This window comes from Leptosomus discolor, chromosome 8 (assembly GCF_034619465.1).
Source record: "Leptosomus discolor isolate bLepDis1 chromosome 8, bLepDis1.hap2, whole genome shotgun sequence".
Taxonomy (NCBI): Eukaryota; Metazoa; Chordata; class Aves; order Leptosomiformes; family Leptosomidae; genus Leptosomus; species Leptosomus discolor.
This window is the reverse complement of record NC_141398.1, coordinates 29,845,867-29,917,955: the sequence shown is the minus strand read 5'-3', so window position 1 is coordinate 29,917,955 and position 72,089 is coordinate 29,845,867. Positions and strand designations below refer to the sequence as shown.

Here is a 72,089-nt window from a genome sequence, read left to right as displayed (position 1 = left end):
TGTGTGCATCGGATTAGCAACTCCTCTATGCTATATGCATCCAGAAAGCCTTGAGGTATACACAACTCATCCCGAAGACCTCCTTCAAGCCAAGCAGAGTCATCTACCATAACACTGACAACAAATACCTTTTGATGATTTTAGACTGTTGGAAGGCTACTGTGAAGTGTGCTGTGGATGAAGAGTATTGCACTCATATCCAATTTTAGGTCTGCTCACTGACTTTATATCTCAGGTGTGCACTAATGCTCTTATTGATGAGAAAAACCTTGGACACAAAACACTGTCTGACCGAAAGCACCTGTTTGATGCTGGATTCTACTGGAATTGAGTTCCCTTAAACTATAAAATAACATCCTTCCTAATTTTCCTATCTTGTTTGTGATTTGAACTCACTCATTCAGGAAGACATTGACTCTGATAATAGTAAATGTGAATAAAGGACTCCTGCAACTTACCACTAACAACACAACCAAAGCAACAGCAAACTGCCCAGAAAAAGCAATGATACCAATCTTGTGGTGCACTGAGTAATACATGTACTGTAAACTACAGACTACCAAGCTTGTGCAATGAATTTTAAGATCTACTCAAAGGACTGTCAAAAGCAGTTGCTGATCCCACTATCATCCATTGATTTCAATGAAAGTGTAATCAGAACAAAATGAGCACATCTAAACAAGTATAGTTGTCTATCAGGAGCATGACTAGTTCAAGATCGGAAACAATGCACTGCACTTGTGTTCTAATCCAAAGAAAAAAGTGTAATTTGTTACTGTTTTGAGAAAATATTAAGCAGAAATACAAACAGTCAGACAAGACATAGACTAAACACAGCAGTTTCCAAGAGTTCCCCTTAAAATGTAGCTACACATTTTTATCCATGCAAACACCTGAACTTCAGCTAGCAGAGTAAATTTTCCAGTAAAACTGAGTAGTATCAAATTTTGGATCCTATACAAGGCTATGGATTTATCTTTAAAAATACTCAAAGGACTGACTGAAGTCACCTTCTTATTACTGAACATCAGGTTTTGTAATTATAAACAGGACATTTGTTCCGGCCTGTGAAGTTTGTTTGCAGAACAATGTCCTCTCAAATCAGTTCTGCAGTTTACAAAACATTAGCACACTTGACTTCTAGCAACTGAAGTTCATGATGTTTTTGTTAGAGACATTCACTGCCAATTAATGGTTGGGGAGACAAAATAACATGCATTCGATAAAATAATAAATCTTAACATACTTTAAATATATCTGAAATTTACTTAAGGGAAGGCACAAATACCTTAACATTTGCAACATTCTGCTTCTCACTTGCTCAGAAAGGATGGAAGGGCATGAATTGGTCTATGATTTGTTCATAAAACTATTCATCTAAAAACAATTATTATAGATTTCAATAGCTGAGCTGAGTACAAGCCAAGTTCTATTTACTTGCATTTAGATAATCCTCCTGGAGTTAAGGGCAAGTCAAAGAACTGGGGAAGCCAAAGAATTGGTCCTTACATTTATCAAAAATACTAATACTCCTGGAAAGCTAAACAACAAAGTAATCTGATTGAAACTATGGGATCATTTATAATAAAGTTTGCTGGCTTTCAAGATCTTGGCTCTGATTATGCCTCCACACTTCCACACCAGCGATGTGTAATTCAACTGGAGGCAGCGTAAAATGAGTAGGCGAGACCACAATCATGCCTTTTGAGTCCAGTATCAACCTCTTCACAATTTTTATTTAAAACAAAAGTTTTTTCCCCTTGATTCATATTACACTTTTCTTCCTAGAAATCCTGGCAGAAAAAGTCTCTCTTACTCTTTCTCTCTCTTTTACTCTTTTTCCTCAGAGGTACACAGAAATTACACAGCACTTAGAGAAGCTGCCAAGGACAGTTCAGCTATAAGTGTCACGACGGGCATCACGTTTCATGTGTTTCTTAGCCAGCCTTCATGTAATGCAGGAAAGATCAGATGATCTTTGGCATGTGCAAGTGGAGGACAGACCAATCTAAGGTCAAAGCTACAGCAGGAGGAAGCTGGTATGAACGCAAGTTTACTTCCCTTGAAATATTCCAGCCTTGAAACTCAGGGAAAGCCCCTCAGGAAGAGCTTAAAGCATAGAAAACCAGGCAGGAAGCTGAATACCTGCATCCTTTGCACCTCCTGAATCTCTCTGTGGGCGTCTACTGGCAAACTTGCACTGACTGGGAAATACATATTAGTCTGACTCCTCATTTCTGCCTTCTGCCTTCTTGTGTACAGGCTGTAGAGTAAAACAAGGGGCTCCAGGAACCAGCAGGCCTCAAAAGAGGACAAGTCTATTAAAGGCCAGGCAGCACGCTAGGAATCTGTGCAGGGACAACAGAGAACCACGGCCAGTAACAAAAAGGAAACAGGGAAATGTCTGTGACCTCTGTTACAACTCAGAGCATCTTCAACTTCTGTAATGCTGTGTTACTGACAGCCAAAGAGGAGCATCTGGAGGAATCCTGATTAAAATAAAATACAAACCCACTGAACCCAGTCTTATGCCTCGTCACCACTCAGAAGGCTGGTCTGGATCCCTTATCCCATCACTTCCTTTGTGCCTGTCAGACACAGCTCCATCATCAGGCTGTACCCACTGAAGAAGAGGCTGAATCCCACATTTAAGAACAGTGTCAGTTTGTGTTGGTGTGCTTAGGAGACTTCTGTGTTGTTTCAGGAAGCGTCAATTACTACTGTCATGGGAACAACCTCAACAATTTTGCAGAAAATTTGGAAGTCAAGTAAATAAATTAAGAAAGGACATTCTTAAACTTTGGTCTGTAAGAACCTGAGCCAAAGACCACCGAAGACAGAAGAAAAACCTGGTGCAAAACCTCTGCTGGTGCAACTACACTGTTTCCAGATCTCAGCTAATATCTGTGCTCTAGACTGAGCTACAGCCTACAGAGAGAGTGGCTCAGGGTACTAGTTTGGAGATTGCTGCACTGTAATCTGTGATATAGGCAAGCTATGGGCACTGTTCTGAGACAAAATACAGATGGACTTTGAAAAAGCATTTGTATACCACCACAGTGGTAGCCAGTTGACAACAGTAGTTTTTTCCAGGAAACTTTATGAGAATTCAGGAGAAAATAGGACTGTCCCTACATCGAATAGACCTACATCGGTCTATTTGCAACAAGTCCCACAGCGTTTTTAGCATCTCCTCCCACTACAGATCTTAATTATTCATGTATCTAGCCTCATTTTACTGCATCTCAGACTCCTATAAAGGCTTTTGCATTCTTTTTAATTCTTATAATTCTAATAACAGTTTTCAGGAAAAATAAGTTTTTGGTCTGCTCACAAGGGTCTTCCTACATGGAATAAGATTTTTCAAGTACAGAAAGTCCTGCAAATTTTAGTTAAGTAAAATGCTGAGCCATCCACAATGAGTTCAGAGGTAGCTGGTTTCCATTGGGACTTACTCCTTTGCACAATGGTTGAGGTAGATCGAGAGAGGAAGAGCAAGGTCTTACTGCACCAGCTAGAGCTGCAGAGAGGCTCCAGGGCACGGAGGGAGGGAGGGAGGGAGGGAGGGGAGGGAGGAAGGAAGGAAGGGAGGGGAGGAAGGGAGGAAGGAAGGAGGAAGGAAATGAAGAGGGGAGAGCACCATTTTTGAAGACAGGAAGAGACAATAATGTCTCCTCTCCTTTAGCAAAGAAACACAGGTCTAGATGGAACATCATTAAGCTAATGTGTTCAACTGCCCTGCTCAGGCATTCCGGCTAACCCCAAGATTATTCTATCGGTGATCAACTTATAACCATTTGTTCATGAGTATATATATGTACACATACATATTTTGAGGCATATGCCTTTCTATTATTTAAAACTCAGTGCTTACTTGTTGATGATAAAGGCAGATAAAACAAGATGTCTGTTTCATTCTTATTTAAGCACTCCTTTTATCTAATTAAATCCAATTCTTACGCTTCCCTTCCTCCCTCCTTAAAAATCTTAAGGCAAAACCAAAAAACCTTCTTTTCACTTTTACTTTATTAAAAGGGTTGGGTTTTTTTAAAAAAAATGGAATTTTCTTCAAATGTCACTGAAAGTTAAAAACAGGAAGGTACCAGAAAAGCCTTTTATAGTGCAGTCATAACAGTACCACATCATTGTTGAGCACCACAATTAAAATGATACATTATGACAGTGATGCGATACATCTGTGCATTTGGTCTTTTAGCATGCAGCAAAAAATTAGTAAATTTTTTGTTCTGTCTGCCAACCATTTTTTCCAATGGGGTACTCATATACTTTGAGATGGTAAAGTATTCTCTCCTTTAGATGCTGATATATCTTAAATGTTTTTAAGAACATTTTTTAGGTGTTAAAGTAACATTGTATAGCCACCAAACTTGCTACAACACGAAAAAGGAAGACTAAGAAAAACTCAGTTACATAATACTTTCAGCTGGACCCAAGAGCCACAGTTTGTTTGGAAGACTGCAGCCAGGATAGTTAAGTTGCCTTTTGTGAATTAGATAAGAGTTGCAGGTGTGAAATTACTTTTGATATTTAGATAATTAAATTAATTTAAGAGACAAATTCATGCTGACATTTGTGAATGTGGATGCTGCTACAGTTCAGATTGAAAATGAAATGTGAAAACCCTTCAAAGCTGAAGCCAATTAAAGGGGCATTTGTGAATTACATGAATACCGCGTTTTCTTTACAGTGAAGGACCGTCACAAGAGAACTGTTTTCTTCAAAAAACAATCCTGTTCTATAACACATAAATGATTATAAATGTCTATGGTACACTACAATTTAAGTAAGTCAATCTTAATTTATAACCAGCCTTATTAAGATATTCATTAATATTTCGTTCCTTTATGCTACGTGAATTAAGAACAAAGAAAATTGCGAAGTGAAATGCATTTTCAGATGCCTTTATTAAGTAGATAAGAGGCAAAAAATTCACCATTGCACGAAATCTTGAATATGCAATGAATCACACCAGTGAATATGAATCTGAGTTTAAGCACTCACAGGTATTTGCAGTACTGTGTTAAAAAAAACTGGTGTAGGGAGGAATAAACTCAGAAAATAAGAGTCTAATTACTGTTTAAGCAATGTAACTATTCTTTATAACTCTAAGGATTGGGAAATTTAGATGATTTATTTGTCCACAATCAATAAATCAATACTGCAATTGGTAACTCAACAACAAAAGTGATACTAAAACTAGAAGGCAATTCACATAAGAGCATGCTACCGGTGTGATAAGAGTGTTTCATGAATCAACATTGAGAAGAACCAGAGTATATAATAATACCATTTAACTCAGAAAAAAGGCAACAGGGGTAAAAAGACCAAAACACCACAACTATCTATCCTAAGTGAGGCAGGGAGTGAGTGAGGATGACTTGTTTGCCAGGACAGAGTAGGTTATCTCATATCATTACATCTGAAAAGGAACATTCATAGAAAAAAATATTTCCTGATGTTAATTGTAGCAGTAGGAACAACAACATGTAGCAGTATAAAGGCCATTTTTAGAAGCTGCGCTATTGGAAACACCTGAAATTCAGCTGAAGAATAAACTGAAACTATTATAATTGGCAGTTTTTCTACCACCTAGACTATAACACCCCAGCCTGGGCGGTAGGATGCTATGAGAGACCTTGTCATCTTGCTAAAGTCAAAGTAGACAACATAGAATCATTAGGTTGGAGCAGACCTCTGAGATCATTGAGTCTAACAGTTTTGTTCATCCGTAGGTCTAGTAATTTCATGATAACATCAATCTGGTTGGTCAAGCATATTACTCTTGGCAAATTCACACTGTCTGTTCTCAGTGACCTCCTTCTCCTTCATGTGCTGAGAACTGGCTTCCAAGAGGACTTAAGCAAGGGATGTAAGCAAGCTGGACCCATCTGGTCCCATGAATTTGTACAGGTTGAGATTTCTCAAGCGAACCCCGACTTGATCCTCCTCCACTACCAGTAGTTCCTCTCCTGTTTGAACTTGTCTCCAGGCACAAAGGCCTGGGAGATGCTGGTAAAGACAGAGGCAAAGAAAGTGGTGAGTATCTCAGCCTTGTTTGTATCTGCTGCCACTAACTGTTCCAGCACATGTAGCCATGGGCCTACATTTTCCTCATTTGTTCTTTTGCTGCTAATGCAGCGGTAAGCGTGCCCTTGATGTTTATGGTCAGTTTCAGCTCTAGCTGAACTTTTGCTCTGCTACTACCACCCATGCCATCCTGGGCAATTTCTATATTCCTTCTCTGTTGTCTGCTCCTGTTTCTGCCTCTTACATATGCTCTTTTTGCATTGGAGCTCAGTCACATGTTCCCTATTTGGGCAATCACAGTGTCATGATATATATACTCATTTTCCTGAGTCCTGGCACAGACAACTCCTTACTCCTTAAGAACAATATCTTCTAAATGAGTCAGCTCTCTTGAGCTCCTTCGCCCTTCAGTGCTGCCTTCTACAGGATCCCACTTACCAGCTCCCTGAATAAGCCAAAGTCTGCTCTACTGAAGCCCAAGGTCTGTCCCCTGATCTTTGCCTACCTTGCCCTGCTCAGGATCTTGAACATCGATCGCTGTTCCATTGTTGCTACGGACGAGGCTGCCATTGATCCCATCAACAAACCACCTCATGTCAGATCACAGCATTCAAAGGGCTGAGATACCCAGTCCTAGAACACAGATATAGATCAGTCCTGTAAGGCTGAAGTCCCAGGACTCAAAACACTTGCAGAGGAAGGTTCATTGTGCAGCAGAAAATGTATTTATTTTCTTTTCCTTCCTAAAAAATGTAAGAAATGGCAAAGGCTGTGTGTACGTATGGATTTCATTATTTAGGGCAAATTATATCAGCTTTTACAAGATACAGTTATCAATCCCAACATGTCACATAAATACATTTATTCTTTATAGAATGGAGCACTGGGGGATTTTGAAGCTGTGCTCTTACCCGCTTTCTTTTAAATGCCCAGCAATGACAACTGTACCAGTCTCCTATGAATTCAGAGGCAGCTGTTTATTTCTTTATGCTTCACTGTCTTTCTCCACCCTGTTGTCTCTTAAATTGTAAGCTCTTTGTGGCAGAAAAGCCTTTTGTTCATTGTTTTGTGGTAAGTTTTTTTGGACAGCACGCAGCACAACGAGGAATGATGTTCCTAAGCTTTACCATAATACTAAGCAACACATGTTCATCCATTTTTTCTGGTTTTATATTTATATAGGTGTAATTTAGACCCTTTTTACCCAGCTCAGCCAAACTCCGGAAACTGCTCCATACACATCTTCCCAAAGATAGTGGTTTCAGCTGCAGTGAGCAGAAGATTGGTCCAAATACACTTCTTCAAATATATGTAAAGGTAAATAATGCCTAATACATCATCTACAGATATAATCAGCTTTCTGAAGAGAGACAGAGGGACAAAAAGATGACCAAATTATGTGCTGCTATTGCCAGAGAGAGCAAAATGATCTTTGTTACAGTAAGTGGTTTTGTTCTAAAATAACAGAACGACAAACTGGAAAGAACATGATATTGTTCTTCATGAGAGAGGAAGAGAGTTCTTATTAACTGCCACTGAAGAACTGGGATATTGCACCTAAGTTTTTACAGTATGCACTTAGGCCCAGAGAAAGGTTACTTTTTATTTTTGAAAGCTTTGGAACACCAGAACACCAGTAGTTTGTCATGCTTTTGGTGACACTCAGTCATATAGAATAAACTTCACCTTTAAAAAAATTACACACTCCCCACAAGCATAGGTGCACATTTCATGGATGGTGAAGAAAGTAAAAACAGTTTATCTCTAAAGGCTTTGTTTCCTCTTTTTCATAGGTACACACACTGTTTCTTCTACAATTAGCCGGTAAGTTGAGTTCCTTCCAAAGTTTAGCAAGGGCTACCTAAATTGCCACTACCTGCTGGAGAGAGGCAATAAAATATATACCTCTTGCCTCTGGAGACAGGTAGTTGGCCCAACTCTCTGTCAAAATTTCAACTATTTAGGCCTCTAAACTGTATTAAATGTCTGTAATAAACTCCTGAAGCAAATTCATCACATTTACCTTACACCATGCAAGTCTATCAAAGATCGAAGAACTAAGACACAAGCATGTCTGAAGTGCAGCTGTAAAGCTCTTGCAGCCTGCATGTGCAAAACCTTTAAGGTGTGCCTCTCAGAATTTGTTTCTTTTGTCATTTAATATTTTGTTCGCAAGTCTGCTAGTTTTTCTGAAATGCTTGTAATAATCACTTTACTTCAAGACATGACTTCGTTTCACTGCACGTGAAAAAAGAACAGCTAGATAATTTTAGCTCATTTTTAAGTGATCCTGCAAAGAGCAAAGGATTCCAGTATATCACCTTACAAGGATGACTTTTCTTTTTGTTTGCCACTGAGAACAGAGTCCCTCACATCTCTACTACCTTGCAGTACTCCAGGTATTTCGGCTGAGGACATACACGGGGAAAGCGACTAATGAAGTGAGTTTTCTACCTCACCCCATCAGTACTGGCCATACCAGGACACCATGCAAGACAGAAGACTGTGCTGCCTTTTCCCAGCCAAGATTAAGTCCCTTAAACATCCAGTGAATCACCAGTGCTGCCATGTCTATTTACAGGGGTTATCAGAGTCTTATGGTATATGGGGTGGCTTTTCCATAGAAGCAGCTTTTCTGAGATGGTCACTGAAATCAACATTGAGTGCAGCAAACTCAGTGTTGTTCCTGCGCCTACTGGTACTGAAGTATTTCCATACTAGCAAGTAATTGATGCTGTTTACAATACCACTGAACGCATGTTTGAAGGATAAATGCCAAAGGTACGGAAGCAGCAATCAATGAGGATCTAGTGCATGCCATTCTAGATGAGAACATGTAACATACAATTCACACAGCTTCAGAAGATCCAGGTGTCCACCTAGTGTTACTCCAAAGCATTAATTCATGAGATACTCTCCTAAGAGTTCCCCAGAGCTTCAATCATACTGTAAATCCACATATTGCCTGAACACCTGAACTAGACTTAAAAAAGTTTCAATAAAGTGCTGCATCCCTGTTCTCAGTGAAAAAGTTCAAACATTATTGTGTCAAAAGAGCAAGGCAGCTATAATTCCAGCTAGGGATAAATTTCTAGGAAGCAACAAACAAATTTCATGCAAAACAACAGGACAGAGCCAGAACACTCCTTTTGTCAGACAAGAAACAAATGCTTCAAGGCACAAACGAATCATGAAGGATTAATTACTTTGTTGATATTGTTTACTTGAAGTGGGCACTTCAATCAATCAGCAGCGCTTACAATGACATCTACCAAGAAAAATTTAATACCATCTTTCAGACTTACTCATTTTCACGAATCATACACTTACTGAAGCATTCTTTGCTTACCCATGAGATTGTGGTAATGGAAACCTAATAGTTTTTTGGATGTTTTTCCTTGGTATAGTGCTCATCATGTCCATATGAGTAAAGGCATCTAATAAAAGGAACTGGATGCTACAAGTATAATTACTAAGAGTTCAGAGATTCAAGGCACAGAGGGCTAGACAAGCCGAACTATCCATGATATCTGTTTGTCTACAAAGTACATACAATACCTTTGTCAGCTAGTCATCTAGTTGCCTACACATATATTGAAAGAGAAGATTTTTGTTCAGATTGTATTTCAAAGCCCTTTTGATTGTACTTCCTTAACCCAGGTGGTAAATAATGCTTCTCAGACTTCAGGGGTTTTAAAAGGATTTAGTTTTATGAGCGGACCAGGTATCACAGAATTGCTGACTACCAGAGCACTGGTGACATTTGGATAAACACAATACAAATAATTAATCTGAACTCCTGCAGATGACAGAGGCCTGGGATTCAAAGAGATCAAGAAGATGTTGCAATCTTGCTTAAAATGCTCAAGAACAACTAGACAGATCCAGCAAGCAGCGATCAGGGCTGCTGTCAGCCTGTGAAGCTAGTCCTGCTATATGTTTCTTCGGAGCAAAGAGAAGAGAGCTTCCAGATCTGCCTTGAAACAAAAGGGAAATGTCATAGTCATGCACCTACTAGAACTTTACATGGTTTTGGATCTCATCTGAAAGAAAACGGTGCAGATCTCTCAGGAAATAATGTTATAGTCAAACAGGACAGGTTTATTTGGACCATGTTAAGTGTTGCTCCAATGTCCTATTTTTGCTTTGAGAACTGCCCTCCTCCCCTCATAGTAGCCTCAATTTCTATAGATCATGATGAAAAAAAAAGAATGAAGCAACTTCAGGAAATGGAGGAGCAAAGAATGTAAGTTGTGCTAAAACCAGCCCCAGGCCAGGTTGGTATTACTGCTTGTGTAAGTCTGGGCCAAAGAACGAACACTGCTAATAGTAATTTGCAGAGTTTGTGGAAAGTGCCTGGTCACTGGCAAAGCAAAACAGTGCAAAAACCTAGAATTCATGTGGTAATCTGTACATGCTGGGGCACAGCAATAAAATGTGCTGACAGGTACATCAGAGGCTTACAAAAGTGTTCATTTTAAGAACACAGCTGCAGATCACAATGTGATAGATTAATACTTTTTTTTATAGCTTCATCAATAAACTATTTTTTATCAAATGCTTGATTAAAAAAGGACAGTTTAAAAGATATTTACAAGCATAAGCATGATGAAGTTATCTATAATACTTCTATAATACTTTAAAAAGTTCCTCTACTTTAGGCTAGCCAAAGAACACTGTGAAGAAGCCTAACTCCTCAAATAATCTGTGGAGGAGAGATGTATTCCTGTTATTTGCCCTCAGTAGGTATAAATAAATCAATCATTTCTGAAGACACAAATGTCACGGTACTCCAGCCCGGGGAGTACAGCAATGAAATCCTGCACAACATACCAGAAAAGGAAGGAGCAAGGAAAAAACCGAAACCAAAGTTTAGTAAGAGAGCATGCTCCCTTGGAATTGATACCTGCAAACCAGCAACCAGTTGTTGCAGGATTCCTGTTCACAACTTGCATCAGCAGTGCAAGTGAAAATGAAAACACCACAGCTTTTGCAAACGGGTGAATTTATCAGCAGACTTCTTCTGAGCTTGAGCAAGTCTGGAGTTTTCCCAGCTTTGTCTCAGAATTTGCAGGGATTCACATGGCTTCTGTAGGTCCCTGAAAACGCACCAACTGCTATTAGTGAAAGCCATTAGCAATTCTTCTGCTCCAGAAAGTTGCTATTTCACTCCAGACAGCTCCTGCTGTGCAAAAGCTACCTATATCAGCTTGCACTCTATGCAAAAGTAGAGTTGGATTTGGGAGATTTCTGCAGTATTGGCCCACAGTATCACTTCCAGACAACTGACTGGCTTGTAGCAAAGGGCCTAGAACATAGAGCTGTATTAGTTATAAATTTACACTGTTCGAAAGGCCAGTGAAGTAAAGGGTGCTAAACATTATTTTGAAGTGGATTGCTGGGAGGAGAATTAGTAGGTCGTCTCAAGTTTACAATTAATTCCTTATAATTAACTTACAGTACATCTAGTGGCCTTTCTCCAAGAAGAAAGATACTGTGTTTTTTATAAAACAATGGGTATGTGTTATATTTTCTAGGCTGTGTTAAGAATCTTTAATTACTAAAGAAGCATGGCTTAAGTTGCAACTTGTGTTTTCCAGTAGGGGGGAGGGTAATGTCATCAAAAATACAATGCTGCTATATTCCAGGTTACCAAGGCCTACTAAACGCTGGATGTAGAGATATATTTTCAGAAAGCATCATTAGAATTTATGCTTCAGATGTTACCTATTGCTAATGTTTCTGATCTTACTTCATTTACTTATTGGGGTTGCATTCAGCCTTGCATTTTCTATTCTCTGCAGCTTGCAATTCGAAAGCTATTCTACAGGAAAGCAAGCATATACAACACTCTTATTTCTCCACACTCAGTTACTTTAAGGGTTTGGCAGATTATGAATCATTTGATTAGTGGTTTTTTTAATGTTGTATTTGATTATCTGCGCTGCTCCAGTACAAAGGATACCGTCTTAACATTTTCCTTGTTCTCATTTTGCAATGCCTTACCACCAGGAGGAGCTGTAAGGTGCCTTGTAACGAGCTAGAAAACCCGGAAAATTTACCTCTGAACACACATGCAGCAAGCATTTGCTCCAGACTCAGCCACTACTGGAACAAGTATTTTAGCCAATTTCTTACAACAACGTTTATAATCAGAATACTTAGCAGGGCTGAAAATCAAAGGCTACACTAGACTCTTGTCTCCAAAAATTATTCCATGCAATTTCTATTCTTTAAAAAAACGCTTTTCAGTTACTAATAAATAGTTAGCTATTATTCCCAGCTTCCACTTTTCCCAAATGCAGAATGAGTGGAACCAATTGTTAGCACTGGGATTCATGTGTAGTCACATCCGTGTGTGCATGCAAAGGTCCCTTCTGCATGGGAGGTTTTGGGTTTTTTTCAAGCAGGCAAGTCTTCCACAAGCTGAAGCCTACACCAAACTGGCTGAGTTGTCTCCAGAGAAGAAGTGAAAATGGATTAGCATATATTACATTCTAATGTCTTCTAAAAATTTAGTCTACATGTTCTTTTTAAATCCCAGAGGAGAAATTAGTCAAGAATTTTGTTTGAAGCCCTTGGAATTTTATGTTATTTTCTGTGCAATTTTACAGCAGCTTTATGTTTAGTTCTAGGGATGTAAAATACCAACAGCATACTGTGAACATGCTATTCAAAGCAGTAGTCATAACAAATATTTTACAACCCAACCACACTTTGAAATGTTTTAACTTTTTTCCTAACTCAGATTAATGACACATTTCTTTATGAAGCAGAAAAGGATGAGACAATTACCAGAATTCTTTCACCAGAAAGAATACAGGAAACAAGTATATAAATGAAATAATACCACTATATCCTTCTTCTTTTCATCCTGTTTTCTGTGTTTCAGCATCTAGCCTTCTCTATCCTGAATCAGATACTTCAGTCTTTTGCTGATATTTCTTCTGTCCCAACCTTTCCTCCTCATTCTTTTTCTCCCAATGTCTAAGCAGTAGAAATCAGTTCACTCTTTAGGTCTGCTCATCCTTTTGCTTCTCTACTGCATGCTGCTGCCTACCAGCATGACAGCTGGTGCTAGTGACTGGTATGATCTGGACACCTGTTTGCTAGGACCTAGAAGCAAGCTTGATCTGATGCCATCATATGCCTCTTCGGGATTGCATTTTACTTTGCAAAAGAAATCTCTATTTCCAAACTTGACATGTTCAAATACATCATCCCAGGACATTCAGTCAATAATGAAGTTTCATTTTAATTGCAGGAACTTTACAATTTTGCTTTCAGTGATATAATAAACAGGATAATTTGGAGCAGTGAGATGTTTTACTAATAGCTTTCATCACTTACACTAAGGGTCTCTAGGCCCTCATATGAATTTGAGCTATACATAAAAAAGCTGCTGTCATTAATATAACTGCATACACCATGTACTCTGTCAATGAACTAACACTCCATTTTCTTTGTTTATTGCCAAAACAAATCTGAAGTCCACAACAGGTATATTTAGGGTCTCCAAAGATAAATCAGTTCAAATCTTCTGAGAGGCATACTATGGCTCTGCACCCTCCAAATAAATAATATTTCAATGTTAAGGCAAATAGCTGGAAAACATTCTCCACACATGACTAAAAGCACATTTTAGAGCTGGACAATGAAAGGGTATCCATCCACTGTATACTGGAGGAAGAATGCCATTATCCTTTCCTCAACCAAGCATTTCCACCACGACAGAGAGAGTAAAATTCTACTGACTTACTGTAACAACACTAAATTCGTCAGGTATTTTTTGTCCCTTTAAGAATGAGGCAATGCTTATGGCTTACAGTGTTTACAGCACTGGTGGGATGCCCAGATTGAGTGCATATGTGCAGGAAGGAGGCATCGTGTTTTTCAGCAAACTTTACCTAGTTGTTTGAGAAACAGTCTCACTTATTGGAACAAAACGGGTGATGTTAAACTGAAAGATGCTACCTTCTTCTACTCCTGGCTATGCCAAATCTATTTCATGCAGCTTGGGCTTCCCTTTTGAGAAGAAGCAGTCTTGCCTTTCATTTCACCTACAACTCAAAGCCATTTACTGGTGATTCTCAGGTTCTCTCAATGAGAAGTACAGTGCCCCAGCACTGCCCCAGTACATTCTGTAATCAAGCTGGAGCCCAAGTTCTCAGTTCATTTGTGGTCATGAGATCCCTGATTTCATTAGTGGTGCTCCCCTGCAACAGAAAAGGAAGTAGCAATGGAGGGTCAGATCATTGCCAAAGGGATAAATGCAGGTAAATGCCTTGGTGTCCATTACAACTACATGGTTTAAAGTTTTTCTCCATGATCTTAGCAGCCAGATTTGCACCAAAACCAAAATACTCTAAAACATAATTGGGAAAAGGCATTTTCATGAACACTCTCCTCTAAGAAAAGCATCTTCACCATGTGCATTACTCTGTCTTAGTTTACTATTGGCCAAATTGATTTAAAACAAGTAGTAACACAGGGGCAAGTTTGAGTTGGGGCAGAGCAGGAGACTGGAGCACAAGAGAATAAAGACTGAGAGGGTAATTTGAGAAAAGGAAACAAGATAAAGGGAAAAAAAGCCTACAAGAAGGAAGGAGAGAAATTACTTAAGAGAAAGCAAAGGGAAACTAGAATTTAAGTACTGAGATTTGGAAATTTTGGTCAAGTATGGTAAGTTTTCACTTGAATTGACTCTCAAGTTACAGGATTCTTTAAAGGCAGGGGGGATTTGCCCTAGGAAAGCACTGCTATTATTCTAATGATTAATGATTCCTTTATACAAGCTGCTTATCAACCAAATTTAAAAAATCAGTAGTTTTAAAACAAATGAAAGAAATCAGTCGGATCAGTTACACATCAGTTCAGAGTAATATACCGCTAGCATCAAAGCATCGAGGCAGCAAGTATAAGTGTATGATGTAGGGGCATTTCGATCCAATTCATACAGATATGGCACAAAGATGCAGAGTCAGCTCTCTAACTGCTATTCAGCACAAAACTGATGTTACCACAGAACTATCTATCTATTATAACTCAGATTTTGACCCTGAGTAGAAATAAACACTTTAGCATCTCTTTTCAAAATAACTATTTTCTTCCTCATGTGTATATCATTTAATATTTATCTGGACTGAATCAGTCTGCCATTTTATCATCCAGTCACAGAATCACAGAATGGTTTGGATTGGAAGGGACCTTAAAGACCACCTAGTTCCAACCCCCCTGCCATGGGCAGGGACACCTTACACTAGACCAGGCTGCTCCAATCTGGCCTTGAACACTGCCAGGGAGGGGGCAGCCACAGCTTCTCTGGGCAACCTGTGCCAGTGTCTCACCACCCTCACAGTGAAGAATTTCTTCCTCATATCTAATCTAAATCTCCCCTTTTTCAGTTTGAAACCGTTACCCCTTGTCCTGTCATCACTCCCTGACAAAGAGTCCCTCCCCACCTTTCCTGTAGCCTCCTTTAAGTACTGGAAGGCCGCTAGAAGGTCTCACCGGAGCCTTCTCTTCTCCAGGCTGAACAAACCCAGCTCTCTCAGTCTGTCCTCAGAGGGGAGGTGCTCCAGACCCCTGATCATCTTTGTGGCCGTCCTCTGGACCCAGCTTCAGCTGGGGACCCCAGAGCTGGAGACAGCACTGCAGGTGGGGTCTCAGGAGAGCAGAGTAGAGGGGCAGAATCACCTCCCTCGACCTGCTGGACACGCTTCTCTTGAAGCAGCCCAGGATGTCATTGGCTTTCTGAGCTGTGAGCGCACATCGCTGGCTCATATTCAGTTTTTCATCCACCAGCACCCCCAAGTCCTTCTCCCCAGGGCTGCTCTCAATCCACTCTTTGCCCAGGCTGTGTCTGTGCTTGGAATTGCCCCAACACGGGTGCAGGACCTTGTACTTGGCCTTGTTGAACTTCATGAGCTTTGTATGGGGCCACCTCTCCAGCCTGCCAAGGTCCCTCTGGATGCCTTCCCTTCCCTCCAGCATGTCCACCACACCACACAGCTTGGTGTTGTTGGCAAACTTGCTGAGGGTGCACTGAATCTCACTGTCCATATCACCAACAAAGATGTTAAATAGCACCGTTCCCTTGAGGAACTCCACTTATCACTGGTGTCTCAATATCATGATGTCCTTCTGCACATCTCTGCCATTGGCACTCATCGTTCCTACTGTGAATAACTCCATCAGGAGTTACCAGGTCAGTGGATGAGGCAAGAGCAGCACATGTTATTTATCTTGGCTACAGGAGGGCTTTTTTGCCTTAAAGCAAGGAGACAATGCAAAGAAGAATTACAAAGGAAAGGTGTTACGTATTAGGGTAGCTTCCAAGAACATCATCCGCACCCAAAGAAATCATTAGCTCACATTTAAAGAGAGGTGACTCTGACACCTGAACAGTTCAAGCACAGCTCCTGACATGGACCTACATCACACCCTTGTCAACTGGCTTGGCTTGTGGTGACCTGAAGTCTGCTAGGTCATCTAAGCCCTAGGGTGTGTAAGGAAGTGAATTATCAGGACCCAGTCTCCAACTTATACTGGGTCCTAACTGAATGCCCTGCCGCACTTACCTCCAATCCAGTTGTGATTTACTTCTTTCCCTAGCTTGCTGATACCTGTCTTCTAGCTTTCAGCTACATGAAGATTTTGATGCATGACTATAGTCATGGGAAGATCAATTATCCTTATAGTAGAAGGTGATTCTTACACTTTTGGATAAATATATAGAAAATACTGATATTAATAGGAACAATAAGAACACGACTGCAAAACACCACTTAAATAAATCTATACCGAGGCTGCTATGCTGCAAGCACACATGTATTTTATTTTGTTCAGCTGAACAGTCACACTGAGATCTGCAAAAACAGAAAGCAGGTTATAGTTCCATACCTTACAGAACTGATGACTTAGGAAAATCAATCAATTGGAAATTATGAGCTATACAGCACAATTACAACCAAAAGGAAAGACTGGTGTCTCTCAGTGAAAAAGGCTTAACCAAGATCTAGTGAGAATTTTGATTTTTTAATGAACATAGAAATCCTTACCTGGAAGGAAAACAAATAACAGTTGTCTTTCTCTTGAGCTTGCAACCCAGGCCAAATCTGAACCAGCTATTGCTGCCTGACAACTTGTTGCCATGGCCTCCAGCCAGCCCAGCTGTGGCTAATTTAATTTGTCACAGGTGCTGCAGTAATGAGCCAGCAGGAGCCAGGGCAGTAGCCACAGGCATCCTGCAGAAACCAACCACTTACTGCAGGCAGGGAGCTTGAAGAAGTCAAGGCTGAGAGGACAGCTCAAAACACATTTGCAGCTACCTCAAGATACCAAGTTGCCAGGTTCTTTTTTCCATCTGCCCTATGCTAATTTTATTGCCATTAAAACCAATGTAAGAGGACAGCCTGCACATGACTTAAGTGCTGTGGAAAGTGCAGAATGCTAGTAAAGCAATACGTAAATACATTTAAGGCTCTTCTGTAAGAGATATAGGCTTGAACCTAAGCCTCTCAAGGCCTGGCTGCATGCTTTCACCTGTAGGTGATGTGTAAAATACGGGCAAAGCCTACTTTTCCTATTCCATCCCTTTCCCTGCCATTTCCTTCATTCCTATGTTAAAATAAGAACAAGTTCTTAAAATTGCCTCACGAAATAAAGACAGGTACGTACCCTTGGGGGAATTCTAGGGACACCATCCCTCATTGGAGGGTCATCCTGTCTGCAACCCTGTGTCAGCTCTAGAGAGAAATGGGACTGAAAGCATTCCGCTAAACTTAACAATTCATGCCGGTGAGCTTTAGGCAGCTCCCTAAGCAGCAGATAAATTTTAATGCCATCCTTCTGAGGTCTTTTGCTCTTGCACAAGTGCATGGGAAATTAAAAATTGGGCAACAGGAGGAGGCACTTCAATCCTTTTTGAGGTACAGATCTCTGAAATAAAATGAAAGCAAGTTATGTGCCACTTTTGGATACTGATCCTATCAGCAGGTACATAGTAGACTCACATGGCAGTGACCTCATGCAGTTATAGATGCTTTTCCACTGAGAATGTTTTAGAAGATCAAGGCCTAGAATTTATTTTGTTGGTTGTTTTTTTTTTTTCCATCTGGTTAAAAATTTGTGGCAGTTCAAGCATATCTACCACCACGTCCTCAGAACCTTTGTTTTACTAACCTTTCCTAGTATCATCACCAGAATGGATCCAGTTCTCAATGTAAAATAAATTGAGGCTACAAAAATTATAAAATATAAGTATTTTTATACTCTGGTTTGCACCTGACAAATATGAAGTACCTGACATGCTGAGACCATTGCCTGCTCTTTGACCAGTGTTGTCACTGCCATGTCTTCTCTCACCCATTCATATCTGTATGTTGCCTTTTGATTTAGAGTCTTGCAAGACACTGTAACCTTACTCCTTTTGACGTGGAAAGTCTTCTTGTCTTGTGTCTGTACAAAACCTGTCACTATGGTGAGCAGGCCTATGACTTGTGCTACCACCAGTGTTAAATAATGATGAAACAAAACTTGGGCTTAACAACCCTCCAGAAGAGATGAATGCTCCGTGTAGTACCTGTGAGAAATTTAGAGCTGTTCCGTGCTAAACACAAACTAAACCAGGCATACGTATTGACCATAACAGACAGTTTAAGCTTGCACCTGAATAAATCAAGGAGTAATTAAAAAACAACTAAATCCTAAGAATTTAAAAAAAAAAAAGTATGAGCACTGTCATCCAAAAATGCCAGCTGCAATGCCAGTCCTCGTTAAAAAAAAAAATTCCATAACCAGAAATTCACTACCATTCAAGACCATTGCTAAGTAATAAATACCAAATCGGCTGGATTCCAGTAAGCTGCACTGCGGTGGATGAGCACAAAACATTCTGACAAACATTCTTTCTGAAAAAAAATCCAAAGCAACTCACACTAATAATAATTATTTTTCACAGACACTGTTTGTGATTACATTGGCTGCCTAATTTAACGAAAAACATTTCTACAAGAAAGCAGGAGAGATGCTATCAAGGCAGGTGAGTATCCTGGTGATACTCTGGTCTAGACAAAAGCAGACAGAGATTAAGGGCTGTAGCGGTGCCATGTAGATATCAACGAATAATCATCACAGCACAACATGAAACCTGTTTACTGCAGTAACATTATTTTACAGTTTAAAACTTTCATTTTTTCACTGTAGATTAACTGTCTGAACATATTACCAAGTCTTACGTCAGGAGAGGTTAGAAACTGCAGAAAAGCATTGTAACAGATCTAGATGAGTAACTGTCCATCAGATTTGGGGGGAAGAAAAAGGAATAGTGGCATACACTGAAGGTCAAAGCAACACAGATACATTTTGCTAGAGTGCAAAGTTACAGCTTAAAAGAACGCAAACAGTGAACTTTGTTAGGACACAATGTGATTACTTATGACCCCCTAAAAGATAATAGAGAGATGAAAACAGGTCTGCCCTCCCTCAGATGAGGACATTACTATCTTAAAGAGATCCATGAGGGAAGTTTTGAGGTGAATTTTGCCTTTACTGGAAGAAAATTGCCCTAGATGAAGAAAACCAGATCAGAAATCCTCTCTTAGCAAAAGAATATATATTAAGCACGTGCTGAACTTTGGGAACATGCAGACAAAAAACATGTTGAATTACTTAGCAATCTAACTGACAACATCCTGAATAAAACTCCACCCTTGATAAGTAAACCAGTCCTGCACAACAGGCAACCTGCAAAGCAAATTACACACTGAGCAGCCAAAAGGCAGCATGTACATCCTGCAGTCTGGATGCTCACCAGGCCAAACTGAGATTGCTGAAGTGCTGGAGTGAGTTGTAGGAGGTGCAGTCCGAGACTGGTAAACCCAAGTCTTAAATGGTTTAACTGCTCTAAGTTTACGCTGCTCTGAATTCAGCAGCTTGGTAGGAGTCATTAGATGGTTGATACCTTTTTTACTAATGCTCATGTTAATAAAGGCAGGCAGAAATCTACCCCAGTTAGACTGGGGTCACCACAAGGAAAGTGAGATATACTAACCTAGTGAAGGAACTAAGTCTTACTAGACACAGGGATGTAGTCCAAATATAAATGTTTCAGCCATCATGCTGTCTTGAACAGTGACTATGTTCTGAGCTGTGTCAGGTCCACTGTTTTTGTAGAGCAACTAAATCAAATGGGAAACTAGTCCAGCTAATGGGTTATCTTGGATGGGTTACTTTTTAACTGGATCAGTTCTCTGATCTGGTTCACTGAATGCCCACACAAATACTGGACTCGGCACAGCACGACAGGCTATGCAAGGGTGAACACAAGCAGAGGTAGAGATTGCTGCCACTTGTAATACAGCAAGGCTCAGACAATCCCACACACGAGAAAAATGTTTACTACAACAATTGTTTGATAGAGGGTGAAGCTCACGATACAGTCTTTTGCTTACCGGGACCATTAATAGTTTCACTTTCCTCTGTCAAGCAAAAGAATATGTAGGGACTTAACGTCTTTCCCCATCCCTCTGTCAACTTCCATTTTAGCATGCTAATAGATGCACATTACTATCACTTTACAACTCATTTCCTAGAGGAGTAAGCTAACAGCCCCATTTATACCTACTTATGAAGATACCTTCTGTGATACGAGAGTAAAACATTTTAGCAATATAAACAGCCCAAGACAGAAAGTGTACCAAATTCCTCAGAGGCTATAACAGAAAGCATACCAAATCCCTCAGAGCCAATGCATTAATGCTTTAATGTCCTAAGCTGATGTAACAAAGCATTGCTACTGAAAGAAACAATCCTACTGCCTGTCAGGCTCCCTTACATCTCCCTCCTTGGCACCGACATGAGCGCATACAGCTGTGTGATGAAAAGGATCAGGGGGTGAATCTGGGTGACAATTAACCTTTATTCATTTACTTGCTTGGTTTTGCCTGGTTAATTGTAACTCAGATCAATTCCCTGAACCCATTCAAGGCTTGGCCATGGAAACAGCCATGTCAGCAGAAAAGAAGGCATGGGAGTGAACTGGGAGGGACTGAGGAAAATAGAAAGACTGCTCCTTTCAGCAGCAGTGTTTGCTTATCCTGGCTTAAAGTTTAAACTGTGAAATGATGGCCGAGAATACTTTTTAAAGTGAAAGTACCAAAAGCAGGAGTGCCAGTTCTTTGGCAAAAGGGTCTGACAAGCCCACAGCCAACACCTGCATCACTTAATGGTTCAGGAAACTAAAAAGGTCTCCAGCTTAGGAAGATTTCAATTCCTTTAATTAACAACAATTCTGTTATTTGTTGATTCACATGTAAAATGAGACCCCTGTAACCACATCTCCTTACTGAATTCCTGCCAATAACGTTTCTTTCCCAGGTGCTCTTAGTGTGAAAAACCAATGCAACCCAACATACCACTTAGGACGCATTCAAACAGTACTTTCTCATTTTCTGCATTTCACAGATTCTTTTTATCTTGCCAGTCCTGGCAAATAGGGTATGATATGTAACCTTTCACAAATAATTGTAGCACTTCAGAACAGCAGGACAAGAATTGTACACATTCCACAGATTGTTAACAGGGGTTGCCCGTCTACAACATAATTTAAAAGATACAGGTCTTTCAAAAGCTAAATACACAGATTTGCTGGTTACTGGACAAGCCTCTATAAAATCTCTTTGAGGTTGTTTTGTGTGCGATTTCCTAAAAAAAAAAAAAAAAAATTATTTTTTATTGCACTTTTGTTTCTATTCTGGTTAAATACCTCAAGAATAATATTCCCATGCAGTTTAAATGTTCGGTCAATACACTGAGCAACCTGCTGAGGAAAATGTAGCAATTTCTGAACACCAACACACTAGTTACAGCAAGCAGCCTCAAAACAGGATTACCAAATATATTATTTAAACAGTGACTTGTAAGAGCAGCTAAGTGCTGCTGATAAGCAGCACAAAAGTTGTTATGGCTGCAGAGCATATAGCCTTCTCCTATTTCTGAATACTGGAAGCAAATGGTGACTGACCAAAGTAAATAGGAATCTGCCCATATTCTACCTAAGGAAAATTGTACTAGCCCCTGCACAACACAGACACCTCCTGTAGCTGAATTGTAAAGGAATCAGAAAGACTGTACAGTGAAATACTGAGAGAAAATATTGAGAGACAGTACAGGACATAGAGAGGAGGACTAAACAATAAAAATACAATGTGATGGCTAACTTTATGACACACTTGAGGAAAGTCCTTCAATAGCAGCAAAGTGCCTAAATAATTACAGTACTTTCCAGATATGAGGCTTAGCCTTTCGGATCCTCATTTGTGAAAATATTTCAGTGAGGTAGGCCTAAACTTGTAATCCAGCACATATGATCTTAATAGAAACTATATGTGTTGTCCAACTTTACTGAATGCTGAGAGTTTTGGAAAGATTCATAATTCAAAATAGAAGAGATCATGTTTTTATTAGATGAGGACAATCTGCAGCTAGATGGGGTAAACTAATCCGCATTCATGGTGAACGGACTGCGATGATTTGGAGTAGCAGGGATGTTTTTAGATGGAACATCATTGCAGAGTGTGAGAAGACAGAGATAGCTCAAGGCACGTACCAGGTAGTCAGTGGAGGTGACCACTCAGAACTGTGGACTAAGAACTTGGTACTTCAGATCCAGACTAAGGACAATACAGCATAAAGTTCCTCCACAATTACTGATTGCCCAAGAATGAACCAGCAATCCAGCCAAGAAAAGTGGAATAGTGTGGAAGGATATCTACAAGCTAAGGGACATGTGAACAATCCAGCCTTTCCAGAGAACTTGGGCTGGGACACATCGGAACCACAGAGAGTGTAAACAACTTCAGGTGCAGGACAAGATACAGCTGCCATTAATGACACAGTTTTAATTTCTTGAAGAAGATGGGTGTGGACATGTATGAAAGTATGTGAACGTGACTTGAACGTGACTCGCAGCGTGGCCAATCATGTCGGACTATGAGTTGTTGTCTATGATGCAGCCAATCAGTGTTTACCGGGCGTGGGCAAGGGTTATAAATTACACTGGAAACACGGAAATAAAGGTTCACTTGTTAGATCACATTGATCGTGTCAGTGACCTCCTTCAGCTCCCGCAGAATGCAGAACTGTGTAATTAGTTAGCTCCTGATCAGAGCTCATGTTTATATTTCTGTCAGTAAAAATCTCTGCTTAAGTACGAGTCCAAATCTAATTTCTTCTTGGGTGTCGGGAACTGAGCATAGCTTTCATGCTGAGGTAAGAACATGGCCCACATAAACAGGAGTTTCCAAAACCAGGCTTACAAAGATGTCAGTGATTAATGCCCTTTGCTAACATTGTAGTTTCCTACACTGTAGCAGCAAAACTATGAAAACCCCTCTCCCACATGTCAGAAATGGCTTGTCTTCATCAATGCAAAAAACATGATAATATCGTCACACAAGTAAATTCTGCAGGATTATTGGACTGTTTTTCAAGGGGAAGGTGAATAGATGATCAAGATAACTTTCTGTTAAATATGTATCAAAGTTCCCTGTAGTGATAATGCAAAACCATTTGCCATGGAAATCAAATTCTTAATAATAAATTACTTGACAGATCTGCTTCCTGGATAAACAATTTCTATCAAAGAGAGAACAGCTGCCTTGTCACAGTAAAGGATGACAAATATTCAGCTCCTTAATATTGAGTTCAGTTCAGTGACATTACAGAAAGCATATTTCAGAAAACCTATGGGAAAAACTGTCATAAAGAATGCAGAAATTATTGGAAAGATGCAAGAATTAGCATTGCAGCAAAAAAATAGATGATTGTGCCAGTCAGATTATAGAATATTTTGCAATCTTGAAGAAACTGGAAATGCAGACAATACAGTCATCACTTTGATGTATCAGAACCAGCTCCCATGATGTCGTCACCGTTCCTCCCTTCCACCATGAAGTTACACAAAACACTTTTTTAGGCTTGTATCAGCATGTCAAAGAACCTGCAATTATGCTGAAATATATAGCACATATGTATAGATTAAACCAGCAAACTCACTCATTCTGCAACCAAAGCATCAGGATCCAGCAGTCTGAAAACTTACTGAGTGATTTTGTGTTTTGTAGTAAGGGCACAGCAGTTTCTCTAGCATACACATAGCTTATATTTATTATGAGGGGACATATATGGTAAAATGTACTTATGCACTTATACAAAGGGCCAGAACAAAAGTGTGTAACATTGTCACATCTAAATCCCATCCTGTGAGGTACATGACTTTGCTCCCCCAAGATCCCACTTCCAGCAGTAAGAGTTGCAAAGAAGAAACAGTTAAAAGCATGCTGAGAAAATAAGTAATACCACGTACATAAGGAAAAGGTAACACCACCAATAGTACAGAAAGATGTTTATGTGACATGCTATTCACAAAAAGCTTTTTTAATATTTTAGTTCACCTGAGCAGTCAGATGAATGCTAAGTAGCTAAGTAGTTGAAAGGAAGACAAGAAAAAAGAGAGAAGAAAAAAGGAAGGAGGACATCTGGAGGTACAGATTTCTAGAGGCAGACACACACAGCAAATTGCACTCTTGTAGACACAATACATGGATTGTGATATGTATCTTAGAGAGGTGATGAGCAAAAGAAGTCAGTGCAATTACTATTTCTCTATGCCCCTCTTTGGTGACTGTAATTCCTATAGCATATAATCCATCTTTGAGTGAATGTAGAGATGCCTTTTTGTTGTCTTCAGGTAAAAATGGAAAATGTTCATTCTCAGAAGTTCCAATGAGACTTTATTAAAAATACAGGCCTATTTAAACTGACATACATGCAACACAAAGAAATTAAGAAAAAAAAAAATCTAAGATATTTAATCTCAAGCAAAAACTTTCTGCAAGTGGTATTGAGTGAGACAGAAGGTCCCAAACAAAGCACCACTGCTGGGTTTTGTATTCACCTGCATAGAGGCAACAGAAAAACATACTGCAAGAGACTATTTTGCCTTGGAAGTTAAACGGGTGAGACAGGGCCAACGGGTCTCTTTCATTACTGTTAAATTTATCTTCAACTAAGCAAATATGTGAAATATTCTTCTGTTTTTAAGAGGGTGATAACTTAAAGGCAAAGAGAACTCAGGAAAAGTGCACTTTTTTTCCCTTCTCTTGTAGCTTCTAGACAGTAGCACAAAATGTGAAGCTGCACCATTTTGAACTAAAGGAAACAATACAAGAATTTTACACAAGGATGAAAATACAGCCAGGAAAAACCCTTCATCTTACCATTAACAATAAAATGTTAGAGAGAGCATTGTCATTAGGGACTTGTTTGTCAAACAATAAATCTGAGGCAACTTACTAAAGGAGTTCTCTAGGGAGTCCTCTCTAGATTCATTACATCAGTGCTAACAATACTACTACAGTAAACTTCCAACTGATGTTCATTATATTACATTTCTGTAATGATTTTTCTGGCCTTTTCAAACTACAAGGCTAAAACTGTTGTGTGCATAAGGTTTCACTAAAAAAAGTGTTATTAATTGACAAAACAAATATTAGTATTTTAGAGCCAAATTCTCCTCTTTGTTACTCACAGAAAGCCTTATTCCTATATCTCAGAGCAAAATTTAGCCCATAATTTGGTTTTATGCGCTTAAAATACTGTCTCTGCCTAACAAAGTACATCCTTAAAAACCATGGGTTTTGCTTGACTAGGACTAAGTAAGGATATAGATCAACAATAGCATTTACTACACCACCTTTGGGAGGGGGCTTTCAAAGTTCCCTACAAATGTGAATTAATTTCACCTCTCGGCCCCCTGTAGCAAAGAAGGAAATTGCCACTGAGAGGCTAAAATGCAAATTTAAAGCAGGTCAGCTAGGGGTGCACACCGTTAAAGGTTGTGTCCGAAATTAAGAAATGGTAGGCTTTTGGATCTGTGATGATAAGTAAAATCAAGGTGTATGAAGTTCAAAGAACACCCGTACTTGAAATCCAAGGCTATGTTAGAAAAAGCCAGCTATGTGTGATTCGACCAGGATCATGCATCATGACCTTTGCAGTATAAGAGGAGAAAAAAGTGCTGTCCTAATTGCTCATCCCTAACGGTTACATACATTTTTGGAAAACTGTAATCAAACATTTAAGAAAGGAGGGCCCCACAGTTCATTAATGGCTTTGAAACGTTTATCATTGAGGGAGAACTCCAAGTCTTAAACGCATTTACTTTTGGGGAGAGGAAAAAAAAAACCCCAATAGGACTAAAAGGTGATTTTACTGGATGTGTTTTGAAAGGAGACTGAGAGGGCTGAGTATCCAAATCGTGAAGATCTTCCCAATATCTAACCAAATGCAGAAACATCTTTTGCAGAGCAGGTAACATCGGCAAGGAAAAATTAAATATATCCTCAGAAGCTGAAGCTGGAAGAGCAAAAGCTTAGCAATAAATAGTCTATCTTTTAAGTTACACAGGGCAGACACTAGTGTTTATTCCACCTTTGCACTGCACCAGCCCTACTGCAGTACTGACACAAGGCTCTTCAGCAGCCTGATTCGTGTGGAAGAACAATGACGCAAACATTTTAGGAACTACCTACATGCAAAAATAGATAATACAAGTAATGGCCCTGACTAATAACGTTACAAGGCACTTTCGGGGCGCTGAGCCAAGTCCATGACTTTTGCCCATGGAGGGGTTCTAGTTTCACGGCCGTTCACCTTCCCTAGACCACTCGGGCGACATTGGCTGCCCGGCAAGTTCGCACGACGGCCTGTTTGATTCCTGACACCGAAGTCCATTTCCTAGGCTATGGCTTCAGAGCGCTGGCACATAGCTGTGGCGGCTGCTTGAGGCGACGGCGGAGGGCACCTCTCGCCGCTCCCCCCACACCGCCGCCTCACGGCTCCCGCCAAGCCCGCCCGGGCCCGCCGCTGCCCTTCGGCTCCCCTGGCGAAGCCACCGCCCGCAGCCCGGCCCCTCCGCGGCGCTGGAGCCGGTGACCGCCCCGGGGAGGGGGTGGGCGGCCGCCATCGCCTCAGCCGAGGGCGCGGCGGCTCCGGCGGGGCGGGGTTTGCCGTCTCCTCCTCCTCCTCCCGCCCTCCCTCTTCTCTGGTATGGAGGCCCGGGTTCTGACCTTCGTCCGGAGGCTGTGTTGGCGGCCGCTCCGCGAGAAGAGGTGAGCCCTAATCGCCCGCGCACCGTCCTAGCGGCCGGGGGCCCTGGCGCCGTCCTGCCCCGGGGAGCCACTGCTCCGCGAGCTGCTGTCTCCCTGCCGCGCTCCTGCAGGGCTGCCCGGCGGGACCCCTCACGGGGGCTGGGGGAGGCCGGGGGCAGGCAGCGGCGGGGCCGGGGTGTGAGTGCTGGGGGGGGCTGCGGGAGGGCCGGCCGTTGCCTCAGGCCTGCTCGGTCCCGTCTCCCTCCTGCCGGGGCCTGGCGGGGAAAGCGGGTGCTCTGCTGCCTGCGCAGCTTGCTGAGCTGTGTTAGCGCTCTCCGTACGGCCCGTGCGTGCGCGGCTAAGGCGCAGGGCGAGACGCTGCTTTCACCCTGAGACGGGGGAGATCACTTTCTGCTTTTAAGTGTTTGAACACAGTGTGGGAGCGGGAAACTTGCACTTGCTGCCTTCCACGAACAGGGCCTATACCCTCATATTTCTGTCCTCTGGGGCAAATGTTTAACCACCAAAGAAACTGTTGGTAATGCTGGAGGTAAGGCATCTGAAACCGTACTGAAATACGGAGAAGAAAGTGATTCTGTGTTTTCTTGGATGGTTGGGGTTTTTTTTCCCTTCATCAGTCCCACGAAAACAAGCTTAATTGTGTGTCCAGCTGCTTACAGCTTTTTGCTAAGGCTACTCCAGCTTTCCAGATACTGCTGTAGTATCTCCTGCAGAGTGCCTTTATTACATACTGCTTTTAAGCTCATGTCAAGTAAAGTGTCATGTGCAGTAGTGTGTGCTGCGGCAGCTGTGCGCCTTCGGTGATAGTTGGGCTGTGGAAAGCAGAAGGATGGCTTGCCTTGCAGGTGGGCTTAGGCTTGTGGGATTGACATTTTTATTGAAAAGGGTTAAAATCGAAATTCCACTCTGAAATTGCTTGTGTATGAATAAAAATCACAAAGTATGTCAATTTGTAGAATTTCCTCTTCATGTCAAAAATAGCTTAATAAATACTTAAAGAAAAGTAAACATTTGATGTGTTAAGTATATTCAGTAGGCAAGTTCCTAAGTAGAATAGTGAAGCTGGCTTTGTCATACCAATAGATTAAAGACCTTGTTAACAACATGCAAATTCAACTGTTACAATGCAAACTTTTGAAAGTGAAATGCTTTTACTCAAGTGTTCAAGTATCTGCATTAGGCATGAGTGCATCTTGACCAGAAAACTGTAGTCATTTATGCATTAAATTGTAATATTTTTCTTCCAAAGCTTTGTGAGAAATTATTTGAAGTATGTGAATGAGCATCTTAAGATACAGGGAGAAACAAAGAGAATGTGCATTGCGTGATCAGCATGACTTCTGCTCTCAGTTCAAAAAAGAACTCTTTGGGCAAGCTTGCTACAGATAAGTAGTATTTATTTCATGTAGCTTAGTTGTTAGAATGAGAGGGAGGGAAAGCAGTTCTAAGTTGGAAAACACATAAAAGACTAGCTGGCTGGACATCATTAGACTAGTGGAGTCAGATGTATTTGAAACAGCAAGATTCTGTAAGTAAGTACATAAATCAATATAAATAACAGGTTAATGTTTTTAGTATATAATCAGATATAACACAGAAAAATAATGCAATTTTTCCGATGGTGGAACACCAGACAGATAGGCTTTATTTCCTAATATCAGCAGTGTACTAGCAGAACTGTATCAAAGACACTGGCAGCCTTGCTGTGCTCCAGTGAGTTTAGGAAGCTTTTTTTGCAGTCTAGACTCTAACAAAAGAGGTGTATTCTTGGAGCCCTGGGAGAGGAAGACTCATACAAATATAAGGGCAAAATGCAAGAATTCCTTGTACTTTGTTGTTTTGATGTGTGTGTCCCCACCCCCCAAGCAGGACATTCCTAACCCTTTCAGACATGGATTTGTGAGTTCTGTGGGCTCTCTTCCCACATGCCCACTTCTTGTCCTGCCCTGTTGTATTGGATTGCATGGCAGGGTTTTGGTAGCAGGGGGGCTACAGGGGTGGCTTCTGTGAAAAGCTGCTAGAAGCTTCCCCTGTGTCTGATAGAGCCAGTGCCCGCCAACTCCAAGATGGACCCACCACTGGCCAAGGCTGAAACTATCAGCGATGGTGGTAGCACCTCTGTGATAACCTATTTAAGAAAGGAAAAAAGTTGCTGCACTAGGGCAATTACAGCTGAAGAGAGGAGTGAGAATATCTGAGAGAAACAGCTCTGCAGACATCAAGGTCAGTGAAGAAGGGGCGGAGGAGATGCTCCAGAGATTCCCCTGCAGCCTGTGGTGAAGACCATGGTGAGGCAGGCTGTGCCCCTGCAGCCCATGGAGGTTAATGGTGGAGCAGATACCCACCTGCGGCCCAATGGAGGACCCCACACCGGAGCGGGTGGATGCTTGAAGGACACTGTGACCCTGTGGGGAGCCCACACGAGCAGGCTTCTGGCAGGACCTGTAGACCCGTGAAGAGAGGAGCCCACGCTGGAGCAGGTTTGCTGACAGGACTTGTGACCCTGTGGGGGACCCATGCTGGAGCAGTCTGTTCCTGAAGGACTGCACCCCATGGAAGGGATCCACACTGGAGCAGTTCGTGAAGAAGTGTAGCCCCTGGGAGGGACTCACGTTGGAGAAGTTTGTGGAGGACTGTCTCCCGTGAGAAGGACCCCATGCTGGAGCAGGGGAAGAGTGTGGGGAGTCCTCCCCCGGAGGAGGAAGCTGCAGCAGAAACAACGTGTGAGGAACTGACCACAACCCCCGCTTCTCTGTTCCCCTACACTGCTGAGGGGGAGGAGGTAGAGAAATCGTGAGTGAAGTTGAGCCTGGGAAGAAGGGAGGGGTGGGAGGAAGGTGGTTTTTAAGATTTTGTTTTATTTCTCGTTACCCTTCTTTGATTTGATTGGTAATAAATTAAACTTACTTCCCCAAGTCAAGTCTGTTTTGCCAGTGACAGTAACTGCTGAGTGATCTCTGTCTGCCCTTATGTTGACCCATGACCTTTTGTTATATTTTCTCTCCCCTGTCCGGTTGAGGAGTGGGAGTGGTAGAGCAGCTTTGGTGGGCACCAGGCATCCAGCCAGGGTCAACCCACCACACCTGTCATGATATGTAATTTTTCCAAGCTTGAATTTGTCTGAGGAGGGGGGATGGTGACATAAATGCACTTTCAGAAGAGTCATACTGGGGCTGTATCCATTTGACAGCCTTTGCATTCAGAGGTGTGAGATCAGAGGCCCCACAACTCTGCTGTGAGGCTATATCTGCCTTTACAGCAAATCAGACCACTGGGTGCAGAATGTTTGCTGCTGGGAAGCCTGCATTGACGCTGTGCTTGGTTTGGGGGTTTCCTTCAGACTCTTGAGAAGTGTCCCAAATCTCTCCTTGGCTTCCCTGCATCTTCTCATGACAAGACATCTGCATGTTTACAGCCCACCCGCATGGCAGGAGATCAGGTGCTAATAAGTCCCAGCACAATATGCAACTTCTTAATCAGGCTGGGCAGCCCTTTTCTACTTCTGTCTGAGAATTAATTGAACCTGCTCCCTGGGTTGCTTATGCTTTACTTGGTAGTGCAGCTGCATTCTTTGGTCCTTCTATGAAGGGCCGGTTGATACATTTATGGCAAGGCAGGGCATTATAACCCTTGCATCTTCTCCTTTTCCTTTCTCCGACTGCAGACCTTATAGCTTTTTGCTGCCTTCCTGTGGTGGTTTGGCCCTGGCCTCATGCCAGGTACTCACCAAAGCCACTGTATCACTCTCACCCCCTCAGCTGGACAGAGGAGAGAAAATGTAACAGGCACGTGGGTCAGATAAAGACAGTTTAATGAAGCAAAAGCCATGCACAGAAGCAAAAGCAGAACAAAAGATCTTATTCTCTACTTCCCATCAGCAGGCGATCTCCAGCCACTTTCTGGGAAGTAGGGCTCCGGTACGCATAGCGGTTGCTCCAGGCGACAAACGCGAAACGAATGTCCCCCCCCTTCTTCCTGTTTTCCCCAGCTTATATTGCTGAGCAGATGTCATGTGGTATGGAATATCCCTTTGATCAGTTTGGGTCAGCTGTCCTGGCTATATCCCCTCCCAAGTTTTTACCCATCCCCAGCCTACTGGGGAAATGTTGGGGGAACAGCCTTGATGCTGGGTGAGCCCTGCTCAGCGGTAGTCAAAACACTGGTGTGATATCTAGCTACTACTGCACAGCGCGATGAGGGCTGCATCTCAGGCAGACACATTACACTTCCCTACCACCATGTTAACTAAGCCAGTCAGATGTCAGGTCCTGGGAAAAGGTCTAGGGTGTTTGTCTTTGCCCTGGAACTGTGTATGTTATGAGGAAACTTCTCCATTGCGGGTGGAGGAAGAACTGATCTCTTGCAGCTGAGAATTTATTTCTGGCTTCATCAAATGGCTGTGTTCTAAGGCCTCTCTTAGTGAGAAGAGGCTCAGTATTCCAAGTCATTCCCTGAAAATACTTCTTTATTGCTGTTAATAGTCTGTCAACTGCATCATGGGATTTTGTTTGCTTGTTTTTAATGTGTGAGGAGGATGGAAACACAGTCTTCCACTGCTATAGATGTGCAATAAAGTTTCCTGCATTGAGGGATAATTGCAGATGTCAGCACACCCAGAGTTCGTGTCAGCCTTGACTTGTCGAAAACCTCTTTGAGGCTATCATCATCCTAGAGGTGACCAGTAAGTTTAGTGGTATCCTTTCTTCTGTCCTGTTTCTTTTTTCCAGGTTTGGCCATGAGGAGCTATTCAGCCTCAGAGGGAGTCGGGAGTCTGCCTTGCATCCCTGTAGTGGGAAATGTCTAGTCCTTTCTGTCAATCCTATTCAGATAGCTGTGGTTGGATACAGACATGAGTTTTAGTAGCTTTTCTGATATTCTTGTGCTGGCTGAGCAAAAAAGGACACTATTGCCTCTTCACGTCTCACCCACTTTCCTGCTGCCAGGCCCTGTTTCTGTATTGCAGCAGCTGCTTTCCTTCTCTTTCCTAGTCTCCACTGTCACTCCCAATCCAATCCCCTTTCACAAGGAGGAGGACTGGATTTTTGCAGTGTTGCTCTCAAGTAATGTATCAGACTATATTCTTAAAAACTGTTTGCTAACACTTGAGTCTTCTGTGGGTCTGTACCAAAACCTCTGGTGCTCGCAGTAGAAGTGGCTTTTATGCCTGAAACTTTTGCCCAGATGTCAGGTCTTGCCAGAGCTGGATATGGTTTCCCTCCTGATCTGAGTGTGGCATAGGTAGTAGGTGTCCTTCTGTTTATCAACTCGCCTTGGCTTATGCTGGGTTCTGTAGACCTCAGGTATTCTGCTCTGTTCCTCCTGCTCAAGGTTAGCTGTCTTTTCAAACTTCCCTTCCATAGTTGACACGTGTAAACCAAGTTGTCCTGCCCAGCTTTTGACTAACTGGACCACAGATCCTTGCCTGACCACCAGAAAAGCAGCTACGTTGATAATACCTTGATTTTGAATATCTGGTTGGTTGGTTGGTTGGTTTTCTCAGGCTTAGTCTTTTCTGACTTGGTGCAGGTAAATAAAAAGTTTTGAGAGCTCATCCTATTTCCCTTACCTTTAAGTAGTAATAACTTTCTCTTTGTTTATATATTTTTAAAAATTTGAAAATCACCTTCTGTCCTTTCTTGAAACCTTGCCTGATTTGACTTTTGCAGTAACTTTTTGCAAAATACTGGTAAAATTGGCTTCCCCTAACATTGCGACTGTAAGGTAACTTTCAGAGCCTTTCAGAAAGGGTTTCGTACCACTGCTAAATCTTGAATTTCTCTCTCTCTCTCTTTTTTTTTTTTTTTTTTTTTTTAGCGTTGGGTTTCTGAAACATAGCCATTAAACTCATCCACTAAGCTGCTGAGCTTAACTAGTCAATGGAAAATGAACTAAATCTCTTAATGGGAGGCTTCTTCTGCAGATACTAATGTTAATTTCATGAGTTACTACATGTTGTTTGCACATGCTGATTTACCAATACAACTTAACAGACAAAAGGTAGTGGTGAAATGATTGAACAGTTGTCCAGATAATCATCTTAATAAACTTAAGTCCTTTGTTTTGAATAGAAATACATGCAGCAGTTCAAATCAACAAAACAAAATCTGGAGCAGCGAGCCTGCTAGCTGTAGGTAATTGAGCCGGATTTGACAGTTCACAGCTAATATCAAGCCAAGGTGTCTGGAAGTCTTGAAGATGGATTGGCTTGGAACACAGCTTTCTGTTGTAGTTAATTTGCTTTGAAGCAGCTGTTCATTGAAGTCACTGTGATCTTGTCAGCTTTGTCTGCTTAAGTCAGTGATTGCTAGGTGGTTCTGTAGCAGCTTTGCTGCCACGTTCAAAAGAATCTGATAATGGGAATGTAAATAAGGTAGTGGTTAACTACTCTTTTTGTCTTCTAATTTTGCTGGACTTAAACAGCTGTTCAAGTGGGCTCTCAAGTAGCTCCCACTTGACGTGAGGAACCACAGTTTCCTTCTGCCCTTGCTTTTTAAGATTTCTCTCCCCATTGGAAGTTAGTTATGGGTTTCTCAAGGAGAATGTAAATACATTTTCAAATGTTTGGGGTTTGTTTTTTAAAATTTAATATCATGCTAGGAATTAATTTTGATATATTGCTAGGGTAGCAGATACTGTCTTTGAATAGTACCTTTCTAAGACGCTTCTGATTTCTGTCTTCCCTTGTACTTTTCCCGCTGTGCAAATTACATTCTGTCTGCAACTGCAATCTAGTGAAGAGAGCAAGCCAGCTATGCTTCATTCTCATGTAGCAGTCCTCATTAGGGTGGAAATTGGTCTATTTATTCCTAGCAAAATTTTTGGAACATTGCACATATGAAGAAATGAAAAACACTTGAATGTCAGGAATTCAGAATTCATAGTGCAAACCATGAAATTCTACCTGGGGTTGATATGCAGACTCAGTTCACTGTAATGAACCTTGTTTACCAGTAGCCTCCATTTATAGCAATGCCAAAGTAGACCCCAGAGGTTTCACTGGTAATTATCTTTGTTAGAGTGAATGCATACAGAAGATTGAACCGGTTATGTCAGTGTCTTGTGTTTTCCACTTTATTGCTGTATTCAGCATAAGAATATTTCAGCATAAGAATATTTCAGCATAAGAATATTTCAGCATAAGAATATTTCTGGGTTTTTCCTGACTGTTTATTTTAAGAGTAGTTTAAATGTTGATCAATGTGAAATAATCTGCCTAAAGCTACTACATATTGATATTCCGTTCAGATGGGATGTTTCTTCATTATTCTGATGTAGTAAATGGTTGAGCCTTTCTATTGTGATGAGCCCACTGATTACAGCGAGCATTTCTCGAGTTCCCTTGAAGTCTATTATAATAAAATTTAAACTGTAATCAGTGAACTGCAGCAAAAAACCTGTGAGCTAAGATTTTAAAGGTGTTGTTAAACCATCCTTTATTTCACAGAAAAATGGAAACCATTGTTAAGTCTTTCAGTGCTAGATGCTCCACCAGAAATGAGGAAGCAAAAGCTGTCTTGGAATGGAGTCTGTAGGTTTTCAAAACTCTGGCTTTAACTCGCTGAATAAGTGGTGCTATTTGTTTGGCTTTGGAGAGCTCTTGACAGTGATTAACACGTAACAACTTGATAATTTGCCAACATCCTGTTTTTTAAATTATCCTGGCAGTAGTCTTTTGTCACTAAAAGCAATGATACTAAAGAAAAAAATCACTTTTACAATTGTCAGAGAAGTATTTCATCAGATAGTGCTCTTAATGTGAGCAGTGTTAAGTAATGCAGGTTAGCCAGCCACAGAAAGGATACAATAAGCTTTATCAGTGAACTAATAACCTCAGTATTTTGTTCATAAGCTACTGACTCTTCACGTTGAGCTAAATACCTACAGAAATGATAAACAGCACTAGATAGCAGTAAGTTCAGTAGGTAGACAGATTTAGTTTGTGCTGAAATCCAGAGAATTTGTGTAATGTTGTTGGTTTGTTTTGCTGTGTGTATGAAAGCTACCTTTTTTCTGAAAACATGGAGTGGAAACTTCTGTGAAGTCTATGTTAATCAAAGACTAAATGGAAATTATCACTGTGTTGGTTTAGAAAGAAGTAAACACAACTTTGGCCTCGGTGCTGTCTCACCACATAGTTCATAGTATGTTTTTGACTGTGGTAGTGCAAAGCCATGTTTAAAACCAAGCATATTAACACACATCCCCCACCCCAAGCCAAAAACTTCCTCCTATCTGAATATGGTAGAGTCCTTTTAATCTGCTCACAAAAGTGTTGTCGTCTTTGGCATCTCACTTTCCAGAGGGCAGGGGTGTTTTTTCCTCTTCTCTTTTCTCACTCCTTTCCTTTTTCGCCCAGTAATGTTACTGCTCTGCCAAAAATAAGGTAGGTTGGAGAAGGAAGCCACGCAAGCATTGTTCCTTGTAGGGCCTGATGTAATTCACATATTTTGTCTGTAGGTAGGGTAGGTTGCAGATGAACCCCTTTTCTTGTGGGGGATGGACACCCCCCACCCGCCCCCCCACCCCTTCATCTCAGTCCTGTTTTTGTCCTTGAATGTAGATTGACTTACAGAGTGAGCCTGCCAGCTGAGAATTTAAACAGCCACAGTTCAATAGCAAATGTAGTCTTCCTATTTTCTGAGTGTCCTAGAACAGGTCATTCTGATTCATCCCCTGAAACAGACTCTGAAGGCTTTCACGTGAAGGCTAGAAGAGCCATAGCTTTAAAGTCTAGCCCAGAGACGAACTGTTACAAGTTAGTGGGTTGCTGGTGTACTGCTTCAGTATAGCTAGCAGGTTAAATCCATGTGTTTTTCACAGAATGACAGACTGGTTGAGGTTGGAAGGAACCTCTGCAGGTCTTCTGGTCCAACCCTCCTGCTCAAGCAGGGCCACATACAGCTGGTTGCCCAGGATCATGTCTGGACAGCTTTTTAATAGCTCCAAGGATGGAGACTCTACCATCTCCCTGGGCAACCTGTGCCAGTGCTCAGGCACCCTCTTATGGTAGACAAAGTGTTTCTTTACATTCAGAGGGAACCTCCTGTGCTCATTGCACAAACTCCAGTTTGTGCCCACTGCCTCTGGTCATGTCACTCTGCACCACTGGTCTGTCTTCTTTATACTCTCCCTTTGGATATTCATATACATTAATAAGATTCCCCCGAGCCTGTTCTTTTCCAGTTTGAACAATCCCAGCTTTCTCATCCTCTCCTCATATGTGAGATGCTCTAGTCCTTTAATTGTCTTCATGGCCCTTCACTGGACTGTTTCCAGTGTGACTGTGTCTCTTGTACTGGGGAGCTCAGGACACAGTAATCCAGGTGTGGCCTCACCAGTGCAGAGTAGAGGGGATTCAATTTTTAATTAGGAATAAAAATTATTTATTCAGGATTAAATTAATTGTGTTGTATGAATTCTTTGCTGACTCTTTGGCCCTCTGAAAAAGTGGCTACTGATGTTGCAGTAAGATGCTCTGATAATATTTATTCTGAAAATATGGTATGAGACGTATATAACTCGTAGAATCACAGAATGTGAGGGATTGGAAGGAACCTCGAAAGATCACCTAGTCCAACCCCCCTGCCAGAGTAGCACCACCTAGAGCAGGTCGCACAGACTGCACAATAATTCTTGAAAAATTTGGTCCTTAGAAGCCAACCATTAAAATGGAGTCAAATTTTTGTTTCAAATATGCTCTCATTTTATACCATGATAAATGTGCTTGTAAAATGCTTACTGTTTCAAACACATCAGTATAGCATGAAACAAAAGAATCTTTCTGGTTGGTTTTGTGTTGTTATTCTTAACTGCCAGTAAGATGCCAGATGAAACACACTTTTACTCTGGGGAAGAACTTCCAAGTTATTTGGATTGTCGGCCACTTTCCCAGACCGATAGTTCTTCATAATTTCTACAGTGATAGCAGAAGCCAGTGTAACTCTGTACATGTTGCATCCCCACTAATAACTGCCACAATCCAACGTCTGCCTCTGACCTCTATCTTGAGAGCTGCTGCTATAAGTGCAGCCTTCTAAATGCTATGATTTAAGCTTTTTACAGTGTTCGTGTCAGAAACCTACCTACCTACCTTGGCCAAAAGCCATTAACATCAAATTGTACACTTTCTTGCTCTCCATACAATCAGCAGGATTTGTCCCTGGAAGCCAAATAAAAATAGCTTTTTCCTTTCTCCATTAACAGCAAAATTATTTTGAGTATTTGTTCATAACTGTTTTATTAAAGTTGCATTGGGTAAGGATGTATAAAGAACCCATTTGAGTTTGGTGCTCTCCAAATAACGCAATAAACTTTGAGTGATTCTCAGCAAATGTCACATATATGAGTATCGTAGGTCTATATTTTTCTGCTAACACTCATGTTTTATAACTTTTAAATGTGTTTCAGAGGATATCTGTCTGTAAATCTTCCTGCTTGCAGAAATGTCTTACATGGACTGAGGATGTACAGGAAATTCTATCATGCTTTAGTCATTAATCATGTCCAGTTAAGTCTGCTGGAAAGAGAGAGCTTTTGCAGAGATTTCAGGAGATGATCCCAGTTTCCCTCCCAGCAGCTGTGATGAGAGAATATTAACTGTACCTGTATAGAGTATAAAAAGCAGACCGTTTCAGCTCTCAGTGAATGGTAATCTAGGTCTTTGATTCTTAGCTATTTTTTAATATTGAAAAAACCCACTATCAAGCACAGCTGAGCCACTTATACTAAACAACAGTGATTCAGCACTTCAATTTGCCAACAGACACATCATTATCTTCCGGTTCTTGTATGTCAAAACAGCGTAGGAGTGTAAAATAGTAAAAGCTGATAAGGATTTGTACACCAAACATGTTTAGAATGACTATTGAAATGTTCTAATGTAATGGAGGAAATAATTTTACTTTCATACCTTTCTGTTTATTAAAGCAGCAGTAAGTGAATTAGTTGTAGAGTATTTGCACTGGTCATTTATGCTAGCTGGATGTGTTGGAAATACCAGAACCCTACAAGCATTTCTGTCGCCTGGTAGCAATACACTTGTTACTCCACACTAGCTCTACAGGACAATGGGGTGCTGCCAGGGACTGTGTTGGTGGAACAGGGAGGGATAGTTACTTTCTTATGGTTTTTAGGAAAACTGGAGTTCTGTCTACTGAGTCATTGACACCTCCATGTTATCGCCGTGGTTAATAAAACCTGGTATTTCCCCAAGTGAACCAAATGTATTAATTTCTAGAGAATAAGCTTGGTTCCAGTTGACTTTCTTAGGCTACTGGTTTTTGGTCTATGAGGTGAGGTGCTGGTGCCGATAGGTCTCTGCAGGAGCCTGGTGAACAGTAGCGTTGCTTTGCCAAACAGATGTGTGCATTGGTTCTTGCTGCACACAGAAATAAAATGACTGCTGCTAAGGTGGTGTTAACCTACTGCTAACCTACAGCCACCGTGCATGTTAGCAGGTGATAGCAATGCAGGGCTTAGCAGAGTAAGCCTGTGAACTTGTGGGGAAAGTGCAGACTGCTTTGTATGCAGTAGTTACTGCGAGTTAGTTGGCTTGTTGATTGTCAGGTACAAAGGCTGCTGTCATGAAAAGTGGGGGTTTTGGATTTAACTAGAAGGAACAACTCAATTATTTAGCTGTGTTTCCTTCTTTTTTGTAGTTGCTAGGTACTAGAAAATGTACCAGTTAGTGAAATTTGAAGAGGCAAAAATTGTTAGAGGCAGTCTCTGCTTCTCTATTTTCTGAATGAAGACTGAATTTCATGTACCTATGTTCTGAATTGTTTTAGTTTTAATTAATGGCAGAGGAGCTTGAAAGAGGTGCACACAAATGAGGGGAAGCAGAAGTTTTCACATGGGATGGTTGTGGAAGCAAATGCAGGCTTTTTCAGGATGACGGAAGTTGCAGAGGAAGATGTTTCTGTGTCAAATACGGTTACTCCACATTTCCCAGTATGAGAGAAGACACTTGAAAGGACAGCACTAGAAATTAACAGCTGAGGTAATTTGACTTTATTAGTGTAAGAGCTGTCAAGCTGAGGTTTCTGTAGTATGACACCAGCACTGCCTACCACAGAACTCCTGTTTGTAAGAAAGTCTGCCTGTAGAACTTGCAGGGATACTGCTTTCCGCCTAAAAGTCTGACAAGATATTGTAACGGACATCATATTCATTTGATAGACACTCATGAAAAACAAAATAATTCTGCAGGGGGGAAAAAAAAAAAGAAAAAGAAACAACGTGAAAAGATTATGTGACAAGAAACAGTGTGTATAGTCCAATGATCTGAAGTTTTTTGGGAGAAGCCTGTAACAGGATGGCATAAAGAAAGAGAGGGTCGCTTTGCTTCTACAGCCAGGAGAACCTCTGCCCAGAGTTTCTGTATTAATTAGCCAGCCACCCCACTACATACCGCTCCTTTTTTTTTTTTTTTTTCCTCTGAGAGCAAAGGAGGAATGATTGGAGCAAAGGAGGAATGATTGGAGCAAAGGAGGAATGATTGGAGCAAAGGAGGAATGATTGGAGCAAAGGAGGAATGATTGCTGCAAAGGAGGAATGATTGCTGCAAACGTGATGCAGGCTGCTCAGTTTGCTTTAGCACTGTCAAGTGCCTCTTTTTCCAGCTCAGCACTTGGTAGTTTGTATGGAGAGAATAACTGGAGGACTGAAAATGGCAGAAATTTGGCATTAGCCCTCTCCACCTTTCAGCTATACAGGGCAAGCTCTTATACTGCTGTGTAAGTGCTCAGGGTAAGCAAAAGTTTAGGAATCCTTAATATTACATTATTGGGTAGGTAAATATCTGTTTGGATTCAGTAGCGTATAAGCCATGGCATGATGAACGGTAATTTGGGCAATCTGGAGATTAAAATTTCTAATTATTTTTATGTGAACAGTGTAGACAGTAGCTTTCTCTCATTCAGCAAAATAAAGTGAAGTACAACTTTAAATTTATTGCATGCAGAAAATACTGCAAGTGAATATGGAAAACAGTAATGTTATTTTCCTAGTTACCAAGAAAGCTACAAAATTGTGGTACTGCTAATGCTTTGCTCATTGTCACTCTTTGGTTATCAACCTTTCTTTTTCCTTTTTTTTAATCTTCTTTTTGGAGATTCTGATATGAAGTCTTGGGGGGGAAAAAATAAGAGAAGTCAGTGTCTCAGGTTGAATTTTTTTCCAGACAGTCCACTTGTTTTCTCACAGTTACAGCTTAAATACTGGTTTCTATTCCCCTCACATGCTTCATTTCCTAACAGTTAGTGCAATTGCCATCAGTGGCAACCTTTCCCACCAGCTCTGCTCCTGGATCCCTTTATGTAGCTGAACTAATCATCAAAGGTTGCTATTCCTTCTCCAGATCCCTTTCTGTCTCTTCCAGGGAGAAAAATCAGGATAATTTTGAGGGAGGATCGAGATGGGAGAAATGCTACTGAGAGAGGAGGACTGAAGCCTGGGACTCTGCTTGGAGCAGGAATACTCCATGGCCAGGCACCAGCAGGCAAGGACTACCCTGGTCACCCCACCAGGGAGGGCTCATGATTCCTCTGCTGTGGATGTGTGTGTCCCAGCAGCAGCAGGACAGGGAGCAAAGAGGTCTTGTTTGCTTGCTCCCCTGCTTGACTTTGGAGCAGCCTCTCAGAGCAGCGATTGCTGGTGTTGGAGCAGAGCCAGTGAAGTGATTTGGATAAGTTTTGGACTCCTGAACCTTGTAGAACAATTGAGACTCTGGCTGTCGCCTCAGAAATGGTGATGGGCTGAGCTGGCCAATGTGTGCTGTCTGTCTTGGAGAGGCAGGGAATCAGAAGCTTGTTTTAGGTTATAACCAAACACCTGGTGCCTCAAGGTTTGTGGGAATTGGTTGCTTTGTATCCTAAAAAAACCGAACCCATACAACTCATTCTACAGTAGCAGCAGCAAAACAGTATTTTGTTTAATTTTCTCTTAAGATCGAAAGAATGTGAGCGGAAATGTTGCCTCTTTTTATGATGCTGTAATATCAGGTCTATGCAAGATGGTATGGGGCAGTTACTGTGCTGCTCACTGATCTGCATGAGGAAAGTATGGGAAGAACAGCACAAAAGGTCACAGCACCTTGAGACAGTGATCATGGCAGAGAAGAGATGTCGTATGCGTTATCTGAAGTATTACACATAATGTGCAAAAGATATCCACATGTTCTATTAAACATATAACCCAGGATCCATCTGAGTGACAGTTTCATATACTGCTTATTTCTGTCTGGTAACACTTCCTATTCTTTTTTCTTCCTTGTCTCTCTAAAGCTAGTTAAATAATGTGAAATGAGCATTTTCCAGTTCTGTCGGGAGTGTTAAACCCACGTGTTTCTAGCACCACCCGCTGCTTTTAATCCTAATAGGATTTTTAACAGCTTTTGTCTGTGCTTTATTTCCCCAGGATCTACTAATGTTTAAAAGAAAAGCTTTATTAAGTAAATGGAAGATGGAGTTCAGGTATATCCGTCCCTCTTTTGGTGAGCATGTCTGATGTTTCCTATGCAAAGAGATCTTTTGGCTTCTGTTTTGTCTTAATGAGGAAACTGCTACGTTGCTTTAGAAGTTAGAAAGTGAGCAGCCAGCATTTTACAAAAAGTTGGCATTTTTAACTCTAAGTCCTTACGCAGTTGGCAGAGCTATATTGTAATGAGAGGCCCTGTCTTTAACAGGCTTTGCAGTCTTTACTAAACACTGAGAAACTACTTTCAGTGTAATTGACATTAAAAATCTTGATTAAAAGCCTTATGTTTGAATGTTTGTGAGGAAAAGAGACATTTATGTGAACAAGTAGAATGAGTACAATGGGCTTGCAAAATATCCTGAATGGCTGAATGGGAACAAATATGAAATGATTGTCAGCTTGGATGTTTCAGGTTCAGGCAGTGATGTCCAGGATTTATTTCTCTTTTCAGAGTGTACAGCTTGCGAAGCACCGAGTGAATGATCTTGCAGCAGTGTGCAGGCATTTGTCGTGGACTTTGCGGCTGCTTTACCAAGCTGTGACTCTTCTTGCTTCTCACTCTGGTGGAAGCTGTTTTTTTTGCCAGCTGGGGGAGGTTGCCAGGCCCTCACTGCTCTTCTATGGGTGCCAGTACAACAAAGGTAATTTGTAGCAGTGGGGCAGTGGCAGCTGCAAGGTGCAGGGCAATAAAGGGAGGAAGCTTTGCAGGGGAAATCATTTAGCTTTGTTGCAGTGAGTAGATAAGAAGGCAGAATATGGGAGGGGGGGTTGATGGCCTTTACTAACCGGCTTTTCTGCTCCCATTGAAACAAGTGCTGGTTCGACACCAGTAGTTTGTAGGTCAGGTTCCAGGCTCTCTGTCTGCCTTGTGTGGTTTCAGCGAGGCTGCTAAAATGAGGTGTGGATTTGCTCAGTGAGGGAGTAAGAAGGATTCAGTGTCACAGCAAGGGAGCAGCAGATGGAAGGAGGAAGCCCTTCCTGTAGTGGGCTACAGCAGCCTCTCCTGCTCCTCCATCTTCGGGATTGTGGCACAGCATCACTGTGTGGTCCCAGAGATGGCAGTGTTGCTGTGTGTGCTGACAGGTGATGAGTCGATCTCCTCCTTGCTCTTTATGTGATCTATTTGGCGTCAAGGAGCTCTGCTCCTGCTATTTGTGTATCTCTGAAGAATGAGGTCCTGCCCAAGGTGAATAAGTTGTGAAATAACTGAATTTTTTGTGTTTTCATCCTTTGTTATTTTCATAGAGAAATAGTAGCAGCCAGCTTAGCCTTAGCATGTTGAAAACTGGAGATCATCACTAACGTATAGTAAATGTCCTCTGAGATCAGATGGCAGAGAGGAAGGGGTGAATCATAGATATCCTGCAGAGAACTGAGCTACATGCAGCAAGGAAGAACTAAAGAAAAGAGACCTTATAAACTTTAGACTTTAATAAACAGCTAAGTTGCAGAATCTCCTATTACAAAGCAGAGGTAAAGAGGAAAAGAAGAATGAAAGATGGAGTATTTGAAGTGGATAGATAACATGTTTTCCTCAAGCGTTTTTGTAGCTAAGAAGTAAAACTGGATATAACGAAACAGCAAAGGAAAGTAGCTCTGAGTCCAGACTTAACTGAAAGATCATTCCACTTTTCCCCAGCCAGATTTTTTTAATTCGCCTAATTGTTTTCTCGTCATCTACTAACTTGTCCACTTTACACCCTTAATAAGGAAGAGAACGTGTGACCTGCTAAATGCCAAAACCCCTTAACCCTGAATATATGTGCATACGTACCTTCAGACTGGCTGCTATGCCGTTCCCATCTCCCCATCTGCTCATCCTCAACTCCATTAATTTATGATCACTATCAAATCGTATATGGAAGACATTCTTCAAATCTATTTATAATATTGACTGTAGCCAAGCTGGAATGAAGTCCAAATTGTCAGACATGTTGTAAACCCAAATCTCCCTTTTTAAAGATTGAATCCACTTCAGTATAGCCCTAGACTGACCAAAAAAAATTTTACCAGATACACAGATCATCTTGGGTACAGCAGCATTCAAGTAGTTCCAAAGATGGCTAGCAAAATTAGAGGAAAAACAAACAAAACCAAAAGAAACCACTAGTCGTCTCCCTGCACTCTCATTTTCTTCTTCCTGTAAATGGGACTTTAAAAACGCATTTGGGGATAGGGTTTGAAAGTGAGCGTCATGTGCTGTGACTCCAGGACAGACTAATCAAAGAAATTTGGTATAAAAAACTTGTATCTATATCCATTTAGGTACACTTCTTACTGTCAAAGGGCTTTTCTTGGTGCTGGAGGTGAAGTGCACAAGTTGGCTAAATAACCTTCTAGTTGGTTAAGGGATAAACTTGTTAAACTCTGACACAGTCATCAGTTTGAATGTTAGTTAAACTGGCAGATGGTGAACCCACGTCTGCCTGGGTGTGCTGCTGTGTTAATGAAGGCCTACAGTTGATGAATTTAAGAAAACTTTCCGTTCCTGCAGCCTTTTTTTAAGAGCCTGTTCCATTTTGTATTGTTCAGATAAATTTCTTTTTACTAGCATAAGATTTTGATGCAGATTCTGAAATTCTTTCTGAAAGAATATCGTCGTAGAACAGAAAATATTCTTTCAGTTTCTGTCATTCAAACTTGGTAGCCCCAAAATACCAGGAACTTAGATTTTGTTAATACTGAAGGGCTGTAATAGGACATAAACCAAATAGATGTTACAAACATTTTTACAAGACAACTGAAACCTTCTATCTACATGAGATGAAAGAGTAATAAAATTAATTTGACACAGCTGGCATTCTTCACACTTCCTGCCTGCAACTTTTAGGCTTGCAACAGAAAACAAATTCAAGAAATAAGAATGATGAGGGCGTTTTCAAAGTAGGTAGGAGAATTTCTGTAAAATTCTCATTAGGTGTATAAAAGGCAGAATTTTCATGTTAGGTATGATTTTAAACTGATGGTTCTGTAACTGAAATATTAACAGATTAAATGATTAAACATTTTATCAGTCTGAATTTGACATAATCATTACTTTTTCAAATGTGTCTGTCATGAAATCTATCATATATGATGATCTAACATGACAGCTGTGTCTAAGTTAGAATGAGGAAAGCTGGTTTGTTTCATTCTCTTTTTACTAAAATAGAGAAGGAATGTTGGTATATAAACTGCTGACATTTTAAAAATAGTAAAAATACTTAACGTATATTGCAATTTAACCAAAGAAAGCTGAGACAACATGTTTTTGCCCTATTGAAACAAGCCAAAATTGTTAGACTTAGTGGCTTTTGATGCCAAACGCTGTTTAAGTAAACCTGCTTTTACAAAGCATTATAGGGTGGGTTAGGTTTGGTTCTTTGGAGTGGATTTTTTGTCGTGGTTGGTTTTTGTGATGGAATTACCTTGTTTTCTAGTCGAGAGTTCTTCACGGTATTTTGGCCACCTCTTTTTTTTCCCACTGCTTACAGGCTGGTTTACAGCCAGTCCTTTTCCAAAATACATTTTGAAATTAGTCTTCACTTACAGTGCCCTGATTAGAGAACCAGGCTTTCAGGTTGAAGTATTTCTAGACAGAAGCACACAAACTTGAAAAGATCACAAAAAATGGACAGGCTGCATAACGATTTTAAGTCATAGGCATATAAAGCTGTTAACGTTGCATATGGAGATTTGAACCAGCAATAAAAGATTTGTGTGTTTCTTGTTTGTTCTGGACAGAACCTGTAGGGCTCTGATTTATTCCAGGAACAGCAAAGCATTAGTTTACCGCTATTGCAATGTTTATATATGATCATCTGGTATATTACTGCATAGTTTCTTTGTCATCTGGTAGCAGTAAATCTAGCACTTTACGTATGAGAGAGAGATAAGGTTCTATTCTCCGAAGGTTAATTATGTTGCAGCTAAAGCAACTTATAAAGCAACTTTCTTGTAAAGTTTAGAATCTTGTTGTGTTTTAATCAGTGCAGGTACAAATATTTATTGTTTTACATTTACTTTAAAAAGCAGTATATGATTTTCTCTCAAGTCTTGCACAAAAACAAGCAACGGGATTTTTTTTCCTCTTACTAACAGGCACACGCAAGCACTTTGCATTCCAGCAGTTCACCTGCGCATGTGTGCAGCCACCATGCAAGTCAGACAGAAAGACTTCGAAAAGGCTCAAGGACAACTGAAGCTTTTGAAAAAGGATCCTGGGAATGAAACTAAGCTGAAGCTCTACGCTCTGTTTAAACAGGTAGGCTTGACTTACTCTGTTTCCTAAGAGGCATTTATAATCAAAGAGGATGTACCTGTAAAATACTTAGTTAAAATAGGAGTTCTTGAAATGCGTTGTCTTAACAAGCTCTTCAATTTCAGGTGCTCAAATTCTGTTCTTGAAAGGGCAGCCTCTCAAACCCTGCCTGAATTCTGAGGGAAGTCAAACCTGTTTCATCTTACAAATCATGTTTTGAATGGAAACCTTTATTCAAAGAATTGGAGCCAATTTACATCAATTGTGTGATGCCTTCCTTATAGTATAGCATATATTGATGCAGCTCTGCAAAATGGCTTATGCCTAGAGAAAAGGAGTATGCCACATGCTTCCTCTTAAATTTGTTTTATCTACAGTCAGTCATCTGGGATATAATATAATGGTATTGGTGCTTGGAGGTTGATTTCTGGTTGGTTTTTTTTTTCTTTCCTCCTTTCTTTCTGTTGTGTTGTTTTGTTTTTTTTTTTTTTTTTGCATGGTGGTTGTAGTCTTTTGTTTGTGTGTGTTTTTATGTTTTAAATTCAAGGACCTATTCCTCCATGCTTTGAGTGAAGGTTATTCTTTAGTATAGCATGGAAGGAGACCTTTGTAGAAATAGCTGCAAGTCCTTAGCGGGGTTTGTGCTGGTATTTGGGGAAATATTTGTGGATCAGTATTGGCTGCAGGGTCAGTACAGGCTGTGGCTTGTTATATTGAAGAAGGCAATCAGTCTCTACTTTAAATAAAAACTTAGCTGGCCATTCGAGGTAGATTTACTATTTAATAATAGTGAGCTCATAAACGTATTCTTTTTTCCTACCTCCCGCTTGAAATATTTCTTTCCAATAGTGTACTTTTCTTCAGGAAAACTGATCATAGAATACTTCAGGATAGCTTGGATTCTTGCGGTTCAACTGGTCCAATGCCCTTGCTCATAGTAGGACCAACTTTGAGTAAGATCCAGCTTAAGAGATCCTATGCAATGGTTTCTTTGTTCACACAGCTTCCAAATCTATAACTTTCTTTTTAAGTATAAAACTTACACAGTTTTTGAGAGAGGAGAACTTAACATGCTTGGGTGTTTTGGAAACTAATGTCTCGTGTTGGGTAGGTGCTTCTGAAAGCCCAGCACCAGGTATTAGGATATTGAAAACTTGATGGTACGTGAACTGTCTGAATATTGCCCAACCACTAGGTATTCCTTCTGCCCCAGAGTTGAATTCTGTGTCATGATCAGATAAATATTCCTAACAGTCATCATCTTTTCTACCAAGTCATCTGAACTTTAATCAAAGGTTTAAGTAAGTTTTTGTTTCACTCTCTTTTCAGGCTACTGAAGGTCCCTGCAATTCTCCAAAACCAGGTGTGCTGGACTTTGTCAAGAAAGCCAAGTGGGATGCATGGAATTCTCTTGGCAGTTTGTCTCAGGTGACAATACTTGTAATTTCACTTACATACTTTGTAGATTACTCTACCTTGAAGTGCCTGGTCTGTAAGTGGATGGCTGATGTCTAAACATACTATGTGCTTGTTGAGCTACTCTGCTTCAGACATCAAAATGTTTCACACTGTATTTTACAGTCATTTCACTGCTTCAGTGTTTGGAGGTATTTTTGCCGTGTGAGCCTAGTTCTACATTATTACTGCCAGCTTGTACCAGTGTAAGATACCTTACATATGTGTTGACTTTCAATAAAAGTAGTGGTTTTCACATTGTTCTCTTTTGCTCTTCTCTTTAGGAAAGATGGATAGATCTTCTCAGTTCTTAGAACAAAAACCAAATTTGTGAATCCAGCATATTGATAACTTTGTCATTTTAGAGAGTCAGTCTGTTATGCCACTGACTAAAAGGCTAGGAAAAAGTGGTGTATTAAGGGCCTCTCTTCACTCTTACTCAGTATATCTTGACATCTTTAATACCTTTCATAACCTTTAGAGAAGTCTTTGCTTCAAGTGAGGTGACCAGGAAGAATATAGATGCAAAGATACATAAGTGTTCATTTTTCATGCAGACTGTAGTAAGTCTGACAGCACGTATAGCTACCACAGTTTCTTCAGCTACTACTAAATGAAGGAAACATAAGCTTTACAAACCAGTGGTGTCACTGCTGCGTTAGGCTGCTGTTCAGGAGTAGTGTCTGAGGTCAGTCAAAGATATCACTTAATACAAAGAGGTTTTTTTTCTTCTAAAAGAAAACATCCTTGCATAATTTCATAGGCATAGCATATTCTTTTACTGCTTTAGGGTTTTTGGGGTGTTTGTTGTTTTTTTTGGGTTTTTTTGAGGTGGCTCTGCAGCTCTTAGGAATAGCCAAGAAACACTTATGGAAAAGAATCTACTCTTGAAGTTAAGTGGAGATGGAATAGACAATTTCATGTGCTACAGGTTATGGATTATAGAATTATTCAAAGTATATTATCCTTTCAAGAAAATAGGTTGTAACAAGCAAGAACTTACAATTCTTTCAAATTACTGCTTACTGTAGAAATACGGACACAAGATTCTTTAGGTTTTTGCATGTCATGTTTGTGCTAAATGAAAACTAATGTCTTCAAGCAATTTTAAAATGCCATGGGCCCATTTCAGCACTCTCATTTTCAGCAACATATGTTCTAAAATAAAAACTTCTCTTTTGTTGGAGAAATGTCCAACTGGAAGGCAGAAACAAAGGATCCATAGAAATGCGTAAATCCTGGGAACACAACAAAGGTCTCTCTGGTAATCTTAGGCGTGGATGGGGTCACTTCTCCAAAAAAATAAATGTCATCATCCCAGCATCTACGCACTTTTATTTTGCAGATCCATTGCTGCTGCTTTCTAGATGACTTTTAAGCATGATCTGCAGTGTTTAAATACAGCATGTTCCTCTTCTCATCCTAATTAGAATGCTTTCTAATTGAGATCTTTTTTAATTTGGTCCTGAAGCACAGTTCCCTCTTCACACACAGCCCCCACCCCCCATCCAGTAGCCATTGTATGAATCGTAAAACAACTGGTCTCCATTTCAGCCTTTGACAATCTTGTGTGATTTTTCTTTTCTTATTTTTTTTTTCTTTCATCTCAGGATAATGCCAGACAGAAATATACTGAACTTGTCTCAAGTTTAGTCTCTGCAGAATCTGCTGGCCAGAAGAAAGATGCTTCTGCAGAAGAGAGCAGACATGATGGCTATGAAGCAATACTAGTTACCACCAGAAACAATATCACAAAAATAATGTTTAACCGACCTGATAGGAAAAATGCCATCAACCAGAAGGTAAAGAAATTAACTGGGGAGGATTAATGGTTTTTTCTTTCATGGGTACGCTACTTAAGTTTTTAAAGAATCATTACTACAGGTTTAGCAGAACTGACTGAAGCATGGTGGTCTGAATTTCATGAGGGCTTAGTATCTTGACTCCAATGACAACCTAAGGAATAAAAATATCCAGGACAAAATGAAACCATTCAGCTAAAATTTTATGGATTGGGCTTTTCTGTGTCTTGTGGGTTTTTTCAAACTTATTATAGGATTATGGTCTGCACTGAACTAAAATGGGAAACTGTAGGAAGACTAGCCTGTTTTGTGGAGACAAGATTTGACTGTAGCCTTACATATAACAGCACATGCGCAGACTGCTTTGGCTCAGCGCTGTTGTATGTGTGTCTAGAGAGTCTTCTGGTTCCCATAGCTGTCTTCATGAGGAAATCCATCCTGTTGGAAACGGGATCGTCCTCTTTCACAAACTGCAAAGGTACCAGAACAGGGACTTCACCCCACTGCTGCCAATTCTTTAATAGATCATTTTGCCTGCTTAAACTACTTCTCAGGTTTTAAAATTAGTTGTTTCCAGTTAATGTCTGTTTTCCAAAGGACCCTATTTTGTTCTTTAGATTGGCATTGGAAGTCTTGAGCGTGTGTCTTTATGGTCAGAGATACCTTACATATAATACTTAACTTTCTGTGGATGCAATTTTTTTTCATAGTTTAAAGGACTGTAGTTAATCTGTCTCTAAAGTTCCTGGTTGTCAGTGTGAATCTCCTTTTTATGATCTTTTGCAACATCACATTTGTACCTTGTTGATTTTTTCCTCTTATGCAGATGTACAGAGAAATTATCAAAGCACTTGAAGAAGCTGGAAAAGATGATTCTACCATAGCAGTTATTACTGGTACCACACTTCATATGCCTCTCAGATTTGTTTTATGTTATGCCAAAGTACAGTACTGATGTGAACTATCTACCTATACTTAGACTAAGATAGAATTGCGTAAGTGGGGAAGTTCTTTCCTGTAGTATAAACCGAAGTGTTTTGGCAAAATCCTTTCAAGGTGGTGTTTCAAATCCTTTAGCAAGCTTGCTGTTACATCAAAACGTCTTTCTGAGATGAGAAGATAGATGTGGAGCACTCCTAAGGGCTTTATTACTTTTGAGTAGCTGATATGTGTTCCACAGTATGGTCACTACTGCTTTTGAAGTTGGTTGGTATGGGTTTAGTCAATTTTTTCTACCTCTGCAATACATTTGAACATACTAAAATCAAGCCCTTCAAATCGCACACTGGCATGGCCAGGAGAAAGTTCACACTGCTTATTTACCTACGATCATGAGAAAAAAATTTGCTTATTGGTTTTTTCTTTGGCTGCTGTAGGAAAGGATTAGCCAGGCAAGCTGCAGCCTGGCCCAGCTGTGTACCTCCCAGTCACCAGACGTGTGCAGCTGGATGACTGCAACGACAAGGTGAAAGGGCAGCCCAAGCTTGTGCTGTCTGTGAAGTCTAGCTGCTCTGGGGACATGTCATTTGGGTTCTCTAGAGGACCCTTGGTCTGTCTGTGATGCTGACTGAATGACATGGTGACAAGGGCAGGCAGGAGGGACAGAATGGCTGAGGGCAGGTGCTGCCTGTCTGGCCCATCCTTGTTGCAAATAGGCATGCGTTTAGGAAATAAGCCAAAGCCTGAGCTTCAGCTTGTCGCTAAGTAGTGTGGACGCAAGGTGAATTTGGGCTTAAGCCCGTTTGCTCATTACTTCTGAGGTAATTGCATACGTATTCTTCTCCACTGTCGCCTTTACCAACACCTTGTATTCCCAGGATGCTGAATTTCCTTTCAGTAGCAGTGACTAGGCACAACAACCTTTACAAAATGAGAAGGGTAGTTCACACAACTGGAATGCCTAGCGCGTGTATAGCTAGGAGTAAATAGCAAATACCCTTGCGCAAACCTGTCTATTCCATTTTTACGTAGTCAGAGCACTGCAGCGTAACGTAATGAATGTGCAAACCAGTGAACGGTCCCATCCTGTGAATGTCCGCAAGGAACGTGGGATGATTTAAGCAATTATGGGCTGTCAGCCCTATCCTTAGAATGCTACACCTGTTCCTTAATTGGTCATAGACCCCACAAAACTTCTACCACATATTAAATAGGTTATTGTGCCTACTTTTGGTTCCTTTCTCTGTTTGAAGGAGGATGAAGGAAGATGCATAAATTTACATTTCCTGTTTTAAAAAAAGTATCTGTCATCTTACTGTGTGAATGGTTGTGAATTGAGAGAAAAAAACCTGAGCAAATATGTGGGGAAAGAAATAAAATTAATTTTTTTTCCATCTGACACTGTTACCAAAACAAAAAAATTATTTTTTCCCCCTCAGATCTTTCAAATTTAGTATTCTTTGTCTTTTAGCTATTGTTTTTCAGTGAATTGTCAGTCAAAACTTATTTTTAAACTGTAAATGTCCTTTAAGATACTGTGTATGTTTGAGACAATCCCTCTAATTACATAATAATGTTAGACACTTAGAATGAAATTAATTTGTAAATTTAATAAATGGAAGCTTCTTTTGTCTTACCTACTCAGAAACCATTGGTGCATTTATTCATGTGTGTTCTTTGCAGGAAATGGAGACTACTATAGTAGTGGAAACGATCTGAATAATTTTACTAATATCCAGCCCAGTGAAATGGAGAAGATGGCAAAAGATGGAGCAGAATTACTGAAGTAGAACATCTTTGTTTCATATATGCATAACTTACTGTAATTGGTAAAATATGATTTGCAGGCATTGTTAGAAAATACGACAGCAGGGACCCAGTTATGCTACGATATATCCATTTAGATGACTGTCTAAGAGCTCAACATGTGCATAAATACAAAGATCGTCTGGGAGAAGTATTAATTGTATGAAATAAATGAGGAAATAAGAGTATTAGAGATCTTTTTAAGTACAGTTATGCTAAAGACTCAATTTTGTTTTTTAGTCCCCAAAGTACATGCAAATATAATGACAAAAACATGATCTTGACTATAGTTTGTAAGCTGCAATTAAAAATTTATGGGGTTTTTGATACTTATCAGTGTCTATAGTAGCAGGACGTGACAAAATACCTTCACTGTCAAGCTTCTTCGAATAGAGACTAGATGTAATGAACTTGTTCAGAATTGCCCAGGAATTGTGAGATCTTGGTTCCATCTTTGAGTCTGAACCTACCTGTTAAACTGATGTATTTTCTAAGGCCAAGGAGATCAGGGGCATCATCTGACACAGTGGCTTAAATGTTTTTTTGGGATGAGCAACATGTTTCTTTCTTCCCTATTTAAGCAGATTTTGTCTTCTCTTTTACTTCTGTATATGACAGTTACATCTGGGAGATGTTTGCAAGTTGGATTGCTCCCTCAAGCACTTGCAGTTGATGGAAAATCTAAAATACACAGAAAAGCAAACAATGTTTTTGATTTATATTTTAAAGTTGAACTGCAAGGAAAGTACTCAATTTTGCAGCTTTTACTTAGGCAAGCTGTCTGTGGATCACAGCTGCCCCTACAAACTGATAACGTTGCAGTCCGAATTTGTTGCGAAGATGTTACTCAGTGGAACCTGGCAAGCGTTCCGGCCTGCAGTGTTTTGTAGGGTGTTCAATACAATGCACAATCTCACATGTGCTGTGTGGTCTTTCATCTTGCTCTTGTGAGGAGACTGTATTTGCTGTGCACAGTGCCTCATTACAGCTGATGCAGAGAGATGCCAGAGAAGTAGAGTTCTTAACGCTGTTCACTCTCAAAACACTGTATTTTGAGAATGTGTTTTGCACTTCTTGGATGGAGAAGTAGCTGTCGAATGAAACAAAATGCAATTTCTCAAACCCATGCAGAGCAGCAGGAATTCTGTGTTGTGGTAGCATTACAATTTTGGTGCCTGCTGGAGCTTCACTGCAGAACAGCATCTGTGAAGGGAATGGATAACCCATGGGTGGAATTGGGATGGGTGTATAGGCAGATGGTTACGACAGGGCACAAAACCATTCTTGTTAGTGACCTGTATTCAGTAACTGTAGCTGAAAGGGCAGCACTTTGATAACTTGGTTGCAGAAACTAGGAGAGCTGTGCTGACATGTACGTGTTTGATTCTCAGTTGGTAAGGAAATGCAGGTATTTCAAATAGTTATTTTATTTGTTGGAATTCATTTGGGAGGGCGTCAAAAACGTATGCTACGTAGAATCTTGTTTGGTTTTGTTATGCAGTATCTTATCACGGTTTTTGAATGTTGTTTATGTTTGATGAAAAAGATTAGGCTGTGTCTCTTACATTCTGGTTTTCCTTCTCTCTAGAGAGTTTGTGGGTCATTTCATTGATTTTCCTAAACCACTAATTGCAGTGGTAAATGGCCCAGCGATTGGAGTCTGCGTAACAGTCCTTGGGTTGTGTGACATTGTCTATGCTTCTGACAGGGTAAGTACATTACATAGCTGATCCCAAGGCAGTCTTTAAGCCTATTTCTCTAGCAAATATTATGTGGTTTGGGGTAATCTGACAGAGAAGAACACAGAGGTGTAAAGGCTTTTTATATCACATGATGAAAATGTATATTAATTACCAGCATAGGTGTGCATCAGCCAGAGGTTAACATGCATGGAATTTCCCTGCTGTAGTTATGGTTATCAAGTTACTGACTCCAGTTCAGAAACTCTTTAATGTATCAGTGGATACAGTAAAGAGTAGCTGATGTGAAATGATGGTTGTAAGGCCCCTGTCAGGTGTGGGAGGGGGAGCAAAAGACTATTATGGAATGGAAGTGCAGTAACTGGCATTTTATCTAATCTGTGTTCCAAAGTAACTTTGGAAAAGCTTGGATGTATGCAGCGTAAGATTCCTTTCAATGTAACTAGCCAAATACATCACCAAAAGCTATACTAAGGCGTAGCACAGAATCCCATTATATGGCTTATTATATGTTCTCTGGTGTTCATTTGTATAAGGTTATTAAACAGATACGGAACTTAACCCGAGGTCTTAATTAATTTTAGCGAAGCTTTTGCTTGCGAAAGTGTCTGTGATGGGTGGTACTTTTGACTCCTGCTTCAGCGCTGTGTCAGATTTTTCCTCACAGTCCCTGCTGGATTGAGTTTGTCACTGAGACCTAGAGAGATTGAGCTACAAGGGACCAGCTCCTTCTGCTTGCACCATTACAGGATCAGCTAGGACCGTGTCACTCCTGACATATGCTTGTATAATGTGCATGGTTTATTCAGTCTATTTTGGGTGGTCAGTCAACATGGCCTTCTGCACTGCTTTTGATCCAGTTCATGGGCTACCAGTTTGTACTCCTGGTATAGCTAATCTCCCCTTGCTTAAGCATGATTAATGCTAGCCTGTACCCTGGCAGATGTTGTCTAGCCTTTTCTCACGATGATATAAACGTCGCTGTCTTGCTAGGAAGTCTATTGATCTGTCTTACTGCATGGCCAGCTGTAGTACAGTAAGAGATGATTACCTTCTATTACAGTGAAAGCTGCCTTGGCAACTTTTGCACTGTTTCTCTATTGGTTCATATTTTTCAAATGGAAAGGCAAGTATTTTGTCTTCCTTGCTTAAAGTTGATGTGAGTTGTTAAGACATAAAAATCTGTAGTTCAGTTGGAACTTGCAGTTAGGGCATTGTTTCCTATGATCTCATGAAGCATTTCTGCCACAGGTTCTTTTAAATTTGTATAGAATTTGAGGAAAGAAGATTCAGGGACTTGAATTTTTCATGAGTAGAATAGACTCAGTGTGCCTTCAGAAAGCAAAATGCTCTTTACCTCTTATGTAATTTGGGCTATATATTTAATAAATTTTAGGGCAGATGTGTATGAACATCCTTTCTGTAAAGATTTTGCACATGCAAATTAGTTTCTCTAAAAGCTGTATTCAAATAAGATAACTTCATCAATGGGGTTGTTATGATAAGGAAATTGGATTATACAAAGTCAGCTCTTGTGTGCATTGAGAGGATGAAGCAGTGTTACCGGATGGTGTATAACGCCTGTTATGGTAGCAGTTGAGATGCATTTCTGGTAAACTCTATCACAGTAGAAGCTTTAAAAAGAAAACTAAATCCTAATACTTTTGTGCTGTGCTCTGTTGTGAGGTTTGCTTTGTTTGGTCCTTTTTTTTTTTTTTTTTTTTTTTTTCCCTAGGCTACATTTCAGACCCCATTTAGTCAACTTGGACAGAGCCCAGAAGGATGTTCCTCTTACCTGTTTCCAAAAATCATGGGCTTAGCCAAGGTAAGAATGTCTGCACTGTATGTGGAATCATCTAACCTTTGTGTGTTGGTATCCTCCAACTGTAAGAGCAAAGAGAGTCACAGCAAGAGTCCTCAAAGAAAGGTCCTGTTCACATCTTTTGAACCAAATATCAAGAAATGTAAATGACAGTGTCGGGACAGGCACCATAACAGAGCAGTGACCACTTCTAAAGCCATATCTGTGACACCGATGAAGGTTTTCTTTCTCATGGCTTCCTCCACCTTGTTGAGACAGTTTTTATGTGATGAAAGGTTGTATTTTTCTTCCAGCAATGGGAGGGAATGATGTAAAGAAGGGTTAAAAAGAGAAAATAAGAGCACTCGTAAGAAATGTTTTTGGTAGGCTGCCTTCATCAGGCAAGGGAGCAAGTCTTGCAGGGCTTCTGCCAGCCCTGTGGGAAGCTTGTATTCAACCATTCCTCCAACTGTGAATGTGAAGCAATTCATTTATGTATTTACTTGCAGATCATTTATATTATCTATTTTGTTCTAATATATCTTGGTCTTCTGTCCATACTCTTATTTTCTCTTTCTACTCTAGAAATAAGGGAAACAGATAACAGGAATGAAAAAGGAAAAAAAAAAAAAAAAGGAGGGACAGCAGAATCTAAACTTTCATTTTTCAGAATGGCGTACTCCCCTTCTGCTTCTTTTGATATCCCACAGAAAATACCTGGATAGTTTCAAATACTTATCTGATATTATTGCCTGCATTAATATAATGTATTTTTGCTGAGCAGCATTTAGATCTGTAAGGAGTAGAGCAAGTGCTTTATAAACATCCAGGTATCAAGGGTAGTCTGTTCAGTGAGAGATAGACTAGCAGTACATGTTCTAGAAATCTTGGAGTCACTTTAGGAAGTGAACGAATGCATTTATGGTGAGGTAATTTCAGGTGACAAGCCTGGAGCTCTGCTTAAAAAGACACATAGACTCTTGGTGAACAATAGGAGCTGGAGGCCAGTCACTAGTGGTGTACCTCAGGGGTTGATAATGGGTCTAATACTTATTTAACCTCTTCGTTCTGGCCCGGGTGATGGGGCTGAGTACACCTTCAGCAGGTGATGCAAAACTGAGATACGCCAGATGCATTGTCATTCAAAGGGAGCTGGACAGGCTGGAAAATGGGAGAGTCTCATAGATTTCAGCAAAGAAAAAGGCAAAGTTCTGTACCTGGGAAGAAGTGATCCTACTCAGCAGTGCACTCTGGGGGCTTACTGGGTGGAAAGCATCTTTGCAGAGAAGGACCTGCGCATCCTGGTGGACGATAAGTTGCCCATGCGCCAGCAGCGCACCCTTGCAGCGAAGGCGGCCAATGGTGTCCTGGGCTGCACGAGACAGAGCATTGCCAGCAGGCTGAGGGAGGTGATTCTTCCCCTCTGCTCAACGCTGGTGAGACCACAGCTGGAGTGCCGGATCTGGGTCTGGGCGCTGACTGCAAGAAAGACATGGACATACTGGAGGAGGCCCAGCAAAGATTCGTGAAGATGATTAAGGCACTGGAGCGTGTTACATATGAGAAGAGGCTGAGAGAGCTGGGACTGTGCTTCCTGGAGCAGAGAAGGCTTGGGGCAATCTTAACAATGTTTATAAATACTTGTTGGGAGGGTGTAAAGAAGATGGAGACAAATTCTTGTAAGTGGTGCCCAGTGACAGGACAAGAGGCAAGGGGTACAAATTGAAACACAGGAAATTCCATCTGAACATAAAAAAATAATTTTATAGTGAGGGTGGTGAAACACAGGAACAGGTTGTGCATAGATGCTGTGAAGTCTTCGTCCTTGGAGCCACTCGAAACCCAACAGGACGCAGTCCTGGGCAGCCTGCTCCAGCTGACCCTGCTTGAGCAGGGGGCTTGAACTAGACAGTGTCTGGAGGTCCCTTCCAACCTCATCTGTCTGTGATTCTTTTCAGAGGGCAGGCATTAATCAGCAAGAGAGTAAAATAAATATGGCTTGGAAGCTTGTACCTTTCCTGTCAGATTACTCAAGTCTTGTGTCTTGTTGAATCACACTTTCTCTTTTCTTTATACAGGCAAATGAGATTTTGCTTTTCAGTAAAAAGCTGACTGCAGCAGAAGCCTGTGCCCAAGGGCTTGTGACTGAAGTCTTCCCTGACAGGACTTTCCAGAAGGAAGTTTGGGCGAGATTAGAAGCTTATGCAAGCCTTCCCAAAAATGTCAGTATTTTAAAATTTTTCTCCACCTTGTAAGCCTGTAGCGTTCCTAATCCTTCAGCCAAACCTGTCCTGTTACTTAGTGTCACTTCATCCCTAATTGAAATAACAAGGCAAAATATATTTTCCTTCAAGCACAGATCTGTCCCTGTCCCTCTGCTGCTGGGAAACAGATACCTCTCTTCTGCCCCAGCTGAATGTAACACAATGCAGTGTACACAGAGATTCAGTGGCTGAAAAGTAATTGATCCACCTGCAATCTCTGTGTGCATGCCTTGGATACCTTCTCTTAGTTTATTTTGGCCAATAATTTAGGTTTAAGAGCCTTACCACTGGTTCTACAGTATTAATTGTACCATGTGCACTGTGGCTTTCCTTTTTGCTGGAGTCGGTCATCCTGCTCACTAGTTTACATTTTGCAAAACTACTTGGGTCACAGCGGTACTATGTTACATTGGACCAGAGGAGACACTTGTGCCAGCTGCTGATAACGCAGGTAGCATTTGGCACAGCAGACAGTTGAACAGGTTTTGCCTATTATGCCCATCTACTCTAATGATGAGCACTTAGTGGACTGCTGTTTCTCTTCCCATGAACCTCCTCCAGCTTATAACCAGTCTTAGTAGCTGAATGCAATAATTACTTCCAGCAAAAAGGTTGACTAAAAGCTAAAAAGTATGATGTTAATATGACTCAGTTTGAATTCCAGTGTGTGTATTGTGCTGTTTTCTGCAACATTAAATTAAGGTATAGAAATTAAGATACAGAAATTATAGATATTAAATTAAATTAAGGTATAGAAAACATAACTTCCTAATGTTCCTCTCTCTCTCCTCCAGTCCTTGGCAGTGTCAAAGCAACTGTTACGAAGTATTGAAAAGGAGAAGCTCCATACAGTCAACAGTAAAGAGTGTGAAGTCCTGAAGGAGAGGTGGTTATCTGATGAATGTATAAATGCTATTGTCAGCTTCTTTCAGAAGAAATCAAAACTCTAATCTTCACCTGTAGAATAATTCACCTTCTGACAGTAGCTTAATCTTATCGTTAATAAACTTTCTCTTCAAGTAAGAATTCTTATACCTTTTGATGTGGTATATTTCTGTTCTGAGCACTGCGTTAAAACTGGTTTATAAAATTAATACAATGTTATGTGCCTTGGATCCATTGTGGATATTTAGGTTGGGGGGAAAAAAAGTTCATTATTCTGTAGAAGGCAGTGATGTTTCTGAGCAAACCTAAAGCAGACTGTCTTTCAAAAGAAGGAACATTCAATAGCAGCATATTTTGATAGCTCTTCAGTAAATGTCTGATGAGTGGTTCTTTTTATTCATTTGTGGGGAAGGAAATACTGTATTAATGAAGAAATAAATAGAAGTATTTAATTACTATTGTGCTGATTCTTACTCCTTCTGTTAAACGTCCTCACTGAAAGGGAAGGTAGTTCATGGAAGTATGTTAATATGTCTTAAAAAAAATTACTCACTTGACTAACTTGAAGATTCTCAGAGATGTTTGTTGTGAGCCTTATGGTTCTAATCTTAAATATATTTTTCCATGAATTGCTTAATATTGCCCTTTTTCTGTGAAAAATCCTATTAAAGATAGTACAGTCTTTTACTGTAGCCACTTTGGAGTTAAATGAACAAAACAAGTATTTTTCAACAGAAAATTTCTCGTCTGGTTGTGGATGTCTTTGGATGGGGAGTGTACCAGGCACTGCAGAGGACAGGGTCAGGCTGCTGGAAGTAGATAGGCATGTAGCTCATGCCAACAAAGGGAATTGTGGAGAAGCAGCAGTTACTTGTCCAGAAAAGTCTATCAATGACAAGGCGCTGTTTGAAGTTGAAAAAACTTCAATTTCAGTACTCTAGACTAATCCTCAAGATCGTTGACAGTGAGAATCCCAAAAGGCAGCACTCGGTCCTGTGCCTGTGTGCTTAGGCAGGTGTGTACATAAAGGCAGGAGTGCAGTGCGTGCCTACGGGCGGTGTGGAGGGAGGCTGGTGTAGGTGCAGCGGAGGTTGAGGTGGATGCTGGTTTCTCGTCTGAGTGTGAGTACCAGAGCACCAGAGTGCAGCACAGGGGCAAGAGCTGCTGGAGCAGAGCAGCAAGCTGCCAGAAATGGATGGCTTCGAGTGCTGCCACCACACTTTGGCCGAGACTTGTGGTGCTACTGCCTGAAAGTCACCTGCACCCAGGCAGCACAGACATGCAGGATGGCTGCTCGGCAGTGGCACCACTGCCTCGCATGGTGAGCAGGTCTTAAAATCCAGACTTTGCCTCCAACGTGTACCTGGCCGTTGGGATTTAAACTACTGAGAAAGAAAAAGAGAAATGGGATCAGAGAAAAAGAAAACTAAGAAGTGTGGGTATACTACAGCAGTTAGACTTGATGCTAAGAAGTATTAAACGAATTTAGGATCTTCCTTAACCCTCTGTGACAGTCGATGCTGCCACACAGGATTGCCAGCCACAAGGTCTGCTGTCACACAGAGGGTGGCAGAAACACAGGGAGAGTGAAGCGGCAGAGAGGTACAGGGGAGAAGGAGAGGGTAAATCTGTTAGGGAGAGCCAAGACTAGCCTTGGACCCAGCTGACAGGAAAGAGAGGGAAACCAAAATAATTTCCTATTACTGTGAAATAACAGGGCAAAGGGATGGGGCGAGTGCTCTTCCAGCAGGTGTGAAATGGCCGAGGGACGGTGGGGCCCAGGCCCCAAGGCACGGCGGCGGGAGGAAGGAAGTCTCGGGGGGGGATGTGGATGGGCAGTGCCGCAGGGCCAGCGCGGTGGTGGGACTGAGGGACGGCTGAGGCCCAGGGGGTGGTGGCAGGAGAGGCAGTGAGAGGTGAAGCTGAGGCAGAGACCCAGGAGGGAGGTGAGCGCTGCTAGCAGGCTAGGCAGGCTCAGGGCCGCCATGGTGCCCCAGCCCCATGAGGCAATAACCTCTGCTATCCTGCCCAGGTGCAGGTAGACAAGGCAGCCATTGGGCTGCTGGCAAGGAGCCATGCTGAGGCAGCGGCTTGCCCAGTGGCGCCATGCTGGCTCCAGTGCCAGGGCACCTCAAGTTGTGAGGCTCTGTGCTGGCTGCAAAATGGCGGCAATCGTGTGGGGCGAGGAGGAGGCCAAGAGCTGTGGCCCTGGCCCAGGGCAGACCCTGCAGATGTGCCTTTGGGACTGCGGGGTGAAACATGGCTTTGTCTTGCTAAGGCTTTTGTGGTTCATGTGCCTTTTTCCCCCCCCCCCCCCCCCCCCCCCCCCCCTCACACTGCTCATGTGACCCTGAAATGCTTTCAGCGGGGTTTTTATGGCTTGGTGGTGATGATGTAGTGGCAGCCATTTGTTGGCATAACCAGGAATAAACAGGTTTTCTGTCTTTACAAGATTTAGTAGTGCATGAGTTATGTCATCGAGTGTTATTTGGTGTGTGTGTGATGTGTTCTCTTTCCTCAAGGAAAAATGCAGCCACTGATAATATGTTGATGGATGAAATAGCAGAAACAGGGTTTCCTTGATCAGTAGATCAAGCCAGCATACTACTTGCAACAATGGGAGATGAACCATTGCTGGTTTTGTAATGAATCAGGTCCATTGGAATATTTTTTCCTGTTCTGACTCTCCATGAGTAATGAGAATAAATCAACATTGCTTCTATGGAATGGAACTCCTCAGTGGTTTTAGTTAACTTTTTGAAAAGTTAAGACGTTGTCTGAGATCACTTATGAAGGTCACTTCATAGCTCTTTTGTTCACAAAACATTTGTTTCGGATTAGCAGCATCTGTAGTAATTTTCACACATTTTATAGGTATCTGGTATTAAGAACAACAAAACAAATCTGATTAATCTTTTCAAACAGTTTCTATTTACTCCATACAACAAATTATCAGTTTCAGGTAATTTCTTCTGAAATAGTCGCTTACTAATGATATTTATTATAACAGGATTGTGAGGATTACATCAAATGTTCCTGAATGTTCCTTATGTTCCCTTCAAGGTATCACCTTTGGGTGGTGTGCGTCTTGCTAACACAGAGGTGCGATGTACAATAGGATTCAGGTCACACTTGGCACAACTATGCATATTCACAGGTAAACTATGCAGAATCACAGGTAAAAAATCAAACAGATCACACAGAAATACCAATGGCAAGGTATCTGCAGCTAGTTTCAGAATGTAAGGTGTTCTAAGCTGACACTGGCTATAAGACCTGCAACATTCATTGATTATATTCATTATAGTTAATGCTAATATAACACCCATTTGCCTAAAAGCAGATTTGAGACCAGCGATTAGAAATCCAAAGTCTGTCAAAACCATAAAACTCTGCATATAAGGGCATTGTGAAACATTAGTGGTACACTCATTTTCAGACTGCATCATGATGCTGGCTTTTATGCTTCTAACATAGTTCAGTGGTAAATAGCCCGTAACAACTGTGCTGTGTTAAAGGGCCTCTCCCTTGTTCCAGCTGAATGTGAACATGTCCATGAAGGTAATGTAATAGATCTCAGATCTAAACATGGACTTCTAAGTTTTTCAAACAAGGTAGAATTTATGATGAAAACCCCTAAACTGTAGTCATTCTTAAAAGGTTTCCTGCATCGATAAACTTTCCTAAATACTTATGGACAGACAATTACGTCTATTATATAATCTTCTTGTAGAAACTAAACAAAATATTTCCATTTGCAAAATTTTCTTGGAGGATTAGTTTTCCTCTGTGATTTGCAAGCGAGCAAACTAAAACACACTCTGTATTGCCTGTAACAGGTGAAATGTCATATCAATACATTTTAGCCCTAAGTAGGTGGAATAGATCTAGAATGCAACATCCAAACCCTGGGGAAAAAAAAAACAAACCCAGGTCCTTTTGTGACTTATTAACCACTTCTCCATCCAATACAATCAAGATGTGTACAGTTGGAAGCAGTTTGTGTAGTGTGTTTAACATGATATTACTTTAATTAGTTGCACTGGTACAGAGCTGTCACAGCAGTTCAGCAGCTTCTCACCAGGAAGGTTACACAGCACAAGATGACAGCTAACAGAATTGGCAGTGAAGCCTGCAGAGTTTTGCAAGGCAATCGATTTGGGGTTTGCAGAGGGCTGGAGCAAAATGGCCAAGATTGCTGTTGTCATATTGTCTGAAATGTTGGGATTAAAATATAAATCTATAAAACTGAAAATTCAATAGTAGCTTGTCAGGCAGTAGCTGCTCTCTAGATCAAAAAGGTTTTCTTTCCTCTTCTGACAGAAAACACCCAGACTCTCTCTCATTGCCGTGTGAAGGTCAGGCGGAGAGCTGGCAGGATGCTGATGAGGACATTGTATCTGTTAGTCTGCCCCAAGTGGGTACAGGTGAGAGGTGTCGTCTGAAGGAGAGCCATGCTGCCTGTGGACGGCTGGCTGTAGCACTGCTGCAGAGGGGTTGCAGCACGGTGTTCATCCCTAAATGAACCCTCATGCTGTCCCAGGGGTGCCCTGAGCTCTGCACTCCTGCCTGAGATATTCTTTTCTGTAAACCTCACAAACTAGCACTTGTCATGAGTTTACATGCACCTATATTGTGTTAGAGACAGAGTCTGAAGAATACAAAAAAACCAAGGTTTGTAGGAAAGCATCCTTCGTTAGAGTGGTTAGTGTAGTGTAAAAAGTTGAAAATTTTTCTGGCACATAGCTCTTTCTTCATGTGTCCTCAGAAGCACACCTCTTTTCTCAGACTGTGGCAGTTTTATAGGAGTTACTTCTCCCTACCTAAAATCCCATCTTGTTCAAACGCAGACGCAACATTTGAGGTATGTTGTTAAAAGCCAAGTTCAGCTCATGGATACTAACAAATACATGCTCGTAACAAATGAAAACTTTCTGTAAAAAGATCAAAGAAAAAAAGTGGTAATTTCTGAGAAGTGTTTTCATGTATATCCCAAATTGGTTTCTTCTTGCAGGACTCTTGCAGACTTCCCGTGGACCTATTGCTAGATTTGAGGTCATCTGAAAATAAGTGTAGCACAACACAGGTGGGCTTTGTTGGCCAAATAAACTAGGTATCCTGTTTTATTTCCTATTCCTTGTGCTTGTTCTGAAACATATTTCTGATATTTAAACAAAACTGTTTTCCTTACTTTAGCTAACTCAAAATATCAGTGAAGAAGTAATGTTTCATGCCTGTGTCCTGGGTTACAGTGTAAAATGTGCCAAAAGGAAAAAATATATTCTATTACCATCTTCAGGAGCTGTTGAGACCAGGTGGGGCGGTGCTCCCTGCCTCCCCCCTCTGGACTATCTCCTGTTACTGGGCACAACAATGCCTTATCGCCTGACCCATCGATAACTCGCTCCTGGGCTATCTCCTGTTGATGGCCCATCAAGGAACTGCCTCACGACTCCCCATCCCATTGTGAGATGCTCCGCCCGGGGAGGGGTGGGGAAGGAGCCAAGCAGTCCATGCCAAATAAAAACGGAGATTTTGAACACCCTAGCAGCCTTTCTTCCACTGGATTCCCAGAGGAGCTTTTCCCCCCACTGGAGTTCCAGAGGACAAGAGCTACCTGCCGACCACTGGACCTTCGGAGGAAGACCAGACTCTTTTACCTGATCGCTGCTTCAACAGAACTACATCCATCACTTCAGGAGGACTGCAGCCAGCATCTTATCGGACTGCTACTGCCACCCTAACAGGGTGTCAGGTTGTATTCCTGACTCTGTCAGTGTAAACCAGTGGGTTGTTTGTTTTTCCCTGCCTTGTGTTATATATATATATATATATATATTAGTAAAGAACTGTTATTCCTATTCCCCATATCTTTGCCTGAAGGCCCGTTAATTTCAAAATTATAATAGTTTGGAGGGAAGGGGGTTGCACTCTCCATTTCAAGGGAGGCTCCTGCCTTCCTCCACAGACACCTGTCTTTTCAAACCAAGACAGCCTGGAAGAAGACACATAATGAAAGCAAAATTGCTGTGAGCACATAAAATAATGTTTAAATAAGTATATCAAATTAAATTGAGTAGTTAATGTCATAGCCATCCAGCCAGGATGAACAGGTGAGAGCAATGCATGCATGTTAGCACTCTGGGGAATTAAATATCAACAGGTAATTATCAGCTTATGTATCTTCTAATTGAAGCACTCAAAGGGCTTTTATTAATTGATGTAAATTTGTTTTCATTAAAGTTAAGGAAGAGCACTTGGGAGGTAACAAACAGTATGTTCAAGTAAAAGCCTTTAGTCTCTTCTAGAGCATGTTATTTTGTACTATAGTTACACCCTGAGGATGCTTGTAGATACCTAAGTATACAATTCATTAACTCCATTATTAGTGTAATTTCTTCAGTAGGCTCTCTGTATACTCTGTCTGATGCTGGTTTTCACTGTTAAAGGAGTATATACATCAGAGAGGGAGATTTTTGTTTGGCTGTTTTTCTTTTATTGGTGCCAGGCTTTCTCTTCCAGTTTAGTTAAGACCCTAGAACTGTAAGGACTGTGCCAGTACTTTTGAATACAAACAGCATTTCTTATGCACCACGTGTTCTAATGTATAGGAAATGTTTATGCAGATTTTAAGCTTCAACCTGAACTTTGAATAATTCACTTACCTTGTTTTCCCTAAACGTGTGTGTTCATAAACTGACAGTATCTCTAGTTCGTATCCCTCATGATAGTACATGTTCACCTTAGTTAACCTTTTGTGATAAGTAGGGTTTCATATTTTTTGGCCAGTAAAATATCTGTGTTGCAAATGTATTTTTTACCTGGCATTTTAGGTAGAAGTAGTATAACTAATCTCAGAGATATGAAATAAGGATTTCTTTACCTATTGATACAAAGGTTAATTTAAAAATCTGGAAAAGATTTGCATAGATAAAATAATTAGAAATTAAAGTACTTACAGAAATTCTGTGGAACATATCTAAAAGAAGATAACGGAACAATCTGTAGGTTGTTACAATTCACATTGACTGAAGGGATGTTTTTTGCTTTCTCACAGCACTGCTGAATATAGTTCTATTTCTTTTTGACATTTGAAGTGATTAGATTTGAGTAACATTTTAAAACTTGTAAAAAAAAATCTGAGCAACAGAAGGGCAGAAGCTAACTTCTGATCATATTTTTCCATTAGCCCTGATCTTCTAGATATGGGTGCCTTTCCCTTTCTTTTGTGAGCAAAGGACAGAATGCTAAGGTTTTTTTATCAAGGTCTACTGTTGTACAAGGAGAAGAAGCAGAAAGTACAGCTAAGTACATAAAGTTAGTGGAGAGAGTTTCTTGGAAATCTCCTCCCTAGTCCACAGTAATAAAATAGAACAAAACATAGTCTGTATTTGTCAAGGAGAAACAATATCAAACTGATAGAATTTCCTTCATTAGAGTAACTGGCTTGGTGCAGAAGCGAAGAGCAGTGAATGTAATTTAAAGTTTAGAGAGGTTTTTGTGCACTTCTGCTGTGCAGCTGCCATAAACAATTCTAGGAAATGTGATCTAGATTAAATCACAATTGTAGAGTTGTAGAAACACTCTACTAAGCAGTAGCCATCAGGTTATCAAAGTGAGAGGGCATAGACTGGGATCTGACAGGAGTTTATTCTGGTGTTGCTTTTGCTCTGTGTGTTCATGAATGAGTTAGATGTCAGGAGAAAGCACTGCTTTATAAAATATGTGGCTGACACCAAGTTTTAAGATTATCTTGGTGAGCTGGATTCTTCATAATCCTCAGGCTGAATTTCGATAAGGAGAAGCCCCTTTCCACTCCTCATACTACTGCTGCTGAATTTTCTTTTGTTGATTCTACTGATGATTAGATTATCTTCTAGTGATGCTGAAATTAGATACCCCAAGAACGAACGTAATTGCTCTAAAATGGTTACCTCAGAACTATTTCGACAGTGATTATCTTATTTTAGCAAAACCCTAAGTATGTTAGTTTGAAACTTAGTTCTCGCTGATCTACCCATCAAGGAGCAACAAATTCTGCTATGTAGGTAAGAACCCAAAACACACGCAAAACCACTTCTGTCAACACTTCCCTTTCCTAAGCCCTTCAGTTCTTTCATAGTTCTTCATCTCTGAGAACGTGCTTTTCCTTCGTACTTGCTGGAAAACAGAGAGAAAGGTGAGACTAATGGGGTAGAGCTGAGGATTGTCCCAAGTTTTGCTACTCTGTGCCATAGCTAGCAGAGAGCACACTGGTAAATTTTTTGAAGGGTTTTTCATATGCTTTTGCAAGCTTTTTGTAAGCTATATATTTCAAAAGATGTAGGAAGAATCTCCATGAGATTCCCATTACAAGACATTCTTGTAGCAGGAAAGCAGGAAAGCAATGAAAATATGCTTGATTGTCTCTGCTGGGGGTCAACTGGAAATGAGGAGAACCATGGTGGTGGCTTCTGCCAATCTCTCTTTCCCTAATCTGTAAAACCTTGTGGAAGTCCAGCGGCTTAAGCAGTGCTCAGTAAAGGCAGATAATATTTTACTGCTGTGATGGATAGTAAACCAAGAAATAACTTAAAAGTGTTTTTAACTCCTTTCACTTGCATTTGACATCAAATCAGCTTAAAACAAACCACAGTTTCCCTTGTGCCTTTCAAGCTGTGTTTCCTTTTACCTTTCCTACTGTGGATAAACACATTGATGTCACTTTATTTTCCTCTTCTGGACAGTATCTTAACACAGGAATTCATCACAGGGCACCAGGCTTCTCCTGGTTATTGGGACAGAGGAGATTGGAGCTAGAACACTTTTTAAACCAAAGGCAAACTTTGGGTTTTTGTTATTTTTGCCCAGTGTCTAGCTGTGTTACCGCAGTTTGGGTAGGTTGTAGTTCATAACGTTGCAACACATACTCTGAACAAAGCTATGCTTTCGCACAGTGAAAGTTCTTTCATGGACGGTTGACTGGAAAGAAGCAGGGAAACCTAGGAGGGGATATATTGGTGGTAGTTTGTTACGTGTGTTCTGATGTCTTGGTCTATGCTGGTGTTTTTGTTCTGTAATTGGTGTATTAGAACAGCAGAAATACCTACTGTGTTGTGCATCTGGTGAGAACAGCACAGAAAAGGCCCTCTGCCTCCCCCAGCCCCGCCCTGGCCCGAGGAGCATAAGAAGCTAAACTGGGTGTGCACCTCCTTGTGGGAGTCCAGAAAAAACTTGGAAGTCTGTTACACAGCATTGGTTTCAGTCTTTGGGGCTGAACATGGCTCACATAGATGGCAAGAATGAATGTTCACCTTGGGAACACCCATTTTCATGTAGAAGATAAAGAACACAGGATAACTTCTTTTTAAAGAAAAATCACATTATATTTTTTGACAGTAGAGTGGATGAGTTGCAAGTTGAACATGTAACACCCTGAGAAAAAAAAACCCCGAAGATCGGTAACTCAGCATGATATTCAGCTTTTGATATTTTAATAAAAACAGCAATCTTGCATTTATACTGAGTGAGGGAAGCAGAGTTGGTTTTTGGTTGCTTGTAGGCATTGAAAACCAGTCGGAGCTGTTAGTCCACATTTATTATATGCTTAAACCAAAATAGCAGCAAATTCCAATTAAATCTAGTGGAGTACTGCTTTCCTTCTTAGGACACAGAGTATCAACAGCTGCACCCTTAGCATACAGAGTACAGCGAAGGTCAAGATCTTTACTGGATTCAGCTGGGCCACTATTTCATCTTTAATACATTTTCTTCCTCTGAATGTGATCTCCAGTTTATTTCTATCTTTTTTCCTTTCTCAAACACACCAGTAAGCCTCCAGTGGAAACTCCAGCTCGCATGATAATTCTTAAACTCCTTTGCTGCTGATCATGCAGTGGGAGGTGATGTGAATGAACATTAAACAGCATCTTATACCGATCTTCAGCAGACACCAAGAGTATTCTGCTGGACAAAAGGAGACTGGGATATTTTTTTTAATACTAGAACTGAAGCCTGCTGCTGAACGTAGAATTGAAGGTAATCTCTCTGTTCCCAAATGTAGTTTCGCGTTACAAAATGGTAACACAGAGGACAGCCTTTTAGTGGACGAAAATAATCTGAGAATGAAAAGATAGATGAAGGTTTTTCTAAGTATTTCAAAAGCATGGAGTTGAAGTTAGAGGCATAATCAGTAGAAAACAACGGAGGAATAATATCCAGACATGAAAACAAAATATTCACCTCTCCTCCCTCCCCTGCCATTCATTAGTCCTTACAAAAGGCAGTCTTTTCAAACAGGCTAACCACAAGTTAGGTTTTGATCTGTCCCCAGAAGGCTCTGATGTGACACTGTTCTCTCATCTGCTGGAAACGGAAGGAACGCAGCATCTGCCTACATTCCAGGAGAAGGCCGAGACCTCAAGACCTCTCCCCTGATGCCTGTCAGCAATTGACCTGTTTCTTCAAAGTCCACACATCAGTCAGCCAGGGCTACCTCATTCTCCCTGTCTTCAAACGGCTTTTAATCAAGGAAAAGTTTCAGCTGCTGCACATGTGAGCAGAGCTGTTCAAAACGTGCTTGCTGGTGCTGTGGGAGAGGCAGGTGCATGGGGAACACCCACCACTGGCAGTTCAGCCATGAGGACGTTTCTAACGAGCATCACGCGATGCTCCGGAGAGCTCTGGGACGCCCACAATGTTAAACTCAAACCATATGCCCACGAGGAGATCTTCCTCCTGCTCTGTTGCTGAACCATGCTCTCATTCAGCTGTTGTAGCAGCTTCAAAGTGACAGCCACCAACTACAGCTGCCACCTGCTCTTCTATACCGTTGTATATGAGCAATATAGGACCAAAACCTCTTCAGGAAGAGCTCAGTAATGAGCACGCTTGCGTCTTGTCAAAAAGGTAGAATCTCTATCATGCCATGGCAAAGCTGAAATACATAAATACTGAAGAATACTGATTTCTTGAATTCCTACTTGTGACTGAGTCTCATTCAGCACTGCTGGTTTAGTGCAGTTTATAAGTTAGGTCAGTGTTTTCTTACTGTTTAGAAGTGGTGGGTAATGCCTCATTGGAATTGAATACAACTGTGTTATGAAAAAAAAAATCTAATTCGTTTTCTGTGCCAGGATCTTGAGATGTTTGGAAGACCTCTTTATAAAACACACTGGCACCCGAATGTCTTCCAAAGGGCTTGTCCTTGCTACAATTACAGTTTTTTCAAATATTCATAAAACAGTAATAAAATGTAGCATACAGACGGCATGTGAATTACAGTTGTTACTGAGTGTTGATACGTTGAAAGAGTGTAAAAGTGGTGATACCGCTTAGATGATACAGTCTGGCCCTTGTTCTAACTGCCTAAAACTGGTGTGGGCTGGAAGTGTTCCAGGCTCCAGTGGCATTGCTTGTATTTGCCTTGGTATACATAGAATAATCTGTAAAACAGCTTACTGGTGGCTTCACTGTTGCCTGAGACCAAATAATGGGGGGCTTTGTAAATCGAATACATATGTGATTTGAGTAAATAAGTTTATCTCTCTCAGCATCTAGGGCTAGAACATGTTTCTGTGGACTCTTGGATTTTGGAGGGCTATGATGGCTGTTCCAAGAAAACCTCCTTAACCTTTTAAGGGTAAATGACATACTTTATTTAATCTTTTTGTCTATAAGAGGGTTGTTTCCATTAAGTATGTGTTTAGACAGCATTCATTTCTCTATGTACAGGAGCTTCCCACACATGAATTTTGCTAGTTTTTGTCACTTTAAAAGTCAGCTGTTGCTTCAGGTATGCAGGTCTTCTGTGAGATGCCTTCAATTGCTTTTACTTGCATGTATGCAAGTACTGCACAATATACCACATGGTAAGAGAATTTCTGGATTATTTTTAAAGAAGAAAAACCTTAAGAAAAAAAGCATGTTGATCTAGGCATCATTGGGGATTCTCATGTATACATAGCTGAATTTTTATTAAGCCTTAGATGAATTACTTGCAAACTGGAATGGACTTGGTATCTTAGCTTTAATGAGCTAGCAGAGCAATTTGGGTCAGGTTGTGAATTCCCCCATTTCCTATCCTGTCAGAGTGCATGGATGTTCTGTAAAAGAGGCAGGGAACAATATGCCTAACTTTGCTTTGCCAGAGTTACTTAATTTAAGCCTCCTAGGGGAAGAAAACACATTCTGCGTGTTTCAGATTTAACTTAAAAACTCCCAGAAGGAGTGACTAAACTGCTGTTTCCCTGCGTGAAGGAGACCACTCAAAGGACGGGGTATTGCAGGCAGTCCTCCTGCTCAGCTGCCTTCGTTCAAGAGGCTGAAGGGAATGGTGCCAGCTGGCTTCATCTGCCTGGATATTAAATCCAGACTAAATTCTGTAAAGTTGTTTCTGGAATTTTGTGTGTTAGCTTTCCAGATCTCTAGTAGATACACAAGTAAGCATAGTACAAAGGTCAGCTTGGCTTTAGCTGAGCAGAACTTTGCTCTCTCCCATAGCAAGACTGCAGCCCCAATGCAGGGCTGTTCTATACTGAGTCATCCAGATAATGACTTTAGGATGAGCTTTATTTCAGCATAGGAGACAGATTTGTAGAATGTCTGAGCTTTAGGTTTATTTCCATAAGGTACACCTCCTTTTACAGGTAGCATGTGAATTTCAGCTTCCTCATTTAAGAACAGGGTTTAGGAGCAGAAAGAATATAGAGAAATTCATGGATTGGTGTGCGTGATGGCTCAAAGTCACTTGGGGATTTGCAGAAGAAACTTGTTTTTGTCAAAAATCATGAGTGTTAGTTCTGCTGCTCCCTCCTGTAATGTGCTTGGTGCCATTCTTGCTCTTTGCTAGAATTCAGCTCAAATTCAGTAAATCACAGGAAGAATATTCTCCCATTTATTCTAATTGAGGTTTTTATACTTTGGGCAAGAATTATGGTGACAGTGAGGTATGGGACTTATTATGAAAGGGTAAGACTTAAACATTTTTACTACTTCAGAATGAAAACTTCATTCCTTTCAAGGAACTTAGCATAAAAATCAACGCTGCTAGTACATGAACCTTTACAAATGACAGGAAAAATCCCCAAACCATAGCAGTCCTCTCCCATCTTTATTCTACAGGTCATCTGGTCTTGCCCTGCGCTCAAAGCAGGGCCAGCTGTGGAGGTTAATCAGTTTGCTTGGCATTGCCTCTCCTTCCATCCTGACTGCCTCTGCGGATGCCATCTCACAGCCTTACCTGTGCAATGCATGCTGCTGGCCTCCCACGGCATCACCCTAATTCCATCAGCCTACCAGACAGGCTGCTTCCCTCTCCGAGTATTTTCCTTCCGTTGTTACCTGCAGAGGAAGCCACACCAATCCGTTTAGACCCTTACACTCCAGTCAGGATGCAGGGAATGCAGTGCCTGTATTTCCAACCCACATTTAGCCAGGGAGTTTTGCAAGGGGCAGAGTTAAAGAGGGGCTACAGTACAGTTAGAAGGGTGGCTCAGCAGGATGTCAAAACCATTTATTCTGC

At 40.9% G+C, this 72,089-nt stretch overlaps 1 protein-coding gene across 1 annotated transcript; it reads left to right on the top strand.

The window, feature by feature from the left end:
• Positions 1-27,173: 27,173 nt before the first annotated feature.
• Positions 27,174-58,735, top strand: ECI2 (enoyl-CoA delta isomerase 2). Its single transcript, XM_086469116.1, has 10 exons — positions 27,174-27,221; positions 45,777-45,939; positions 47,266-47,364; positions 49,002-49,193; positions 50,020-50,089; positions 51,816-51,918; positions 53,527-53,647; positions 55,374-55,463; positions 57,518-57,661; positions 58,498-58,735. Exons 2-10 carry the CDS (start codon positions 45,817-45,819, stop codon positions 58,651-58,653), a joined length of 1,098 nt encoding a protein of 365 aa, XP_086325242.1. The 5' UTR covers positions 27,174-27,221; positions 45,777-45,816; the 3' UTR covers positions 58,654-58,735.
• The last annotated feature ends 13,354 nt before the right edge of the window (positions 58,736-72,089 follow it).

Bases quoted from the DNA above. Each gene is read 5' to 3' on its own strand.
- ECI2 (XM_086469116.1), top strand. From the start codon at position 45,817: ATGTGTGCAGCCACCATGCAAGTCAGACAGAAAGACTTCGAAAAGGCT. The intron at 53,648-55,373 runs GTAAGTACATTA...TTTTTTCCCTAG, and splicing joins TTGTCTATGCTTCTGACAGG to GCTACATTTCAGACCCCATT. The intron at 55,464-57,517 runs GTAAGAATGTCT...TTCTTTATACAG, and splicing joins AAATCATGGGCTTAGCCAAG to GCAAATGAGATTTTGCTTTT.